This window comes from Salvelinus fontinalis, chromosome 6 (assembly GCF_029448725.1).
Source record: "Salvelinus fontinalis isolate EN_2023a chromosome 6, ASM2944872v1, whole genome shotgun sequence".
In the NCBI taxonomy this organism is placed as follows: domain Eukaryota; kingdom Metazoa; phylum Chordata; class Actinopteri; order Salmoniformes; family Salmonidae; genus Salvelinus; species Salvelinus fontinalis.
The window spans coordinates 47161838-47233926 of record NC_074670.1 but is presented as its reverse complement, the minus strand read 5'-3'; the positions used below and the strand labels follow the sequence as shown (position 1 = coordinate 47233926).

The 72089-nt window shown below is 43.1% G+C and overlaps 2 protein-coding genes and 1 long non-coding RNA gene across 4 annotated transcripts; 2 read left to right on the top strand and 1 right to left on the bottom strand.

Annotated features, from left to right (window-relative positions):
• Positions 1–15944: 15944 nt before the first annotated feature.
• On the top strand, positions 15945–20822 carry LOC129857945 (T-cell leukemia homeobox protein 3-like). The gene is made up of 3 exons (XM_055926661.1): positions 15945–16603; positions 17892–18126; positions 19361–20822. Exons 1-3 carry the CDS (start codon positions 16186–16188, stop codon positions 19542–19544), a joined length of 837 nt encoding a protein of 278 aa, XP_055782636.1. The 5' UTR covers positions 15945–16185; the 3' UTR covers positions 19545–20822.
• On the bottom strand, positions 20212–62278 carry LOC129857947 (Kv channel-interacting protein 1-like). 2 transcript variants are annotated; one of them, XM_055926662.1, is made up of 7 exons: positions 61946–62278; positions 28595–28719; positions 28381–28450; positions 28189–28259; positions 27908–28015; positions 26201–26368; positions 20212–22815 (listed from the first exon to the last, which is right to left on the bottom strand). In XM_055926662.1, exons 1-7 carry the CDS (start codon positions 62031–62033, stop codon positions 22768–22770), a joined length of 678 nt encoding a protein of 225 aa, XP_055782637.1. In that variant the 5' UTR covers positions 62034–62278; the 3' UTR covers positions 20212–22767. The 2 variants fall into 2 exon arrangements, with proteins under 2 accessions (XP_055782637.1, XP_055782638.1); XM_055926663.1 differs by lacking the exon at positions 61946–62278 and adding an exon at positions 52244–52956.
• On the top strand, positions 30717–35866 carry LOC129857948 (uncharacterized). Its single transcript, XR_008759970.1, has 4 exons — positions 30717–30800; positions 33410–33512; positions 33630–33685; positions 33953–35866. It is a non-coding gene; the product is annotated as an uncharacterized LOC129857948 (long non-coding RNA).
• Positions 62279–72089: the final 9811 nt, after the last annotated feature.

The window sequence follows — 72089 nt, the reverse complement described above, 5'->3', positions numbered from 1 at the left end:
AGCAGTGACTGGGGAAAGACACGAGTCACTTTGTTCTCGAACACTGATACCTGGGAAGAAATATCACGGGATGGACAGAGAGACAGAAAGACTAAAACTCTCTCCCCAGACTGGTAGTAGACTCTAACCACTGGTGTTATTCATATGAACCTGAGTGTAACCTTCCAATGTAACAGATACTTTGCCCCCAAGCAATGGAATATGATACCACAATCTGACAAGGAGACTAGACGCTTAGCAGTTATTTAATTTATATCAAAATAATCAGTCTTCTGAGAGAAAAATAAAAATGGTCTTTGACAGTGTTTGATCTTTATGAGGATTTGCTTGATTGTGCAGCTACTGTATATGGGTCCTCTGTGATGTTGTTATAGATGTATTGTATGTGTACACGTACTGGACTGAAACATGCCTCAGAAGGTCTTGGAATCCAATATTTGTCATTTCTAACCACTCTGTTCTTGTAAGGTTGTGAAGGTATGCCCCCTACATCCAGGGATGGTACTGAATGCCGGTGGTGGAGCGGTGCAATAAATGGTATTTACCAGTAGACAAGGATTCTAATAATAGTATAGCATGTATTTGCTTCAGGAGCTCTGTCATGGTAGCCTAATCAGAACTTTGTACAAAAATGATGAAAAATAAAAGTAAAGTTCTTGAAGAAAAAAGGACATAACTTGTTATTTAGGACAAATTAACAGAGGTTTTTAGTTTGTAAAGAAATGTAGCATATTGCTGGTCTGCACACATCAACAGCCAGTCGCTTAGGCCCACCTGCGTGTGTGTGTGGTGGTACTAATGGTTTCTCACAACTGATGGCTTATACGGTTGTGGTTAGATGAAAGTGACTTTACGCAGCAGGTTATGAGAACTAATGCAGCAGGTTAGGAAATGTAAAATAGCAGGTTAGGAGAATTGGAATAAGGTTAGGAAAAGCTCAAATGCTACAGTTGTCCCCGACGTGGCTACAGTTGTCCCCGACGTGACAACTCGATGGAGTTGTACTCCATCTACAGACAACCATAAAAGCCATCAGTTCCAAGAAACCATCCGTAGCCTACCGCCACACCGGTCTGCACACATTAACCTCCCGTCGCTTACAGAAGCAGCATTGAGCTGGCACTGAAATACCTTTAAGAAATACGCTGTTTAAGAATTAGCGGGTATGCTAGTAGGCTAGTGGTAACCTCATAGCTAGGTCTACAGAGGCAGCTATACAGTAAGGATCATTTTACATAGCAAATATAATTTACCAAAAAATAAAATAGACCATTCTTGATTAGAATAAACTAAGTTATATTGAAAATTCTAACTAAATTACCCCCCCCCCCCTCACCCAGTCTGTAGAAATATACGATAACTCAAACTAAAATCAATGTTAGGCCTACAAAACTCAAGGAAAGAGACCGAGCACTCAATCAACCTTAATGACCGTCCCAAGGAGGAGACTTGTGAGTGAGATGTGTTTACAAGCGTTCTGATGAGGCAGAAACTGTCTTGGAATCTGATATGTGTCATCTCCTTTCTAACCACAGCAGGCTACAGTCAGTGTTCTCCATTTCCACAATCCATCCATCGAGTGAACAAAGCACATGAATCCTATCTAAAGAATGCTTACTGATATAGAGGCAAGTGAGGAGAATGGGCAGATACGAGTGTCTGTTCTCACCTACAATATGGAGGTCAGTTTGGGTCTTAGAGCTTTATTCAATCAGATCCGCTTTAGCCAACACCCGCAAAGCAGTTGTTTTGGTGTGTCAAAGGTGGAACTGCTTTAGAGCTGTCAAATCCACAAGTGGCTCCCGGCATTACACCTAAAGTGAACATTGCCAACGCCTGCAGGGAGTTGCATTAACAGAAATCCCATGCAGCCTTGTTTACAAGTTTCAACACCGGAACTTGAGTTGTAATGTACACCTCATTAGGATTTGAGGAAGAGATGGATTGAAATGTACATAATGGGTACCCGGAGGAAAATGGGGGAGGGTCATGATTTTTCAATTTCAGTCAATTTAGATGTTTTTTTTTATGGAACCTTTATTTATCTAGGCAAGTCAGTTAAGAACAAATTCTTATTTACAATTTATTTATTTATTTTACCGTTATTTTACCAGGTAAGTTGACTGAGAACACGTTCTCATTTGCAGCAACGACCTGGGGAATAGTTACAGGGGAGAGGAGGGGGATGAATGAGCCAATTGTAAACTACAATGACGGCCTCACAGGCCAATTGTGTGCCGCCCTATGGGACTCCCAATCACGGCCAGATGTGATGCATCCTGGATTCAAACCAGGGACCGCTGCGCTACTCAGGAGTGTTAAAGAGGAGGGTTTAGTATTTTATCTAGTCCAGGGGAGGGTCATGTCATTTGTAATTGATGAGATGTTAATATGTCTCAGTGTTTTAGAAGGAGTTGCTTATAAGGCTATATATCGATGTGTGATTCTTTCCCATGATGTGGGATTGTTTATCAGAGTTAATGACCTCCCAAAAAGTCAGATTTGAGTCATTTACATTGTGGTGCTGAAACTTGAAGAAGCAGCTGCGGCACAATCAATCGGAAATGGACAGCTCATGGTGCTGAAACTTCAATCAGAAATGGACAGCTCATGGTGCTGAGAAGGCATTTCAACCGTCTTTATTTGAGACTTTACGAACAACAGGAGGGCTTTGTGTTGGAGCCTATTTCTTCCTATTTAAGAACATAAGGAAGAACATAACCTGATTGACAGACGTAATTAGGCTATAGGCTGCTATATCCATAGATTTGCCGGTCAATTCCTCTACCCACCATGCACTCTTTAAATAGCCTACCTCTGTGAAGGGCTGTTATTAAGTGAAAACCAAGACTGGAATTGTTGGAGTATGAGAGGGTATGCCATAGACCTGTACAGATCTACCTACCCCTTGTCAGCTTAAGCTTTTTAAGAAAATAAAACGGATCCGAAAATATAAAGTGATTTATAACAGCGCTTCGGTCCGCGATGCTTTATGCTAAAAACAACTATTGTGACTCCAGTGCATATGGGAATATCACTGTTTAATTTCTTTGGCATTCAGAGGCTGAGCTACAACGTTCAATAGCCGAGGAGACAAAAACATGACTTTGCTTGGGAAGTAATCTAATTCTCTCACTGTCAATTGATTAAGCTATTCACTTACTGTACCGTAGAAGATGTCTAAACCCAGACAGCTTTTAGGGAAACACGTGTGACCTTCTCTCGTTGGGTTAAACCACTGAAGAAGAGTAGCCAGTAGATAATTAAAGCTTACGTTTTTCTGCGTTGGTAGGCTTACTCTGTCTGAGGTGGAAAGGTAGGCCTACCTTTTGAAATGACCACGCTCAGATTCCTAATGATGTCTCAGATTTTGTTATTTGCAAACAGGGACCGTTTCGTTGCAAACAAGACACACAGATTTGGCATCGGAGAAACATGAATAGATGAACACATAGGCCTATCTCTCTATGATTTCAGTCATTTGTGTGGTATTTTTAAAAATCCCGCTAATACGTAAAATGACATAGAATGTTACTGAAAAGCCATGCAAATACAATGATAGATTCATGCAATGCTTTTACTATAAAGGAGATATTTCCACCCCTACTCTTGTCCACGGTGGTCTGCAAACCCACAACTTTCTGGCCCGCAGCCACGAGTGCTATAAAAACTCCTGCTTTGTCATGAAATGCTTACAGGACGAAGAACAGTTTCTAAAATGGCATATCCTAGGCCCTGGTCTGTCCAAGAAGTGAGGGTAAACAGTAGACATGGTCTCTGCTATCCACTTTATGTTTTAATTATTATTTGGGGTATACGGGAGGGTCATCCATTTTCATTTCAGAGAGGTCCGATATTCTCCATGTAACCCTTATAATACTGTAAATAACATTCCCTCCCTAATCATTTCTATATAGCCTACACGTTGTTGTTCTGAACCTACATTTACATTTTACATTTTAGTCATTTAGCAGACGCTCTTATCCAGAGCGACTTACAGTAGAGTGCATACATTTTATTACATTTTACATACTGAGGCAAGGATATCCCTACCGGCCAAACCCCCCCTAACCCGGACGACGACGCTATGCCAATTGTGCGTCGCCCCACGGACCTCCCGGTTGCGGCCGGCTGCGACAGAGCCTGGGTGCGAACCCAGAGACTCTGGTGGCGCAGCTAGCACTGCGATGCAGTGCCCTAGACCACTGCGCCACCCGGGAGGCCAAACATTTCAACCATGTTTAAAGTCAACTTCTAACGGGAGTGGGGCGGGTGTGGCTTCTGTTAAAATGATCTCCAGAGGGATGTCACTAGTTACCACAGCCACAAAGTCAAAATGGACTATAATCGTAAAAATGCATGGTTTATTTTTTTTAAAGATTAGGGTTCGGCATAAGGTTAGCAGTGTGGTTAACGTTAGGGTTAAGGTTAGGGATCGGTTTAAAATCTGATTTCTAAAGAGCGACTGACCCTAAAATCCAACTAATCCCTTTAAAAACAGCCTATCGATATGAGTCAGAAACATTTTTTCTAATGCCAAAATTGACTACAAAGTGTAAATAGGATCATTTTTGGTCATTAGGTCAGTCTCGTCTGAAGTTTGGAGTAATGAGTAAATTAAGGTTGGGTTTGGATTACAATTATGTCAACAATTCATACCCCCTTTTGCCAACCTCCATGTGCAAATCGCACCTCAGGCCCCTTTGCTTCGCCTCATGATTGGGGCTCCTTTGTTTCATCTGCCCCCAAAGGATCACGGCCGCTTGAGACTGAAAAGCCTTATAGGGCTTGACCACAGCCAACTCTGGTTTGCATGCCCTGCGGAAGGACCCTAGTACCCTACCATGCGGACGGAATAGGTGGTTGGAATCCGTTGGTCCCTAATGGTGGTGAGTATACTGGTAGCTAGACCATAGACTGCTGATTAAGTGTCTGCTTTTGTATATTTTCATCATCATTATCACCATCATTGCTAGCATAGCTGACATTACCTAACTAGCTAGCTAACTACCTAACTAGCTAGCTGGGAATGTCAATGAAATGGGAAAGGTGCACATTAGCTCTATTAGCATAACACTGCTACCATGGTATTATGTAAAGGGTTGTTTATCCTACATGGACCTGTTACTACATTTGAAAACTATCGAATCACGTAGTTTAGAATGCCTACATAAATTCAGCCATTGCATTCTTCTCACATTACTCTGTAGGATACTGACCCGTTGAAAGATTCCGCCAGCACATCGCCATACATCCGCCTGTAGTTATTGAACTTCTTTGTTGTGATTGTTTGTTGTGATTGAGTGGGGGGAAACAGCTGAGGGCAACGTTCTAACAGATGGGTGCCTCTTGGCTGTACCAACTCTCGTTTGGCTTCTGTCATGGCCGTCAGCATTTCATGAGGAGAAACACAACAACAAAAAAGGCCAAATCAGTGGGTGCAGTTCCCCTATAAAAAAAGAGAAATTGTGGAAATAGGCGGGGTTTATGACTTTGTGGCTGTGGTAACTGGTGACGGCCCAAGAGCAACTGCTCACCGATTTGACGACTCCAACGCAATTCCACCTCTGACACCGCCAAAAACATCCGCTGTACGAGTGTCTGCTATCGGCGGTTAATGCTTGATCTGATTGAATCTAGGCCTTAGAGGAAGAAGCAGATGAGACCAGGAGAAGAGTGGGAAGAGGGGAGGAGAGCAGGAGAAGAGTGGGACGAGAGGAGGAGAGCAGTAGAAGAGAAAGACAGCGAAAGAGGAAGGATACGGCGCCCCAGAGAGGCTGGAGTCATAACTCATCTTTTATTAAAAATAATGAAAAAAGTTAATGAGTTAATAAGATCTGGAGAGAGGAGGGGTGGAGAGCATGGGAGGACGGAGGGAGAGAGAGAAAGAAAGGAGACCAGACAAAAAGATAGATTGGGACATAGGCAGAGATCAGATAGTGGAGTTATGTAGCACAGTTCACACTTGCCTCCATTTGTTGAACATTTACAAACACCAAGATATCTTACGAAACATTTCGGATGGATTCCCTTGAAAGATTTAGAAGGATGGTTTGTTTAGTTTAACTCCAATCAACTTCAAGAAGCTATTTTCTGATGAGCCAACTCCCACAGTCATAGCCTTGTAATTAAATGTAGTTAGTAAGCAATTAACAGTGAAGCAGCTTCACATTGTCTCCTTCCACTAGGGTTCTGCATTAACACTGGATTATGGGAGAGATGCTGTTTGGAGAAGAACTCTCTATGGTCCATATTTGCATACGGACAAATGATGGATTAATTACTATTAAAACATCAGCATCTTAATGAGTTAGAAAGCAATTAAGAGGTTGTTAGCAATAACACAGAACAGCTCGGAACACACATAGGTGTTTGGAGAGAACACAAACACACGTACCGGTATGTACAAGATGTAGAAAGAAAGAAAGTTACAGACAGAATATTTTCTCCCCTCACCCTCCCACCCTGTGCTTCTCTATCTCAGTCTCTCTTCCTTTCTTTTTTCCTCTCTCTTTTTCCCTCTCCCCGTCTTTTTCCACTATTATCTGTCTCTCTTTCCCTTTTTCCCTGAAACATGCTTACAGGGTGCAGTCCTGTGAAGGAATTTAATATGCAACTTTATATGAGAAACCTATTGTATGTGTCTCTGCCCATTCGGACTGCAATCTATCGGTTAGCCGGGCTAATGCAATAGAGAGAGCCTGGGCTATTTATCACAGCAAAGCCAAGCCTATATCTTCCTCTCTTACTATCTCTCTCCCATTCTCTCTCTCTCTCACACTCTATCTCTCTACTTATCCATCTTTCTCTTGTTCTCTCTTCTTCCCTCCCGTTCTCTCTCTCACAACTATCTCTCTGCACATTCCTCTCTCTCTCTCTCTCTCTCTCAACTATCTCTCTGCACATTCCTCTCTCTCGTTCTCTCTCCCTCTCTCCCTCTCTCTCTTTTTCTCTCTTTGTCTTTATTCTACTCATGCATTCCAGCATGTGATTAAATCACTGGAACGATGAGCTATCACTGTCCAGAGGGCTTCTCTGTGTTGGAGATTGGGATTCTGCATTATCCAGCAACACTGGTCATTTCAACCATGTTTAAAGTCAAGACTTTAAAAAACAAAGAAAACAAGTTTAGTGTCTTTATACTTGTTCTTTAATGTCCCCTTCCTCTCACACACGTAGGCTACACACACTCACACATACAAACAAACACAAACACACACACACACACAGAGACTAGGCTTGGGTGGTACCCAGATTGTCATACTGACCTTGTGCCATCCCGGGATTTTCAGTAATACAGACCCTGAACACAAGGGGCACTATTTTCAAACCCCACTGAGCCTCTGTAATCCAAAGGTTAGCAATGTTAAAAAGTACATATAAAATCCCATAGAGAATGCTAACTAAATGCTATCAAGTGCATTGTGAACATTCTATACTGGCTCTGACCTAAACTATTTGCAGGACAGACATCCCAGCTCATAAAGTTATACAATTTACTCAAAAATGCTACTAACAGTTTGCTGCACGCACAAAACATTATTAGACAGAAAGGCTCTTGATTCAGGAGGGGATTCTCTGCTGATACCAAGCGAAGCATGATTTTGAAAGAAGCTAACCACTAGCTAGGTAGCTAACTAGCTACTAAATTAGCAGACCAAATGCACAACTGCAGAGCATTTAGCACATTTTAGACAGTTAACTAAATAGTTATAAAATATCTAGCTGGCAAACATTTAGTTCTGAATTCCATACTGTAACTAGATCACCTGGCGACCGCTGCACAACAGTGAGTGACTCACAAGGCTCCGGTCTCCTGTCGTTGTGTGCTTGTAAACAAACACCACATGACTGGGGACAACTAGTAAGCTTCATTATTCAAAATTATGTGACAGGTGAAATGAGGAATACAGCATTGCACAAGTGGACTGCAGGTGTTTACTTAAAAAGTGGCTACAAATATTCACATTTATATAAAATAAAAAAATAGTTTCAACAGTATTGACGGTATTGAAAAACTATTTCCAAATACCCTGGTATACGGTATATACAGTATACCGCCCAAGCCTAACAGACAGACACACAGACACAAAACTTTTGCATTAGCATACAGACTGATGAGCCACCTGCAGCGATTAAAAAATGCACATTGCTAAATTCATTACACAAATCAGCCGGATATATGGCCATTGTGTAATAGCTGATGGCAATTAATAAGAGATTAGTGGTAATCAGACTTATAATAACATCTCACCCAGAGGGCACTGCTGGAAATTAATAACCACACATGCATCTTCACAAACACACACACAGGCACACACACAGGTGAGAGCACACACATCTCTGGTAAGTTATTCATGAAGAACCTGAATGGTGCAATACAATCTCTCTCTCTCTCTCTCTCTCTCTCTCTCTCTCTCTCTCTCTCTCTCTCTCCTCTCTCTCTCTCTCTCTCTCTCTCTCTCTCTCTCTCTCTCTCTCTCTCTCTCTCTCTCTCTCTCTCTCTCTCTCTCTCTCTCTCTCTTCCTCTCTCTCTCTCTCTCTCTCTCTCTCTCTCTCTCTCTCTCTCTCTCTCTCTCTCTCTCTCTCTCTCTCTCTCTCTCTCTCTCTCAGCACAATCTGCTGAACTGTGTCAGCCAACCTCCTTTTCACTGCAGTGGGAGATCCCCATTGAAGACTGTGTTTCAATGTGTGTACAGTATCAATGATTGAGGGTGTGTGGTGTGTGTGTGTGTGAGCGTGGGGGGGGGGGGGGGTCACAGAGATGGGGAGGGGGCAGCTGGATACTCTCCCCACCCCTAGGGGTCCTCACACCAATCAGCAGAGTGCACTGAGAATCAATTAACACCAGTGGGAGGGGGCAGAGGGTACGGACACACACGCACACACAGACTCCCCGTCCACACACACACCCTGTCCACACACATGGTCCTGTCCGAGAAAATATCCATCAGAACGCACACACGTGTTGTATGCCAAAAACCACACACACACACACAGAATTACACATGCTCATGTGTGTGTGTGTGTGTGTGTGTGTGTGTGTGTGTGTGTGTGTGTGTGTGTGTGTGTGTGTGTGTGTGTGTGTGTGTGTGTGTGTGTGTGTGTGTGTGTGTGTGTGTGTGTGTATCTCACTCACCTGGTGTGCCCCGGTCTCTGGTGGTGAGAGGTTGGGGAACAGATTGGGGGTCAGCAGGGGAGGCAGGCCTGGGTCAACCCCATCCGTGTGTGTGTGTGTGTGGAGAGAGAGGGGGTACTATAATCACATGGGTGTAAAATGAATATGATAAATGATGTTCACTCCAAATTAACTTATACCGCCATCCTTTTGAATCCACAGGGAGAGAGAAGGGAAATCCCACAGGTCCAGGTGAGACTAGGAAACCTACTTACCTCTCCCTTTCTTTTTCCCTCTTTCTCTTTCTCTCTCTTTCTCTCTCTCTCTCTCTCTCTCTCTCTCTCTCTCTCTCTCTCTCTCTTTATCTCTCTATCTTTCTCTCTCTCTCTCCCTCTGTCTCTCTCTCTCCCTCTTTCTCTCCCTCTCTTTCTCTCTCTCTCCCTCTTTCTCTCTCTCTCTCTTTCTCTCTCTCTCTCTCTCCCTCTTTCTCTCTCTCTCTCTTTCTCTCTCTCTCTCTCCCTCTTTCTCTCTCTCTTTCTCTCTCTCTCTCTTTCTCTCTCCCTCTCTCTCTCTCTCTCTCTCTCTCTCCCTCTCTGTCTCTCTCTCTCTCCCTCTCTCTCTCTTTACATGGTTAAAAAGGCAGACGGCAAAGAACTTGAATGGAATGAGAAGTCAAAAGAGGAGAAAAGTGTGTGGTTCAACAGAAAACTGATTCTCTCCACCGCTCCACTACCGACAGTATCCAGACCCATCTGTTAACCCATTCTACACAGATACACACACACACACACACACACTCTCCTCCTCCCTGCCCTGAGGGAGGGTAAGCTGATAGCCCTGTGCTGGTGTGAGTGACTGGTATTAGTTTCTCCTTCTCTCTCTGATACACACTAATGACGCACCAGGGACTACCTCTGATAAATAATGGGAAATCAATAGAGAAACAGAGCTCCGTGATCGCTAACATACTACCTCGCTCTCATTCACTAACATACTATCTCTCTCACTAACATACTATCTCTCTCACTCACTAACATACTATCTCTCTCACTAACATACTACCTCGCTCTCACTCACTAACATACTATCTCTCTCACTAACATACTACCTCGCTCTCACTCACTAACATACTATCTCTCTCACTAACATACTACCTCGCTCTCACTCACTAACATACTATCTCTCTCACTAACATACTACCTCGCTCTCACTCACTAACATACTATCTCTCTCACTAACATACTACCTCGCTCTCACTCACTAACATACTATCTCTCTCACTAACATACTACCTCTCACTCACTCACTAACATACTATCTCTCTCACTAACATACTACCTCTCACTCACTCACTAACATACTATCTCTCTCACTAACATACTACCTCTCACTCACTCACTCACTCACTCACTAACATACTATCACTCTCACTAACATACTACCTCGCTCTCACTCACTAACATACTATCTCTCTCACTAACATACTACCTCGCTCTCACTCACTAACATACGATCTCTCTCGCTCACATACTACCTCTCTTTCACTCACTCACTTATATACTACCTCTCGCTCACAAACATACTACCTCACGTTCACTAACATACTACCTCGCTCTCACTCACTAACATACGATCTCACTCGCTCACATACTACCTCTCTATCACTCACTCACTTATATACTACCTCTCACTCACAAACATACTACCTCACGCTCACTAACATACTACCTCTCTCTCACTCACTAACATACGATCTCTCTCGCTCACATACTACCTCTCTCTCACTCACTCACTTATATACTACCTCTCGCTCACAAACATACTACCTCACGCTCACTAACATACGATCTCACTCACTAACACACTACCTTTCACTCACTCAGTCACACCTCAGACCAGCACATGTGTGCAGGGAAATATATGAAAGTGTGTGTGTGTGTGTGTGTGTGTGTGTGTGTGTGTGTGTGTGTGTGTGTGTGTGTGTGTGTGTGTGTGTGTGTGTGTGTGTGTGTGTGTGTGTGTGTGTGTGTGTGTGTGTGTGTGTGTGTGTGTGTGTGTGCGTGCGTGCATGTGTGTCAGACTGCAGCCTGGGGCAGGACAGGTGGGACTGGTGGCAGTGCAGGCCAGGCGAAGCAGGGGACTGGAGTATCTCCTCTATCAGGGAGGGGAGTACTACGGCTGGTGGCAGCTGGTCCCTCCCCCCCTCCCTTCTCCTCTCCACCAGCACCCCGCGGGTAGGCAACAGGAGGGGTGAGTAGGTCAAAAGGCAGAAGAATGGGCAGAACGGCGACACGCAGGATAATCGGCTTTTATGAAGCGCAGAGAACAGAGAGGGCTGGTAAGCGCTGCTCTGACACAATGATACTGAGATGAACACTAATGAATTAACACATTAACACAGGACCAAGGGGCCTGCAGGTCGCCTCAGCTGCTCACACACACACACACACAAATCAAGTCTGACACATCTACACACTCGCTAACGTGCTCACTAATTAATTTCATTAGTCATTTGTCAAGGACAGCCAAACGCGTTTTGAAATGTGATGTTTTTTTAAACATTGGGGTGTCTGGGTCTAAAAACTATGACAGAGAGACAGACAGACAGACAGACAGAACAGACAGACAGACAGACAGACAGACAGACAGACAGACTCTAACCAGAGCCATGTGATACTCATTAATGTGTTAATGCCGATTCTCTTACATCTCAATCTGGTCCATCCTTTTCCTCTCCATCCATCCCTTTAATTCAAGATTGTGTGGTTACCTTCCTGCCCCCTCCTCCTCTCCCTCCCCCTTTCTCTTTCTCTCTCGCTGTCTCTGTCTAACCAGCATGAAGAGGCAGAGTGCATTCAACCATCAGAACAAATGTTCCACACACAAACACACACACACAGACACACAGACACAGACACAGACACACACACACACACACACACACACACACACACACACACACTCACACTCACACACTTGATCCCAGCCAAACCTCAATCCTTCCCTTTGTTTTTACAAACCAAGAACACAATACTCAACAAATATCTCAAAATAAACGCTCAAAATATATACAATAAAACAAACATTTTCTGTGATTGGGCTTTGTAATTCCAAAACTAGTTTAGCCAATAGTAGCCGACTAAGGACTTTGTGCATGCCCTGTACCCACAAGGGCAAAGCCCTTCCACCCCACAGTCCTGTGTTTCATGCTCTAACACAGTGTAAGTCACCGGCAGGGTTATCCTCGTCCCCAAAGAGACTGGAAATCCCGTTCCACCCATCTGCGACCTATTGAATCATCCCACAGCATTTCCGCATGCAACACAGTTCACACACTGGGAACGCCATACACTGAGCACGGAAAAGAGAAAACATGATCTTTCTCTTTCATTGTAAACAGAGATTTATTCTGTCAAGCATTGTAGGCTAATGTGAAATAGCCCCAATAAATGTTGTATGACTCAAGCTTCATTGATTGCTATAGCTGCCTGTTGCCCAATAGCCCGCACCAATGTCTTGGAGCTGAATATGTATATTAAACACTTTAAATATTTCATGAGGACGGCAGGAAAAGAATCGTTAGGAGCGGTAAAGTTTCATTAGCAACTCCATTTGGCTGCGAGGCAATCTCGTCCTCTACCACTGTCGCTTCTATTGCAATAAAACACATATCTCTCGTCCCTCTCTCCTTCCTAACCCACACTCATCTCTCCGTTTTCCCTCTCTTTCTACATATCATAATAAAACATTTGTAGATCCTCTTTAAATCCACTATTACTTACGGCTGCCTTTTCATATTCTAACATCACGGGCACTTTAGTGACGACAGAAAAACGCGTCATTCATTATTCAAAAGAGGACGATCACGTCCCTAAGAGAGACAGAAGCCCGCTCGTGAAATTGATAACAGTGGAGACTCGTGCAATAAAAATGGAGCCCGCGGGTGCCACGAGCCCGAACCTCGATTATGCAGATCAAGTGGTAATTTCTCAAACAAATCGCACGCTTTCAGTCTTTTGTTCCATTTTCTTTGGACTGGAGCAAATCTCTCCAGAGAAAGAATGCCAGCTGAATATATTGGCTTTGCAATTTCGCACGAGAATTGACGTTCTAGCAGAGGGTCATTTAGATGAAGAGAGCTCGCCAAAGTCAAGTGTTACGCCAATTACTCGACTAATAATTATAAGCGTTACAATTATTTTAGACTACTATAGTTTTGGCATAGTTGTTTTTTTTGTAACCACTATTATATAATTGGTGTTAAAGGCTTTAACATTTTTGTTCGAAAGTAGGCATATCTACAGGAAGTCTTGTTTCCTGATCTGTTTGTGCTCTTGCCAAGTCCATTGGCGTCATTGTCAATCAAGCACACTCTTTTTCATAAAGTTAATATGTTTTGTATCCATTTGCGTATTTATTTATTTTTAGTATTTTTATGATTTACTACAGCTATTGTGATTTTATAAACCTAATTGTGATTTTATAATCCATACAGTGGGCCTATGATGCTTATATGTAGCTGCTTGAATGTAGTTCTGTCTTTTGAGCTGTTCTTGTCTATTGATGTTCTGTATTATGTCATTCTGTATTATGTTTCATGTTGTTTTGGACCCCAGGAAGAGTAGCTGCTGCTTTTGCAACAGCTAATGGGGATCCTAATAAAATACCAAATACCAAAAGCTTTCTCCGCAATTAGTGACATCATGTGTGGTTTTCCGAGGTACATCGGGGCTAATGGTGACATAATCTCGGAAAATCTGAGGATTACACAAACTCATTTACACCCACGACCACTGGACCAACGCTTCCCGGTCCCAGTCCGCTCATTCCATGTCCAGTGGCGCCTAGCCTATGGCACGGTCTCCGCCGCGTTCCAAAATCCACAGTGTAGCAAAAAATACGAAAAACATATAGAAAAAAAAAACTGTATATGCGTACAGATTGTCATATAAATCTAAATCGAATGTATGCAATCTAAAAAATAAATATATATCAAACATATCATTTTATAAACCTATGAACAACATACACAATGAAAAGTGTGTATGATTTGAATATGACATAGCCTGATAACTATGTAGGCAGTAGCCTAAATGTGTGCGGTGAAATGAGAGCAGTCCAACAGTCCAATTCTTCCCCGTGGAAATATGACCACCAGCGGGGTCACATATGGCGGGGAAAACTAGCCAATTCTGCCAGTCCGTATTGCTAAATAACCACCGCAAGTTTGAGTTTTTTGATACCTCGTTTATTCGTTTACAGATAACACATGTATTGTAAACTACTTCAAAAGAATTACGACGAAATCATTATTATTCAGAGAGAAATTTCCACAGGGTGAATCTGAAAACCTTAACGCACTTTTGATGAGGAAAAAAAAACGTTTCATGTTGCGATGGAACAGAATAGCCTAATGTGCATTGGTCAAGAGACAAAAAAAAACAAGATAAACTCAATTTACTCGTGGAACAAATTTGATCGAGTTGATAATTGTGGGCGGTAGGCTGCCTATCTCATATTGACTCATCAAATGAATCATGAAAACAGTCGTATTCATTATAGTTACAGTTATCTATGCGTGTCAAATTTAAAACGTATTGCAACCCAAAATATAGGGTTCAATTATAGGCTAATAGTAAAAAATAAAATAAAAAGGGAAACCTGTGTTGAAAATCTTGTCTATTGTAAATAAATGAAATGAAAATGTTTAATAGGTGAAAGACTAGGCCTATATCAGCACTAGAGATGAGGACAGGAACCCATTCCAGCAAGGCTCTAGCCAGGGGTCGAGAAACAGTTAATTGTGTCCGTCTTTTCATTGCGTCTGATGGGCAGCAGGTTCCAGCGACCATGCCGACCCTCCACTTCATCTGTACTAGCCCGTGGCCTCGTCACGCAATTCCCTTTTTATTAACATTTGATGTGGCACCGCGGCGGTATAGTTTAGGCCTCATAAGGACATAAAGCATTATTCCTATTATAATTATTCATCCTGGCGTGTGTATGACATAACCCACTGGTTTACTTACAGAGGAGGAGTGAACTGTAGCTGTGAACAGATGCTCGCAATCACAACTGAGAGGTGATGCCTCGCGTATTCTATACCTCAAACCAATGGCCCTAACTAAGGACCACTTCAATCCACGACGAATAGAGAGAAACTCTTGTGTTAATAAAGGCCCTCTCGTGTTTCTCATAGAAATAAAATCTATAATACGACTGAAGTGCCTGCATTAATCTCCACTACTCCATACTGGTCCGGAGAGAGACGCACAGTCCACAACACGCGAAGCGTTATGGACTGTTTTGCCTATCACAGATATACCACAGAGAAAAAAACAGAGGCTTAAACAATAAAGAGACAAGGGCTATTGAGATAATCAACGATCAAAACGGAATATTATACAAATAGGAAAGGCAATAGGAAATATAAATGTAGGTAGGCCTAAGTGTTGCTACTCTTGTCTGTTATTTCAGTTCAATGGGAATATTAGATTACAGCATGCTGCATTTCCATGGAGACCGGGACAATGGTTACAAAATAGAGATTCGAAAACATGGACTCGGATCACCTTTTGAAAACCTGTAATCCCACAACGTCAAGTGAAGGATTGTCCAAACAGGTCAAATTAAAAGGTTTGGAAATCGATGCTCTGATATGGCACTAAATTGACCAACTCTGAGAGCTAGGAAGGAGCATGATGCCAAGTGATACCCACCATGCTTCAATCAGTCATTAAAATGACAACCAATGAACAGTCAAGGCGTTGACAGCATCAACCAATAGAAGCACGGGAATGGGGCTTTTCGGGGGGAAACAGCAAGACCAAGATGTTTTGACGCAGGGAGTAGAGCGTCATAGACGTCTCCAAACGCACATCAAACTTTCACTGGCGCTCCCGAGGATGATCTGAAGGAGGCCTTTCCGAAGTTGCAGACGGTCGGATTTTGAAAGGAAGATGACATTGGAGCCAACGGCATCTTCTCTTTGGCACAAACCGGCCGTTTAACCTCGTAATTTAATTTCCATCCAGTCCAGCCATCCCACGGTCTATTGAAAGGTGAGGATGGAGCGCGCACCCAGCGCCCCAAGTCCTCCTCCCAAAGCGGCCCAGCACGAACCCATCAGCTTCGGTATCGACCAGATACTCAGTAGCGGTGCTGACTCAGAGACCGGCCGGACCAGCAGCAGATACGGTTCGGATACAAGCAGTGGAGACGGTTACCGTTTGGGAAGCCCAACTGGAGGGAACGCTGCCTCCTACACTGCGCTGTCCATCTCCCTCTCCGGCATGGTACCACAGTTAGAGGATCCTGGTTTGTACGGAGTGAACTGTAGCCTGGGCAGCAGAGGAGTGATCCGGGTGCCTGCTCACAGACCGTTGACTACATCGGGGCCGCCGCACTTGATGAGCGCTGTACCCGGGTATGGAGGCCTGTGTTACCCGTGGGTCGGAAATAGGTTCGCCAAGGAAAGGTTATCAGGTAACTTTCCGATAGAACCCTTAGCATCAAATAATGTTATTGGAAAAAATACACAATTTCATGCGCAGTGATTTAGGTTATCTATGTTTCCGTAATGGCAATTTTACTTTCAATGTGTTCAAAACAGCGTAGTTTACAATAAGCGTGCAATAAGCTTAGAAAAAAGTGAAAAGGCTAATAACAACGATAACGATACAGCAATAAACATTTCAATAATAAGGATGATGTGATCAATAAAATAACAAGGCACATTAATTCAATCTTCAACCTTTTATGCATACAAAATTTAAGAAAATGTAGGCGTACATTTTTTTTTAAATGCAGTCATTTAGCAGACTCGACCCATGCAATTTTACTGAAATTGTAGCCTGTTTCAATATTTCTCTTAATCATTTAGCCAATGTGAATATTACAATACTTAGCCTATACTATAGCAACGAAAATCACAAAAAATATTGAATTGGTCTGTAAAAAGATGGCCTTTCAAAACGAAATGAGTGAGAAAAATCTCAAACAAATAATTTGGTGCTAGAAGACACTAAGCCTAAATCAATGAAAATGGAGGCATTTACAGAGAGATAAAATAAAATATAAATATACAATTTTGGTGGATTCTTACAGTGCAATTTCAATAAATTATAGGCTACCAATTAAAAAGTTATTAATTAACATACCACGTGAAATAGGAAAACATAATAAACAATAGCATTGTAGCAATTATGTTGGGAGGCATTATTTTCCACAACGATTTTTTTTCGCCATAATTCACACCCAACAGTTTAGCCAAAGATATATGAAGAACTCGAAAACAATCTCGCCAAAAGTGGTCTCCCATAGTTTGAATGTTAGGCCATAATACTATTGATTTATTTACATTTTTTATATTCAAATTCGGCACCCAGAACTGAAGCCAAAATTATTCACTCCCTGTATTTACTAGGCTATTTCGTGTGATTGTTTGTTCACGCTAGAGGAGGCAAGCCTAACTTCAATAGCCAGACAGGAATGATATCTTTATCCACAGAAAATAACCGGATAAAACAGAACTGCTCGGTTTTATTCAGACGCCAAATTAACCAATAGAATAAATATTCTTCTGTTCTTCAACTTTCTTTCTCAAAAAACATTTATAGCCTAACCTTTGTTTTCGGGTGAGTATTATGTAGGCCCTACAAGTAGGCCTACTACCAAACCTTGTCAACTGTACAACAAAGTTGGAGGCTCACCTCACTTTTCCACTGAGTAAACTCAACCTCCAGTCTGTCTGTCTTTCTGCTCTCTCCGTCAGCTCTCGTGCCATTCACGGTGACCCGGCGAATAGGTCATCCATACCAGAACCGCACGCCGCCCAAACGGAAAAAGCCTCGGACATCGTTCTCCCGTGTGCAGATTTGTGAATTGGAGAAGCGCTTCCACCGGCAGAAGTACCTCGCGAGCGCCGAGCGGGCCACCCTTGCCAAGAGCCTGAAGATGACGGACGCGCAAGTCAAGACCTGGTTCCAGAACCGACGGACCAAATGGAGGTCAGTTGATCCATGAGCTTAACTGTTTACTCAAACCTTGAGTTGACATCATATAGAGGGACAGAGGCGCAACTTTGGTTTCAGAAGTGGGGGGGACATAATTATTATTATTATATATTTTTTAATTCAGTTGGATAAACACTCCAAACAGCCTGCCCGACCGCTCGGAGGCATCCGCATGGTCCTAAAACACACCGTTGCCCTGTTTTGTATCACACATAAAACTAGGGGGACCAAAAATGCAATGTCGCCCGACACCAGTGAAAGTTGTGCCCATGGAGATGGATACAGGGCTCTAGTGCCCAAAAAACTGTTTTAGCATGGGCAGGCCATTGATGACTTTCACCGTTTTGAAGTAGTCAACTGGGTGGGACTTCCTATGGGTTAGGGAATGATCGCATGATTGATTCCATGCGGTTTATCAGGAGGGATCAGCCAATTAATTATACTAGCGAGCAAACATTCCATAACTGCAGATGGCACTAAATCGCCAAACTTGACTTTATACCTTTTCAAACAGCACACTACAGCTGACAGTATGCACCCTTTCAGTTCCTTTGCCAAATCATAGAAGTAGTAGAAGATGAAAACTGCCTACTTCAAAATAGACATGGCCTCAATGGCGCTGCCCATGCTCTCACAGACACCATGAATAGGACAGGTGCAACAATGTGATGTCTATCTAAGTCTATGGTGTACCTCTTCATTTGACATGTTTTCAAATCTCATTCACCAGTCACTTCCGCTCATGTGCAATTAGTCTGGGGAGGAGGTTCGTTTTAGCTTGGCCTTAATGGGGGACTAATCATTTTTGGGTTGTGTGAATGTATAATTGCAGAGGATTTTAAACTAAAGGCAAACAGACGCAGGCTGTTCTTACCATCATGTTTTTTCCTGGCACTCATTTCTTTTCCTGGTTCTGCTGGTGGTAGGCCTACAGGATATTCCCATCGTTTTTTAGCGAAGAAACATTTGGGATCTACCAGCTGCCTAGTGTGCTTATTATGGGCTTGTTCAGGAGAGTCGCCATGATCTATGTACTGTGAAGCCAATTTTTTTACACTTGTGTTATAAGACAAAATAAGCTGTAGATGCATATGGAAAGTTGAGGGGGTTTATAAATGTCCACTATAGGCTACCTAAGTTCGACCGTCGCTGAATGTCAACGTATAAATATTCTTTGTTCATAACTCAATTTTATGCAATTAATCTCTCTCTCTTTTTGCTCTCTCAGGAGACAGACAGCGGAGGAAAGGGAGGCTGAGCGTCAACAGGCCAATCGGCTGATCCTGCAACTGCAGGCCGACGCCCTCCACAAGTCCCTCGGCGAATCAGCAGGCTCCGACCCACTGTGCTCACATAACTCCTCCCTGTACGCCCTGCAGAACATGCAGCCCTGGGCCGAGGAGAGGGAGTAGGAGGAAGTCTCCCCCAACCGCTGTTCCAGGGTCACACATTTGCTCATCCGTCCAATTGGGGTGATCTGATCTGATCCTAGATGATTTGTTGGTGCCAAAATGGAGGGTATGGACAGTGCGATGCCCCTTTGAGACTGTGTAGAGACTAGGCGTCTGATAAGACCACACCCTCAACCTGAATGAATGACTGCACTGTCGACATTACACAAGCGCAGGTACCAGTTTCCACAAGTGTTTTTACCCCTATCTGGCCTTATGTTGCATTCCACACTGTGACTCTATGGCTAAAGACTGAGGTTGTAGACTAAAATTGACAGGGAAGGATAGGAGGAGTGTGTGTAAGGTAGAGGGATGGATAGAGGAGTGTAGGAGAGAGGGAGGAAGAGGGGGAGAGAGAGGGAGGAATTGGACAGGGGTTGCAGAAGGATGCATGTCATGTTGTTAATGAAACTAAAACATCCTCAAATGTTTCATTTGTGACAAATTTCCTATGAGGATGTAAATGTTTCATAATTTCTACTTGGGATGTATACATATGTAAATAACGATATAAACTCTTCACTTGAGATCACTTTGCTTATGTTTTTTTTGTGACAGAGACATGAATGGAAAGCTTTAATTACTCACAGCCTCTCTCCCTTGCTAAAGAAGACACTTCAAAGGTCACTACTTTCTCTGAAAAGTTTATTGTTAAATATCATTTTGTACAACATTTCAATATACACCGATGTGATTCAATTTTTTTCTGTCTGTCATTCTCTGTCTGTTAGTCTCACCTTTCTGCGCTTTGCTGATCATGAATCTTGATATTGTATAAAAGTATAGGTGAAGGTAAGGTAATAGGGGACTGTGAAATAAGGGATTCTGTGTTCTGTTGTCAGTAAGTCTTCACATTGATTAGGTTATTGTCATCATCACCCATGTCATGGCTTTCATTCCTGTATTCTCAGTGACAAGGTATAATTCTCTCTCTCTCTCTCTCTCTCTCTCTCTGATGTTGGGTATTGTCTTGAGAGTTGTTACTGTACAGTTGTAATGTCCCACAGGATACCATGCACACACCCATATTGGCACAAAACAAGCATAAGAACACACTTCAAAATAGTGCTGGGCGATTAGCGCTTTTTGAGGTCGGTTCAGTTTTGGTTTGGTTTTTGAAAAATACATTTAAAAAAAATAATAATCACGGTTTTCATATATTTTTTTTCTATTTTACAATAAATGCATTATGTGTTCAATGCTGTAACAACAATGAATAAAACAATTGATGGTAGTGAGTGACAGCCTATTACTATCAGTTATTAGACTCTAAAACATAATTCTTTCACATTACTTTACTTACAGTAAATTCAATATGTTGGTTGTGTATATTACATATTTGTTTTTAGTATGGTGATACTAAGATATGCAATTACTGCATATCACTTATTAACAAACTTATCACTTATTCACATTACTTTAATAAAATATTTCAGTTGTTGTGTATATTTTTTAAATTTCATTTGATGACTTAATAGTTTATTCCAGGTCATCATTTCATCTCTGATCAGGCTGTAGCAGCCAGCCAGCCATCTATCTCTGTTCTCCCAGAGTCATCCTTCAGGATAGCAGACTTACATAGCTGGCTAGCTGGCTAGCTGCCTGCTGTCCAATGAAATCCCATTTTAAGTAGTTCTTTAAAGTAGATCAAGCATACTTTTAACACTGCTAAATTTATTTTATTTTTGTATTTTTGTATTTTACCTTTATTTAACTAGGCAAGTCAGTTAAGAAGAACAAATTCTAATTTTCAATGACGGCCTAGGAACAGTGGGTTAACTGCCTTGTTCAGGGGCAGAACGACAGATTTGTACCTTGTCAGCTCGGGGATTTGAGCTTGCAACCTTTCGGTTACTAGTCCAACGCTCTAACCACTAGGCTACTAACAACTATCAATTAGATACATCAATCAATTAGATACATTCTCTCCTATCTCTCTATCACTCTTCCCCTGTGTCTGCCTGTCGGCCACACAGGCTTGCCCGGCAAAGAACCAATGAGAACAGGAGGCAGCTAGCTGTAGGCAATGGATTCTGGTCAATGTAGTTCACTACCACGTTTTTGGCGCTTAACTCTGATGAGTTGGACAACATGTCCCAGAGAGAAATCTCTCTAGAGAAATGGCACAAATGGTGCACAACTAAATGGAATTCAAATAATGGAACCAATGTCAATCAATTAGTTATTTACAAACTGAAAATAAACCAACATTTCGGTTATTCGCTCAGCACTACTTCAAAATTGCCATAGGCCACAGAACATTCAATCCAGGCTCTCTGGGTTGGAATATCATCTGGCCAGGTTGACAGACAAAGAGACAGATCAACGGAGCTCAGTGCAGACAGAAAGATAGAAGCCAAAAACCCAATGACACAAGGCACCACAACACGAAAAACATTGACTAACACTAACACACATACAGTAGGAGTGCTGTATATAGCGGGGTTAGGACTGACTTGTTTTAAATGTATATTTCTTAATATGTTGCGGTCAAATACAGATCACATGACTTCTACAAATGAAAATGTACAGGAAATGTCCTCAATTTGTATTTGTAAACTGTATTTGTGGTGAAATTGAGGCCAGTATTCAATCCAAGGAGTGTTATAGAGCAGCGCACTGACTGCCGACAATGCGACTTTTAAGGGCAACTTCCCCGACGTTCAAAGAGATCGCTCTACAGCGCGCCTCGGATTGAATCCCGGCCTGACACAGTGTAGGTATGTGTGTATGTCTTAATGTGTGTGTGTATGTCTCTATAATGTCAGTATGTCAATTAACAGGTGTTATATACACTCTCTGAGAGAACAGTAACCATAACAACGACGACAACATCAACAGAACAAGACTGAGAGAGTTCGGACCAAGGGTGAAAGATTACAGGGTCACAGGAAGATCAAAAACAGGTACAAGGGGTCAGAGGTCAGTGGGAGGGGTCATAACCCAGCCTGTTGATTGGTCACTGCCAATGTAACGTGATGGTGAGACACTGTGCCACACGGCAGATGCATATAGCTGTTGCTGGGCGGCCAGTGTTGAGTACCTCTCATAACCATGCCGACAGCAAAGTTTATGCGTGTTCCCTCTTTGCCATTAAATGGTGGGCTGCTCTTTCTTCTCACAGTTCAAAGGTCTTTCCTATCCCTCTTTCATTTTCCCACTGTGTCTCTTTTGTCTGTTTCATCTATATGACGTTTTCGAAAAGCTGCAGGGACCTCATGATGTTTTCATCCTGGGGAAGAAAGTATGAAAAAAAGGACAAAGCTGATGAGAAAAAAAACAGTAACATCTCTGAACTTGCACATACACAGTGGTGGAACAAGTACCCAACTGTCCTACTAGAGAAAAATGTAAAATATCTTAATAGAAAATGACTCAAGTAAAAGTTACCCAGTAAAATTCTACTTGAGTAAAAGTCTAAAAGTATTTGTTTTAAAATATACTTAAGTATCAAAAGTAAAAGTATAAATCACTTCAAATTCCTTATATTAAACAAACCTGATGGCACCATTTTCTTGTTTTTAAATTTATGGAAAGCCACGGGCATACTCAACATTCAGACATAATTTACAAGCGAAGCATGTGTGTTTAGTGAGTCCACCAGATCAGAGGCAGTAGGGATAACCAGGGATGTTCGGTTGATAACTGCTTGAATTTGACTATTTTCCTGTCCTGCTAAGCATTCAAAATGTAATGAGTACTTTTGGGTGTCAAGGAAAATGTATCAAGTAAAAAGTACAATATTTTCTTAAGGAATGTAGTGAAGTAAAAGTAGTCAAAAATATAAATAGTTAGTGGTTTTTTGTGCTATCTGTACTTTACTTAAGTAGTACTTTAAAGTATCTTTACATTACTGCACATGCTGTACAGTGCTCAGTGTAGTACTCTGACTGTATCACATAAGTACCACTAGGTGGCAACGAAGACTGAGAAGAGGTTATAAATTAAAATGTCTTACTCAGGCAGTTTAAAATAGAGTACCACATCATGAGTCATAATACCCCAAAAGCCTAGCGGACAAACAAGGAAAGGGTTCCAATAATATTTCCGACACTAATTTTTTCCCCCCATAGAGGACTTTAGAAACACTTAAAATAAGGGCTGTGTTTCGTGTAGGCTCACCCTGGCGTGACGTTTTGATAACCGTGTACATTTCTCTAGGACAAGGTAACTTCTATCGACGTATTTACCCCCCCAAAATGAAACGCTAATTAGCTGCTAATGTGGCAATCATTTTTTTTCAAAGACAAATGCCACGATGAGCTGTAGGGGGCCCATGCGCCTGACATCAATGTTTATACTGTATTTTCATTGAATAAATCATTTTGACAGAAACCCTCCAAAAATGTATTCATAAACCTTTTTAACTGACATATGTTCTAGGAAGCTAAATGTTTATTTCTTGGGCTTCGGGCAAGTGACTGAAAAAGTGCCCCAGGTCTTGAAAAATAGTGCAATGAGTGGGGCTTACTCAGGTGTTCCAAAGAGCATATCAGACCGAGAGCCTAATGCTTCTTAGGTAGCTCTTTATGAGTTTTAGTTGAGAAAATATTCTCTCCTCAGAAGCAACAGTTACACGGATGGTAAAAAATTGCTTGAATACCATAACAACATCAGGAAAACTGGGTTGAAGGGAGTTGTGCTTCAAATACAACAGTTTCGGAACAGTCCCTTATCACTGGTATATCTTGGCATGCATTATTCAAGAATACGTTTAGATTGTGTGCAGCGCCATGAGCATACAATGCACAATGTCTCAGGAAAGGCTGTCTGGGTTGGCAATACAGGCCGTGGTGAATACATTTGCTCACAAAAATGCAAGGCAACGCAGTCCCATGCTGTAGCTACTATAGGCCTCTACATAAAAAAGAGAGACAAGCACAGACACAAATAGACTTTATTCTATGAGAAAGAAAGAGGAAAAGAAAGACACAGAGAAAGAAAGCAAGGAGGACTTCAGCAGACCAGGGGAGTCTCTCAAATTGGCTATAATTGAATTTAATTTGATTCAATTTAATTTACCTTGAATACCGCAGCCCATTTGTGCAGGCTATTAGCCAGACAGAACCCGCTGAGCTCAACAACAAACAGTGGCTGAATTTATCCTCAAGCCAAGTACTTTTTTCTTAATTGTAAGGCTGTTTGATGTGTAATTTTGATAAAAAGTGTATAAATAGCAACTAAATGCGGTATATAGCTATAGATAGTACACTGCATAATGAAAGCATCCCTAGTAAGCTAGTGTTTTGAGGGTGGATTGACTGTATTATTTGGAATTAAAAGACTGGCTTCAAGCATAACAACTTGCTTTCAAAGATGTGTGAGAGCCCGAGGATGGCTCGTGTCATGCAGGTTCCGGCAGGCTATACAGAACAATTGATTTAAAAAATCAATTGGTAGCTACCGCATCAAACATTTATTTTACAATCTGCAATGTTAAAATGTCCAACTTTAATTACTGAACAAGCAATTACATTATTGCCACCAGCCAGCAGTCTACTGTAAATGGCAGCATTTCGACACCATGTACAGCTTTTATGAAATGTTAGGCTTAACATGAGAAAATTACAACCAAATAGGCCTACCAATAAACATGTATCCACTAGCTAAAGCACCGCTATAGGCTACATGCCCTGGCACTAGAGAAAGCATGTCATCGATTCAATAGGCAGCTGCACAGACATGGAGCGATTTCAGCACCATGGACAGTGATCGGTAGTCTATACTTGTGAGTTGCTGTCCGGCTGATGCTTTAAACATTTTTTTTTTTTGGGGGGGGGGGGGGGGGGGGAGTCCAACCTTGCAGGGATCCAGAGAAACTGCATTATGGCAGTGGTGTGAGACCAATGGCTCTTGTCTACTAATTGTCCCCTCCCCGCTCTCTCCGCCCCGCCCGCCCCGAAAAAACGAGGGAATGGGGTGTCTCGCTTTCTCTGCTGTCTCTGGCAAAGAGTAAAGACCAACAGAAGGGGAAAATTATAGTGTAGGATTATTTTACAAGTTATATTATTTTCTAAGTCACTGTTGTGTAGTTCTAAAATAACTAACTGCACAAAAGTGTTTGGAATTGTAATGATAATTGATTATCGACTAACTTGCTCTATTCTGATTGGTCAGATGTTTGTTGGTGGTTAGAAGAGTACAGGAAAAAGCTGAGTTGAAGAGTGCTGGCCTAATGGCCGTGAAAATGGTCAGTTGATCATCACATTTGCATAAGAGTAGTCAGTCTCCATCCAATGTTCGTCTACATAGAGAATGATCAACCCACCATCTAAAACCCTCAAACTACAATAGTATTATACAAGAGTAAGTGGGAGGGATGTTTAATGATCAAATAAAATTGTATTTGGTAAAAGTGACTAGGCAATCAGGATAGATAATAAACAGAGTAGTAGCAGCATATGTGAAGTGTGTGTGTATATACACAGACAGACAGAGACAGACAGAGACAGACAGAGAGACAGACAGAGAGACAGACAGAGACAGACAGAGACAGACAGAGACAGAGACAGAGACAGAGACAGAGACAGAGAGAGAGAGAGAGAGAGAGAGAGAGAGAGAGAGAGAGAGAGAGAGAGAGAGAGATAATCATAGAAGTCCAGAGAACTCCAGTTTACCTCCTGGCAAGACAGAATGAACTCATCCAGAGTGACTACTCCATCTCTGTTCTTGTCCATCTTCTGGAAGAAAGCATCCACATGTTGTTTGGGAGTGTCCGTCTTCAGGGCAGGGTATGTGTACTTCCCCATCATGTCATATATCGCTCTGACTATGTCTGTCATCTCCTGTAACACACACAAAAGCACAGTTTGTCTGTCAGTGGATGTCGAATGTGAAACAAAACACACAATTATTTAGAAATGTACTACACAAGTATTTTATTTATTTTATTTAACCTTTATTTAACTAGGCAAGTCAGTTAAGAACAAATTGTTATTTACAATGACGGCCTACAAAAAGGCAAAAGGCCTTCTGCGGGGACGGGGATTGGGATTTAAAATAAAAATATATAAATATAGGACAGAACACACATCACGACAAGAGAGACAACACAACACTACATAATGAGAGACCTAAGACAACAACATAGCAAGGCAGCAACACATGACAACACAGTATGGTAGCAACATAACATGACAACAACATGGTAACAACACAAAACATAGTTCAAACATTATTAGGCACAGACAACAGCACCAAGGGCAAGAAGGTAGAGACAACAATACATCACGCAAAGCAGCCACAACTGTCAGTAAGAGTGTCCATGATTGAGTCTTTGAATGAAGAGATTGAGATAAAACTGTCCAGTTTGAGTGTTTGTTGCAGCTCGTTCCAGTCGCTAGCTGCAGCGAACTGAAAATACGGGATGCGTGATGTTTGGGGCCCTTTAGCAGAATGTGACTGGCAGAACGGGTGTTATATGTGGAGGATGAGCACTGCAGTAGATATCTCAGATTTGAGACCTAAGAGGGTTTTATAAATAAGCATCAACCAGTGGGTCTTGCGGCGGGTATACAGAGATGACCAGTTTACAGAGGAGTATAGAATGCAGTGATGTGTCCTATAAGGAGCATTGGTGACAAATCTGATGGCCGAATGGTAAAAAAACATCTAGCCATTCGAGAGCACCCTTACCTGCCGATCTATAAATTATGTCTCCGTGAACTAGCATGGGTAGGATGGTCATCTGAATCAGGGTTAGTTTGGCAGCTGGGGTGAAAGAGGAGCGATTACGATAGAGGAAACAAAGTCTAGATTTAACTTTAGCCTGAAGCTTTGATATGTGCTGAGAGAAGGACAGTGTACCGTCTAGCCATACTCCCAAGTACTTGTATGATGTGACTACCTCCAGCTGAGTATAAGACTGTATCATCTGCATATTAAGGGATGAGAGAGCTTCCTACTGCCTGAGCTATGTACTCCCTTGGTGACAGGCAGTGGCTGAGACAGCAGATTTTCTGACTTTGAACACTGCACTCTTTGAGAAAGGTAGTTAGCAAACCAGGCCAAAGACCCCTCAGAGACACCAATACTCCTTAGCCGGCCCACAAGAAGGGAATGGTCGACCGTATCAAAAGCTTAGGCCAAGTCAATAAAAATAGCAGCACAACATTGCTTAGAATCAAGGGCAATGGTGACATCACTGAGGACCTTTAAGGTTGCAGTGACACATCTATAACCTGAGCGGAAACCAGATTGCATACCGGAGAGAAAACTATAGACATCAAGAAAGCCAGTCGTAAACTGTATGCTGTACCCACTTACATGTGCACCTCACACACGAGCACACACGTACGCGCACACACACACACACACACACACACCTCCTTGCTGATGTAGCCATCTCTGTTTATGTCATACAGGTTGAAAGTCCACGTCAACTTCTCCCTCACTGATCCCCTCAGTAAGATGGACAGAGCCATGACAAAGTCCTGGAGGAGGGAGAGAATGAGACACTGTCACGGGGAGAACAAGAGGGAGAGTGATCCAGCACGGAATGCACGAAGGGTAAGTGATCAGAGGATCGTGAGAGAGAGGGAGGGGGGGGGGGAGAGGGAGAGAGAAAGAGAGGGGGGAATTTGAGACGCGGTAGAGGAATGTTGACCTCAAACTTGATGGATCCGCTGTGTGCTGAGTCAAAGGCGTCGAACAGGTAGTGTGCGTAGGAACTGGCATCTGCAGAGCATTGGAGAGAAGATAGATACATGTCACTCTTTGTGTGCTTACGCAACATACCCACTACACAACTCAACACCTTTACATGTTATGGAGACACATACACAAACTAATTTCTTACCTCCATGGGGAAAGAACTGGGCGTATATCTGTTTGAAGGTGTCCTCGTTCACCACCCCACTAGGGCACTCCTACGGTGGAAATAGAAAGAGAGAAAGAAAGACGGAGAGACAAAAAGAGAGAGAGAGAGATCAGCCCCAGAGAGACATCGGTGACGGGCACTAAGTGATGAAGTGATGGAGAAATGGAATGACAAGTATAGACTGACTACATACGTTTTTGAAGCCACGGTAAAGGACTTGTAGCTCTCTCTTGCTGAAGTTGCTCTGAGCCTCCAGTTTATCCAGCCCTTCTGGCCGATGACACACAACGCTCAGCTCAAAATCATCATCAATTTTATCTAGAGAGAGAGACATATATACTGTAGATAGGAGATTTTCACAAAAGGTTGCATTTTAATCAGCTATGGAAAATAGAAATAGGTAGGGAGAGAGAGAGAGAGATAGAAAGGGGAAGTAAAGAGCGGTTCAGGTAAGAGAGGGCACAATAAGACAGTGGGAGAGATGGAGCAGAGAGAAAAAGAGACACAGGAGGGTAGAGAGAGTGACCTCAGTGACCTGATCATTAACAATTCATTACTGCCTCTGCCAGAGGGGAGGGGACCAGAGGACGGGCAGACGGACACACGGGCACACACGCACCTACACTCCTCCAGGCCATTTGGTTTCATTCTGGTGGCAGAGCTGTCTCTGTCAGTGTCTCATTAGTGAGAGGTGGAGAGTGCTGACTCTAGCCCGAGGTGAGGTAATTCAGACACAACTCACCTGGGAAGCCAAGTGACACTTACGTTACAGCTGCTCTGACAGGTGCACTGTTCAATGATACTGTACAGTCACACATGCACTGACACACAAAACCAGCCTCACACAGAGCTAGGGTTGCAAAGCTACTGGTATTTTACCAAAGCTACTGGAATCTGCGGTAATTTTGGTAATTAACAGCAAATCTATGGCAATCTATGGTAACTTTTATCATTTATACTAACTACACTACTTTATGTTAACTTAAGACATTTATTAATGTACAGTATTCCTTTTTTGGGCCCGCTTTAAATTATGTGCGGCTTATAACGGCTTCATAAACACTACTTAAATGTGTGGAAATCATCTATAACCGTATGTCATGCTTTATAACTGTGGGACATAACTCCCAATGTCAAATGTGGCATAACCCACTATGTCAAATATTACATAAACATGTGCTTTATAAAGGGTGACATAAGCACCACTTAATAAAGGCCTTATAAATCATATTAAATTGAGGCTTCACGAAGCATTTCTAACCCTGTCATGCATCTTGGTAGAGCATTGCAACGCCAAGGTATTGGGTTCGATTCTCGGGACCACCCATACGTAAAAATGTATTCACGCATGACTGTAGGTCGCTTTGGATAAAAGTGCCTGCAAAATGTTATATTATATTTCACTAAAACATTTTTAGGATGGCCCAACCTCTTTCCCTCTTCGGTGCATGGTCAATATTGGACCTGACCTCAATTTCCCCCAAAATGCTAAGCTGCAGGATGACACACACTCTAAAGTGCAGTCACGCGCATCAAAAATCATTGGTAGGGCATACATTACATTTTTTTGCCTACTTGTTTTTTTGCCCAAATTCTGTTTTCTTGGTTTTGTTTTCACAGGTTTCGGATTTCCCCCAGTTTTTCTGGTTTAACCGATTTTTTTCACGTTTTTTTAATGGGAAAAAAAAATACAACTTTTGATTTTCTGTCTTCACAACAATGCTTAAACCACATCAGGGTTTGAAACATAGATTTGTTTTTAGTGTAATTTCCCTTTAATTCAGTGAGCATGCCCTGCACTGTTAGCGTGTTTTCTACAGTGCGTTACGCGCACATGTGATATGATTCGGATGCCAATGAATACTCTACTTGCTGGAGCCTCACGTGGAGGAAAGACTAGCGGGAGGAAGGAGTTCGCTTCTGCTGCAGTGTTCATAGTCAAATATTACGCATTGTGGCTGTGCTTCGCGTAAAAGGCCAGAAACACTCCGTATTATTCAGAGCCCCAAGAAAGGACACCATATACAGTATACATTCTACAGACCCTACTGAGTAATCCCTAACATACATTTACTGCGGCACCCAGAATAGTTATTGCTGAAAGCCAATATGTATTCCATATACAGTGATTCGCATTGGCGGCATTTATTTATTTAAAACCAAAATGTAATGCAAATGTCACTTAAACATGAACAAATATGAATCATTTTAATGTTTCAGCAATAATTGTTCATATATCATGAATGGGTATCAAATATTTTATACTATTACGTGGGAGACTTTTATTGAGAACATTTCGTAAAATCCGTGATCCGGAAGTACTTTTTTAGTGTTGCTGACGAGACGCTGAACATGTGATGAGTTTGAACATCAACTGCCACCGAACAGTAAAAAAACAAGTAAATTAAGCTTTATGTATTATAATCTAAATGATTTTGTAGTAGTTACGTGTTGAGTTAGATTACATACAGTAGCTACCTCATTGTTATTTTAAATAATTTCGGTGACCTCACCGAAATGTAGCTTGCTAGCAGGCTCAGCTAAATACAATTCACCCTAGATACAGCCATGTCTCATGGTCACATTATGACATTTGTAAATGAAAGAGAAATATAATAATAATACGAATTGAATGGAGTTTCCCATCTTCCCATTCAGAGTTTCTGGCTCAGCACAGAAATTCCCTTATCCAGATGGTGGGACAAAGGCATTTCCTAACAAACCTGCTAACTTTCTTTGTTGTTACTTTTAAGGTTGGAACCAACATGCAGTACCTTTAGCAGGAAGAAAGACAATAACCATTTGCCAGCTCAAAGACAAGCTACACTATTCACAGCCCTGTGTAATGTTCAACGTAATTGCATTGCTGGACTTTATGAAACTGTTTTAGCTGTTAGTGATCATTTCCTATATGTTAATACATTTGTGTTTACATCATTAAGCGTTTATGTATGTGGAATTAACGACCAAAGGTGTCTGACCTTATAGGAAGTACAGCGTCATATGATATAAGACATTTATGTGTATGTTAATAATGACCAAATGGGTCTGACTTTATAGTAATTACAGCACCATATGATATAAGGCATTTGTTTACAGTACCAGTCAAAAGAGTGGACACAGCTACTATAACACATATGGAATCATGTAGTAACCCAAAAATTGTTAAACAAATCAAAATATATATTTATATGAGATTCTTCAAAGTAGCCACCCTTTGCCTTGATGACAGCTTTGCACACTCTTGACATTCTCTCAACCAGCTTCATTAGGTAGTCACCTGGAATGCATTTCAATTAACAGGTCTGCCTTGTTAAAAGTTTATTTGTAGAATATCTTTACTTAATGTGTTTGAGCCAATCAGTTGTTTTGTTACAAGGTAGGGTGGTGTACAGCCCTATTTGGTAAAAGACCAAGTCCATATTATGGCAAGATCAGCTCAAATAAGCAAAGAGAAACGACAGTCCATCACTACTTTAAGACATGAAGGTCAGTCAATACGGAACATTTCAAGAACTTTGAAAGTGTCATTAAGTGCAGTCGCAAAAAAAGTCCTATGGTGAAACTGGCTCTCATGAGGATAGCCGCAGGAAAGGAAGACCGAGCGTTGCCTATGCTGCACAGGATCATTTAATTAGTTAACTGCACCTCAGATTGCAGCCCAAATAAATGCTTCACAGAGTTCAGGTAACAGACACATCTCAACATCAACTGTTCAGAGGAGACAGCGTGAATCAGGCCTTCATGGTTGAATGTCTGCAAAGAAACCACCACTAAAGGACACCAATAAGAAGAAGAGACTTGCTTGGGCCAAGAAACACACGCAATGGACATTAGACCGGTGGAAATCTGTCCTTTGGTCTGATGAGTCCAAATTTGAGATTTTTGGTTCCAACCGGCGCGTCTTTGTGAGACGCAGAGTAGGTAAACAGATGATCTCCGCATGTGTAGTTCCCACCGTAAAGCATGGAAGAGGAGGTGTGATGGTGCTTTGCTGGTGACACTGTCAATTATTTATTTAGAATTCAAGGCACACTTAACCAGCATGGCTACCACAGCATTCTGCAGCGATACGCCATCCCATCTGGTTTGCACTTAGTGGGACTATAATTTGTTTTTCAACAGGACAATGACACAAAACACACCTCCAGGTTGTGTAAAGGCTATTTGACCAAGAAGGAGAGTGATGGTGCTGCATCAGATGAGATGGTTTGGGATGAGTTGGACCACAGAGTGAAGGAAAAGAGGCCAACAAGTGCTCAGCATATGTGGGAACTCCTTCAAGACTGTTGGAAAAGCATTCCTCATGAAGCTGGTTGAGAGAATGCCAAGAGTGTGCAAAGCTGTCATCAAGGCAAAGGGTGGCTACTTTGAAGAATCTAAAATATATGTTGATGTTTAACACTGTTTTTTGGTTACTACCTGATTCTATATGTGTTATTTCATAGTTACTTATTTTCACAACTTCCACCAGTTTGATGCCAAAACATTGACAACAAATAAATATTTGCATAGTAAAATAAATAGAAGTGTGTAAAAAAAATACATTTCATGATGAAACTTTCATATTAAACACCAACGTGTTCACTAAGTTGATGGTTTATATTTAGGATAATGTTTTACAGCTTTGTCATTACATTTTCATCTTATTTAATCATTTCATATATTTGACATGTGATAAGGCCAGAGATAATTACAGACACCCATGATAACCTGAAGTCCCCAAAAGGGCCACTAGATGTCTTCTTATAGATTACAAAAACTATTCGGTAGTTTACATAGAACATTTCTAGCAATATACCCTCCCTTTGCAACCCTAAACACAGGTAACAGTAGTTCGCTCCCCCCCCCCCAACTATTAGCCTTGTCCCCCCTGTACCTTCACACCCCATAATACTACAGCAATAGTCATAGACATCAATACTCCTAGCTATCTTCCATTCATATGGAAGTAATATCAGAGTTTTGCACAGTACACATTTACAGCCTTTTAACTCTATTTGCTCAGCAGGCTAACACGGTCAAGAGACACAGACTATCCGGGTTGATATTCAGCATAGTACTGGTGCCAGTGGTAACTACTCACCCTCGACATGGATGACCCCCACAAGGTGCAGTAGTTTAACCGCCCCGCAGATCAGAAGCATAATAGCTATGATATGGAGACTGCTCGCCTCGTGTTCTCCCTCATTATCCATCTCTCTTTTATCTATCTCTATATGTATCAGGTCTACCGCTGGTTTTTCCCTTTCTTCCTGGTCTCCTATCTTCCCCTGCTCTGGCGGTACGTATCTAAACTTTCTACAGGACGTATCCCACCCCTCTCTCCCCTTCCCCTCTATCTCTACTTCTGTCTCCTCTCACTGACTGCAACCACTGTCATTATACCTGCCTCGCTCTCTCTCTCTCTCCACCTCTCCCCTCCTTATCCACCTCGCCCTCCCTCGGGCATCTCTCCCTCTTACCTTCGCACCATGCCTGTGATCCTCACTCCCCTTATCCCCAGTTTCCCGCTCTCTCTCTCATTCCCTCCCCCTTTCTCTCTGTTTAGTAATAGAATGTCCTTCACTCTCAGGATGGACCCCACCTCCAGGGCGAGAGATGACCCACTGAACCTACCAGGACAATGATAGACTCACCTTCAACCTGCCAGCTGTGTGTGTGTGTGTGTGTGTACTGTACGTCACAGAGCTGTGCTTAACTTGCTTGAAAGTAACTGCTAAATGGACGTTATATCCTTTAAATGACACACAATTACAATAGACACAAGTTATTGTCCCCCATGTAAACCAACCAGTGACGCCAAGAGCTTTTATTTTTACCTAGAAATTACATTCCACTGTATGTGTAGGCCGTCATTGTTCTTAACCGACTTGCATAGTTAAATAAAGGTTAAATAAAAATCAAAAATACAAATTAATAAAGTAAAATCAACTTGCAGTAATTAAAATTTGCCAGTAGAGGGAGGCAGACACTCTTGCAAGATTAGATCCTTGACTGTCATTGTCCACTTCCTCCTTTCATATTGGTCTAATGGTATTATTTCCAGAACCTGTTCAGCACTTTGAACATGTCTGGTCAGGGTTTCCTTACAATGGAGTGGGCGGCAGGTAGCCTAGCAGTTAAGCGAGATGGGCCAGTAACCAAAAGGTCTCTGGTTTGAATCTCCAAACTGACTAGGTGATTTTTTTGTTGTTGTCGATGTGTAAGCACTTAATCCTAATTGCTTCTGTAAGTCTCGCTGGATAAGCGGGTGATGTAAATAAGTGTATGCGTCCCTATTCTTCTCTTCTGCCGTTCTATTCAAACTGATCCCGGTAATCGTTCTGTATGAGATGCTCGTTTGCATAATCTGAATCAGGCAAGAGCTACAGCTGCTTCTCATTGGCCATTTAACAGCGACGAGCAGTCTCTCAGAAGCATAACCACTACTCTGACATCACCACACTGAGCAGGTACAGTGCCGTCAGAAAGAATTCGCACCCCTTATCTACATTTTGTTGTTACAGCCTGAATTTGAAATGGATTACATTGAGATGTTGTGTCACTGATCCACACACAATAACCCATTATGTCAAAGTGCAATTATGTTTTTAGAAATGATCAACAACCAATTTGACAGCTTGGAAGACTTTTTGAAAGAATAAATGGGCAAATATTGTACAATCCAGGTGTGCAACGCTCTTAGGCCCCAATTCTGACCCGAGGTAAGAGCGTGTGAAGGGAACGTAGGATTAGAAGAGCATGCTATTCACCCACTATTCGTTTTGGGTGGAGATGGAATAAATGAAGGTGTGGCAGAGGTGTGTCTACAGATACACAGTATTCTGACCTTGACTTCATTCCCTCATAATTCCACCACCTTTACACGTGAGGAAACCATGAGTAAAGTCCAGCGAATCTGCCGGTTCCAAGAGGAAAAAGCAGCATCTTTTTTTCCCCCTGATGGAAATAACAGAATTCTCCGTGCACAGTGATTTATAAATTAGTAAGTGATATTGATAAGAGCTAGGTAAATTAGTAATCTGTTTGTAGAAGGGGATTGTAAATACAAATAGTATTTGTTTTAGATGATTTTTCCTTATGATCCCTGGGGATTAATGTGAAACTAGCCATACAAACTGAAAGTCATATCAACATGACATGTATTGCGGCCCCTTTTCCACAGTCAAATTGTAAATAAACAGTTTTGCCGTTATTCTGAATTTGAATTGCACGGATGAAATGTGGAGACTAATGCTATAGACATCAGTAGGGCTGATGAGTTGATCTGTGCACTTTGTCTCGATTATGTGCCCGGGCTTTTCTCCATTTTATTTGACAGTTTGTAACATGTTAAATATTAGCCACTATCGGGAGCCACCGTCAGTAATACCCACATACATGTATTTTTGCATCATTCCATTCCGTTTAGCTCTCTTCCCTCTGTCACATCCATGTAGTTGTTCCTGAGGGTCGCTGGCATTAGTGGATCATATTAGGCTAACGTTGTACAATCGTTTGGGACATGTAGCCTAGTTGCATCATTATGGAACTCAGACCACACGTAGCAGGTTAAACCTGGCACACGGTTCATAATGACTGGATCGTTGTCGTACAGTTCCATGATCAGTGAGGGTTAGGGTCTATTTATAGGACTGTTGTTCAACCCCTATTGTACGCTTTTTTTCCCACCTTCCAATATTTCGTGGATTGAACTTGAATATGGAAACTTTCAGGGTGGATCAAACCACTGTACTTTTTAGTCATCGTTATATTTTGTGTGCAAAGGTTCATTTTTTGTACTTTCCTATCACAAAAATTTGACTGAATAATCTACAAGAATGTATCTACCAGTTGGTTCTGAAACAGAGATGACTCTGCATAGATGGCTTTCTTTCTTGGCGCCCTATATTCTGACCCTGTTCTCTCAATGTATTCTAATGAGTCTGTCGACCAAATTCTAATTAAAGGTGCACCTTATTTAAAGGGATGGCTTAAGATAAATGTACTTTAAACCCCATTCAATGAAAACTCCACGAGAATATCTGTTGGCAACTCGATAAGGCAAGTCTGAATACTAAATACTGAGAAGTGCGTAGGAAAGGCGTGTGTAGGAAGGGCGTAAAATCCTAAGTCGCCATAAATGCCTAAGTCAGGATCGGGCCCTAAGACTTACACAGAATGATAGAGTTTTTCTTCCACTTTGACATGACAAAGTATTTTGTGTAGATCGTTGACAAAAATAACAATAAGTCCATTGTAATCCAAAATTTAAAAAAAGTATGCGCGCAAAAGTCAAGGGGCATGAGTACTTTCTGAACGCACTACATATGGATCACTAACATAGACATATTACACACTTTTACACACACAACTGGAGTACCACAGCCTTACCTCATACACTCACAACCAGTGGAAATAAGACGCTCATTTCTAAATCCCATTTGACTAAAGCAACTGTATCGACTTCAGGGTGGCAAATTGGCATACCTCAACAACAGGGTTCACCCTTCACACGGCAATAAATCACTGTCAAATTTGAGGCAGCCCCACTGCCAATGTACGTGATCACCAGCCTTTTTGAATGGCTCGCTATGTCCAAAACAGACACACAGAGAGTGGCATCTCCACAGATTCTTAGAGAGTGAAAAAGCAACACACCCAGGCAAAACAGGCAGAAACTGACCGACAAAGATTCAGCAAACACACACACACCACTTCAGTAATTATTACCCTAATGCCATGAGACAGTCAGTGTGAAAGGCATTAGAGTTTATCCGTCCGCTCATCCCCATGGACAAGAAGAGAGGATTCTGCATGCATGGTGTCCGCAGATGAAGACACACGCATACTACTAGATAGTCAACTGAGGCTGTCGTCACAGGATGTCTTGGTTAATAAGCACTCTCACACCCTGTAATACAAAGTCTACACCACAGTGTGGGTGAGAGACGGAACGGGAGGGAGGGAGGGAAAGGGGATTAAATGAGAGAGGTGGATGAGGGAGACAAATAGAGGGATGTGGAAGGGTTGGGATGAGAGCGAGGAGAAAGATGCAGATGATACAATCTGAAGTGTGTGGGAGAGAGAGAGACAGAAAGAAAGAGATAAAGAGAAACAGAAGAGTGCAATGAGCAGGAGAGGAGGATACGAGAGCACAACAGAGAGGGAGGAAGGAGACAGATTGGGGACAACAAAAAGATGAGGTTGACAGATAGAGCGAGGGAGGAAGAGATATGGAGAGAGATGACGAGGAAAGGAAAGCAAGACAGAGAGAGATGGCAGAAAAGACACAAAGGGACAGAAAATAGGAGAGCGAGAGTGGCAGTGAGAGAGGAGATGAAGACAACATTGCTTCAGGGGTCCAGGTGAGGGAGGGAACGGTGGAGGCGGAAGAGAAGGAATGAACAAATCACCAGAGGGAAAAAGCCATCAAAAACCCTCTGTTGAGACTCAGTCAGACTGACTGTCACAGAGGAGACACACACAGGCACTGTCACAGAGACAACAAGCAGCAGAGAACATCAGGGAGATAGAAACCGAACAGGATAACACACGTCGAGAGCACAGCTTTATTATGATAAAGCGATGACATGACAATGCATTACTAGAATAGGACTATAATCACCTTATACATATCACATATTATGTGTAACATGTCACAAGGGATATCTGACTGTAATCTGACGTTCTCACAGCCTCATATTGAACGCAGAGTATATGGAGGGAACTGGGAACAAGACATATAATGCACTAAACTATATTTAATCATGTACGTGTTCATATACAGTATTTCATAATATAAAACATATGATAAGTTAGCCAATGGGATTTACACTGAACAACATTTTATTTTTAAACAACAGTTTACAGTTCATATAATGAAATCAGTCAATGTAAATAAATTCTTTAGATTTCTCAGGACTGTGAATACAGATATGAATCTGTTGGTCACAGATACATTTAACAAAAAAGGTAGGGGTGTGGATCAGAAAGCCAGTCAGTATCTGGTGTGATCACCAATTGCCTCATGCAATTTTGGAATTTTGTCCCACTCCTCTTCAATGGCTGTGCGAAGTTGCTGGATATTGGCGGGAACTGAAACACGCTTTCGTACACGTCGATCCAGAGCATCCCAAACATGCTCAATAGGTGAAACATGAGGTGATGGAGGCGGACAAATGGCACGACAATGGGCCTCAGGATCCCGTCACGTTTTCTCTGTACATTCAAATTGGCATCGATAAAAGGCAATTGTGTTCGTTGTTCATAGCTTATGCGGCCCATACTTGAAGCCCACCGCCACCATGGGGCACTCTGTTCTCAAAGTTGACATCAGCAAACTGCTCGCCCACACAACTCCATACACACTGTCTGCCATCTGCCAGGTACAGTTGAAACCGGGATTCATCCGTGAAGAGAACACTTCTCCAGCCTGCCAGTGGCCATCGAAGGTGAGTGTTTGCCCACTGAAGTCGGTAATGATGCCGAACTGCAGTCAGGTCAAGACCCTGGTGAGGACGAAGAGCACGCACATGAGCTTCCCTGAGACGGTTTCTGACAGATTGTGCAGAAATACTTCAGTTTCATCAGCTGTCCGTGTGGCTGGCCTCATACGATCCTGCAGGTGAAGAAGCCGGATGTGAAGGTCCTGGGTTGGCGTGGTTACACGTGGTCTGCGTTTGTGAGGCCGGTTGGACGTACTGCCAAATTCTCCAAAACATTGTTGTCTTGGCAAAGGTGAAATGCTCACTAACAGGGATGTAAACAAATTTGTGCACAAAATTTGAAAGAAATAAGCATTTTCTGCGCATGGAACATTTCTTGGATCTTTTATTTCAGCTCATGAAAATGGGACCAACACTTTACACGGTGCTTATATATTTGTGTTCAGTTGAATGTTATAATGTTACAATATGGCAATAGCCCATATGGAAATATCCTAGAATGACAGAGTAGTATGAAAAAGTATGCAAATGAGCAATAAGTAATATGCAAAAGAATGCAAATGAGCAATAAGCACATTTTCTTCTGGCTAACATGGAGAGCAACCGATCCTCAATACCCCCTTCTCTCCCCTCTCCCTTTCATAACCACCCCCCCTCTCTATTTCTTTCTCTCTCTCGTAACCTGTGAGTACATGCCCTATACGGCCTTGGTTAACTTTGGACCCACATGTCCTATAACACCGCGCTGACCTGTCCCTCCCAAAACGGACATCTTTTGTTGCCATGACGACCGTGCTTCCAAGGTAACAGGCAAGAAAAGAGTGTGTGAGCAGAGTGATAAATACCTTGTGCATGTGTGTGTGTGCGTGCGTGCGTGCGTGCGTGTGCGCACAGCAGTGGAGGGGCGACACACACACATGCAAGGTATTTATCACTCTGCTCACATACTCTTCTCTCTTCTTCAGACACACACACACACGTCACTTCCTTCCACCTCCAACACATGGACATGCAAACACACAGACACCACCCTGGCATGCACATAGACATGAACACTAGCTATACATTCTCTCTTTCCTGATGAAACTCTCTCTCGCTCTTTAGTTTTTACACACCTGTTACCTCAGTCTCTCTCTCACACAAACATTCAACAGATGCTTCCATGGTGTAGTAACACAGTTACCTGATTATTAGTGTGTGTGTGTGTGTGTGTGTGTGTGTTTGACTTTATATTGGTTGCGTGTGTTATTGCTAGGTGTAGGTTGTGTTGTTTTCATAAATGTGTGTATGTGAGTGCTAACACTCTTTTTTTAAGTTGTGTGTGTGCGTGTGTGCACGTACATGCGCATGTGTCTCTCCTCTGGACGGCCTCCCCTCCTCTCCCCCTTGGTTCTCTCCCCCATGGTTAACGTGCCCACCACAGCGCCCATGTTGTAGTCATGGTAACAGCCTTGTCTACGCTCGGTCTGTCCGAAGAGGTTTCGTCACATGTCTGACAGTTTGCACTCCCACTCCTTCCCTCTCTCCACTCATGCCGCTCATGGACCGACCCACTCTTCCGGTCTTCTACTCTCTCAATCTCTGTGGTGGCGCTTAGCTCCTCTCCCTCCCTCTCCTTCTCTCTCTCACCTGTTACACATTAGTAGTTGCTGCTGTGCTCCTACCCCCAAAATACTCTAGAGCAGGCCTGGGCAATTCCAGTCCTCGAGGGCCTGATTGGTGTCACACTTTTCCCCCATCCCCTAGCAAACAATCCGTAAATCAGTAAATCTGTGAATCCGTGAGAGGTTGATTCATTGAATCATAGATCATGATTTCACTACTGTTAAACCATTCCACCCCCCTTAAGTATAAACATGACACTCAAACACACAGAATTACACACACACACACACACACACACACACACCCTCCACAAACCAATTATTTACGTTAACGAAATTGATTTCATACATAATCATACTGTCACACAAGCACCTTCATAAGACACACAAATAATTCTCAAGGGGACAGAGACCTGTGTGTCACATCTTCTCCTGCCCCCCCCCCCCCCCCCCCCCCACCCCTGACACACACAGCCCTCATAGCTTGTACATGAAGCACACACAGCCCTCCAATCGATCAACCATCTCACTTATCACCCAGTCCATGCATCATTACATCCCCCAGTACATACATGAATCTATAAAACGCACACTAGGAGAGCGCAGAGTGAGACAGAAAGGAGGAGAGAGAGAGAGAGAGGAAGGGAGGTGGAGGGGGAGTGTGAGGAAAGGGTGGGAGAGGAAAAGGAGGAGGATGAGGAGGTGATGGACTTAAAAAAAGGGAAGAGAAACAGGAAGAGAAGGGGAGAGAGAGGGTGTAGAGAGAGAAAGATGTAATAGACAGGTGTTAGGGAGCGAGGTGGAGAGAAGGGGGGGGATCATGATATGTTAGTTTTTTTAATCACCGCTAGGACCCATTTCTCAATGCTTACTGTATGTCACTTTTTCCACACTCTTCACACAGTTCTCCTAACCAACTTTCAGCTTGGCACAGCAGTTCATTTCACATCCAAAATGCACTAAAACGACCAAAACACTTCATACACGTCTCAAATCAACTCATTCTTCCATAACACTAGCAAAGGTTGTCACCCAACAAGCACCCTTTGTCACTCATAAAACAATGACCTAAAAAAACACTAACAACAGGTAGCATTACACAATGTTTTCTTTTGTAAAATGTCTTTACAAAACCAGAATGACCCCTCTCTACTGTTTAGAATTCACGGCAGTATATGTTACAGGAATGTATCAGACATGATGCAATATGCTTCAATATGTTTGTCATTTTTTGGCATTGAGTGATTCCAAAAGACAAGAATTTGTATATACACCATCTACCGATACAGATACAGTAGCAATGCTAGTCAACCCTATCTTCTGCATTTGGCCACAGGTTCTCATCCACATCACATCTTATGTCATCTTGGGCAATACACCTAGGAACTAGTCTATTGGCATGCCTGGTCCATCCCTGGCAATCTTCTGCAGATATGTCCAGGCATCCAGCATTCATTGCGTCCAGGAGGGACATTTGATCATGTGGATGGTGGTCATAAATCTTCCACCTCCTTGAGGAAAAGAATTCCTCTGTGGGGTTGAAGAATGGAGAGTAAGGTGGGAGGAAAAGTGACACCATTCTGGGATGGCTGCAAACCACTCTGTGACTGCACAGGGAGTGGTGAAATGCCACATTGTCCCATACAATTACAAACGTTGGCCGATTTGGCCTCACTGCAACCCTTTCCTCACCTGGCACAACCCTTCCATAGAGGTCATCCAGGAATGAAATGAGACGCTCGGTGTTGTATGGCCCAATTAGCGGTTTGTGTAACAGCAATCCATCAGAGGATATTGCTGCACACATTGTGATGTTAGCAACCCTTCTGGCGCGGGACATACACTGTGGCTCTTTTCCCAATCACATTCCTTCCTCGCCGCAGTGTTTTGGCCAAGTTGAAACCAGCCTCATCCACAAAGATGAATATGTGGGGTGTTTGCCTGGCTTCAATCTCCATGACTCTCTCAAATAAATCCACATGGCAACAAAAGAGTTAGGCTATTACGGTAGTTTACATTATACCTTTAAACATGCCATTGTGTGCCTCTGCCCTGTTTGGTTTTGTTCAAAACCAATTCTGTATTTTATAGTCATCTTACCTAGACATATTGGTTCCTGAGTTTCTTGACTCATTCAGAGTTCCTCTCAAAGGGGACAGTGTACAACTCCTTCATCCTGACTTGATGTTGTTTCAGGACTCTAGAAATAGTTGTAATGCTTACATTGTGAATATTTCCATATGTAATGTTGTCTGCCAACACTCTGTCCCGAATCTCTGTGAGTTCTATGCCATTGTTTCTGATGACCATATCAACGATTGCAGTTTCCTGCACAGCAGTGAAAATCCTACCTCTCCCGCCTGTGGGAGGAAACCGTTGGGTCCTAAGCAGAAATACAATAACATTTACACACAAGTGGGTTTGGAGGCTTTGCTCAATTGACTTCTGTAATGTGCAGTTCAGTCAGATGGCCTTGCAGAATGCACATCTTACCTGTTTTTTGCCAGAAATTTCTCACAATAGATGCCACTGTTGAGCGTTGCAGATTTGGCTGCACTCTCGGATTAGCCTCTCTCATTGATAGACCATGATTTATTACGTGATCAATTATAGTAGCCCTAATCTCATCTGAGACTACAGCTCATAATCTCTATCTCTGGCTGAGTCCATGTTTACATTACAGCACAGCATTATTCCTAACATGTCCCATTTTGTATAGACGGTAATGAAAGTGAAAGACTAACACCTGGGCAGGTGTTCAGCTACAATGGGAATCAGCTGTGGTTGGTCTAATTGTTTTGATAGCATTTCATTTTTTAGATTTGGAATATATTTCAGTACGGTATTACTGTAGAAATGTAGCAAATTGCTGTCTTATTCAATGTTGTGTTATGTTAGATTTTGAACTTAAGTTTAACAGTTTTGAAAAGAGTACGTAAACATGTGCAAATTGGCCTGTAGGTACATAGAGTTTTGGTGGTCGTTGTGTCTGCGTGAGAAAATATTTCATGAAAATTGAAAGATGTAGCCATTGAATGCATTTGGTGCCAAAGCAGTGAAAAAGGATCCACAGTTTAGGCCACATAGAATGCTGTTGTGCTCACTGTGAGAAGAGTTTTGAAAAAGTGACCGAAGTATTGAGAAATGGGTCCTATGGGTTGCAAAAAACTGTAACATGTGATTTATTGTGTGATATCCTGTGCAGTGTCACACACACGTGTGTGTTCTACACGTTCTGTACTGTATGTTCTGTCGCCAGGTGTGAACAGAGACGAATGTATGATCACAGTGCAGCCAGGTCTCTGCGGAGTACGGCAGCATGTGTCCTCTGCGACTACATCTACTGTATGTATCATGACCCATGTCCACTGTAGCTAGCTACCACTCATCATGCTCAGAAAATAGACAGGAGGTACAGCGCCAGGTTTGTGATGCCGATTAAAACACAAATACTTTAGTGGGCTCTGCTCTTCTCTTTCAACAGTCTCTCTTTCTCTCTACCGTTCTCTCTCTCTCTCACTTCATCCCTCCAAGGAAACCGTCTCCACCTCTATCTTTCATTATATTCCTTTATCTAGAAGTCTCTCGCTCTACAGTAGGTCCCACTCCACACTACTTCCTCAAGGTGTAGCCTAACTTAACACTCCTGGGCAAGTTGTTATCTCCTGCTCCATCTCTCTAACTCAACAATGACAGGGAAAGTCATTTCCCTGAGGTACCCATAATAGTTTTTCTTGCTAGTAACCATTTTACTGAAAGGTGGAGGAAGAACCAGAAAGGGTGTGTGTGTGTGTGTGTGTTGTAATGTGTGTGTGTTGTATTGTAATGTGTGTGTGTTGTATTGTGTGTGTGTGTGTGTGTGTCTTATTGTGTGTGCCTCTGAAAAGCACGTTGAATCCCTGCGGGCAGATTGAGAAACAGCTACACTGTTTATTAAGGTCCCTGTCGAGATGAAAGAAAAAGACTGAGGAAGCAGAAAGAGCAAGAGAGAGAGCGAACGGGAGTTAGAGCGAGGAAGAAGAATCGGGTAGAACAGGAGATGAGAAAGAAAGAAGACAGAGCGGCAGAGGAGGTATGGAAACACGTGAATTTAGGAGAGAGGATAGAGAAACTGGGAATGGCAGAAAAAAAGAGGGTCAGTAGGGGACATACATACCGACTTCAATGAAGATGAAGTCAGTCAAACCAGAGGCTTTGAAAAGCAACTCAAACTCATCCCTCAAACTCCAGAAACACTAATTTCCCCTAAAGACCAATGATTTCACATCTACATGCATCTCTCCCCTTTATCAAGATAGATTTTGTGAGCCTTGAGACAAACATACTGTATCTCTTCACAAACAAAAAAAAAACATTTCAAATGAATATCCGTTCCTTTCGGGGAGATATCAGTCCTCGGATATATACATCCGTCTGGGTAGATATCAGTCCTCAGATATGTATCTCCATCTGGGTAGATATCAGTCCTCAGATATGTATCTCTATCTGGGTAGATATCAGTCCTCAGATATGTATCTCCATCTGGGTAGATATCAGTCCTCAGATATGTATCTCCATCTGGGTAGATATCAGTCCTCAGTTATGTATCTCCATCTGGGTAGATATCAGTCCTCAGATATGTATCTCCATCTGGGTAGATATCAGTCCTCAGATATGTATCTCCATCTGGGTAGATATCAGTCCTCAGATATGTATCTCCATCTGGGTAGATATCAGTCCTCAGTTATGTATCTCTATCTGGGTAGATATCAGTCCTCAGATATGTATCTCCATCTGGGTAGATATCAGTCCTCAGATATGTATCTCCATCTGGGTAGATATCAGCCCTCAGTTATGTATCTCCATCTGGGTAGATATCAGCCCTCAGTTATGTATCTCCATCTGGGTAGATATCAGTCCTCAGATATGTATCTCCATCTGGGTAGATATCAGTCCTCAGATATGTATCTCCATCTGGGTAGATATCAGTCCTCAGATATGTATCTCTATCTGGGTAGATATCAGTCCTCAGTTATGTATCTCCATCTGGGTAGATATCAGTCCTCAGATATGTCTCTCCATCTGGGTAGATATCAGTCCTCAGTTATGTATCTCCATCTGGGTTGATATCGTATATTATATCCTCAGAAAATCTATTCTGCATCAATATCAATTCATTTCCTTCACAGTCTTCAAAAATGTATTTAGGACATACAGTATATATTTAGCAGGATATACTTCACAAGCTTCCAGTCATGAACATATCTCTTCAGAATATCAATTTCATGTTATATATTCCTTTCCAACCCTCTTTTTTTTATATATATCTCCCAGCACAGACGTCACGAGCCCTTCAGACATGAACATTATCTTCAGAATACCAATTTCACATCGATATCTGTTCCTTTGACTCACAAGTCCAAAAGATGAGTCTTGCTGCTCAGACAGAGATAGCTGTGTCTCGCAGAGTCTCAGACCTAGCTTTACCTCTACCAGCATAGAGAGGGTCAACCTTCCTTCCCGACTCAAATCTCATTCAGTCAATCAATCAAATGTCAATCAATCAATCAAATGTATTTTACAAATCCCTTATAGTTATCAGTATAGTTGCTTTACAGATACGCAGCCTGAAACCCCGACGAGCAAGCAACGCAGAGGTAGCTGAACACAGGTTGATTAAGAATCCCAGTCCCATGTCTCTGTCACCAACGCCCTGAGAAAGACAGAGAGGGAGACAGAGAGAAATGGAGCCCCCATACTCTTGACACACTTTGTTTTTTATTCTCGGCTAACTGGGGCTGATGTGATTTCTCTGCTCCCGGTGCTGTGACAGACTGGGGACTCGATTTCAGAACAGCATCTCCTCCCATTCTGATTTGCTCGCTCATTTGTTTGTGGGGTTGGGAGTGGGAGCAGGGAGGAAAGCAATTCTGACAGTCAATCTATGGGGTCTGTTGGTGATAAGGGCACATATGAAGAGATACCACACACACACACAACTTAGAGATGACAGCACACAAGCTTGCACATACACATATTGGATAAGGCGGCACACACACACACACACACAGACAGTTCAGTTGACGGGCAAAACTCAGTTTGAGCTACACCATGACTCATTGACCTCCTGCTGTTTAGGGCAGTCACATAAGCAGGGCAGTCACATAATCGTCATGGCCACACCCATTTCCAGTGACACGTCAGATAACGTCATATATCCCCCCCCCAGCTACTAAAACACACAGCTATAATCACTCAAGCATACAGAAACGAATACAAGATAAACGTATAGCTGCACAATGGGGGAAAAAAACACCACAGGCCTTTTTTAAATCATGAAGTGTTAATATGAGTCTTATGGTATGTGTCAGAATCATACAGTGCAGCTACGTCATGTATCACTTCTGTCATTTCAACGAAGCCATCTATCAATCATCACACCTATATTATAGCACACATAACACTGGGCTGGGACGTCGCTCTTAGAAGTTCTGTCTTGAAATTTAGGGTGTTTGAATAATTCAGATGTCCCTAATCTCTTATTATAAAGCAAGTCAGCGTAATTTTTCAAATCTAAAATGTCTGCCGGTCGTCTTCACCGGGCATGTCAGAGATACTGTGTTTAGCCACTCTCCCCGGGGACAACCGAATCAAATCAAGCTTTATTTACGGAGCACATTTCAGCCATGAATGCGACGCAATGCGCTTCACAGGGAAAAAACTGAAGTAAAAAACGATGAAAATAAAAACACAAAAACAAACATAAGAAGATGAAAAACAGAAGAATAATAATAAAAATTGAAAGACCTAAAAAGTACCCTAAGGAAAAGCAAAGCTAAAAAGATGTTTAAAATAATTCTTAAAACACATGTTCCCCCCCCCCCCCCCCAGGTTCTCTGGCAGGCTAATCCAGAGGCAAGGGGCATAAAAACTAAAGGCTGCCTCTCCATGCCTCTTGGTCCGAGGCTTTGGGATAGTTAAAAGGCAAGTGTCAGAGGGACCTACTGGGTGCATAACTCAAAAGCATGTCTGATATTTATTGGGGTGCACAATCACGCATTGATTTAAAAACCAATCAAAGATTCTTAAAATGAATTCTATAACTCACAGGCAGCCAGTGCAGAGACCTTAAAACCAGTGTACTGTGTGCTCTCCGTTTGGTCTTGGTCAGCACCCATGCTGCAGCATTGTGTATGTTTTGCAGTTGACCAATGGCTTTCTAGACCAGACAGGAGAGCATTACAGTAGTCAAGCCTGCTTGTAATAAAAGCATGGATGAGTCTCTCTGTACCAGCCTGAGAGCGAAACGGCCTGAGAGAGAAACTCAGGTGGTAAAAAGCTATTTTGGTCACATTCCTGATGTGTGATTCGAAATTGAGCTCAGAATCTAAAATGATACCACCTAGGTTTTTTACCTGGTGTTTTATCTTTATTTACCGTGAATTAAAATGTGCGGCCAGATTCTCTCTCTGTGCTTTGGCTCCAATAATAATTACATCCGTCTTGTCTTGATTTAGCTGGAGGAAGTTGTGAGCCATCCAAGTATATAAATTACTAACACAGTCTAATAATTTATCCATGGAGCTAAAATCCTCTGGTGACCCAGAAATGCGAAGTTGTGTATCGTCGACGTAGCAGTGAAAATCAATGCCGTGCTTTCCGATAACGGCCCAAGGGGTAACATATATAAACTGAACCATACCGGAACCAAAATCAAACCTTGTGGAACACCACAAGTGATATCTATAATGACATTTTAATAGAAAGTGTTTCTTTATCATTAAACCCCAACACGTTTCAGCACACCAGCTTTAAATCAGGGTGCTTCTTACATCATTGAACAAGCCTGGCTCTATCTCAGACTCTGGGCACTCAGGCTCCTCTGGGATTGGATATAAAAGGAAACTGAAAACGTAAACCGTGGCAAATACCGTGGAAGAGAGTGAATTTAAACTTGGCAACCACTCAAACAATCGCACATCAAGCTAAGTAAATACGAAAAACTTAATTAAGCACAGACACCGGCAAATACACACACACACAAAGACACACACACAGGCACAGTGCTGTGGGCAATGGATTACCACCCCTGGATAGAGCCATGTGTCTAGTAAAGCTATTTGGCAGTTCTAATTGCTCCTTTTGGTGGGTGTCTTTTGATGTGGGGGGGATGAGGGCGTAACTGATTAAGCTCTAGAAGCAGAGAGATGTGCTGCTCCTCTAATATTGCTGCTGTAGCCTCTTTTAGTCTGTCTGAGGGAGATATTAACCCAAAGACACACCCACTACAAGCACACGCACAAACTCTACCCTAGATAGACACACATTCACTCTACCTGAATAGCCCAACACTTCAAACGCTTCAAAGCCTGAGATCAGCTTTAGGGGAGCACGCAGCACGGACATCCCTATCAGACCTCATAAAGACAGAGCGAGGCAGAGAGAAGGGCGGAGAGAGAGAGAGATTGAATACAGAGTAAGATTGGGTGAGAGAGAGAAAGAGAGAAGGGGGATGAAGACATTTTTGATAGAGTAAGAGGGTTGGACGGGTGGAATATTTTCTTTATAGCTAGGTTTCCATCCAATTGGGGGAAAATGTTCATGGGAATATTCTAAAAGCCTTATACTTACAATATACACATTTTCCCACCAGAGATGTATTTCCATCAAGTTGACTTGCAGATGAAAGGCTGTCCGTGATGACGGAGCGCACGTAAAAATACCTTTTGTGATTGAATTCCCATGTGTCGAGTAAAAAATACAAGTTAATTTAAATGGGTTTCCATCGTATTTTCAACTCTACTGATGGTTTTCTCACAAGAAATATAGTGTGCCCACTCGGGTATTTTTGAATATTCGCATGGAAATCTGTCACCAACTGGATGGAAACCTAGCTGATGTTATGGATTTTTGTTATTATCTTCTCTGGGGAAATCATTCTTATTGGAAGTAGTGTGTTGTGAGGTGACAGAAGATAAAGGATCATCGTTCCCCGAGGCTCCACAGAAGCAGCGGCAGAGCTATGATCTCCTGCTGTACTGAATAACGTCTCTTCATCTCTCAGCAGACCTTTGCTAATCTCCTCTTTCTCCACCTCTCTCTCTCTCTCTCTACCTACCTATGTTAAAGGTTCAATGCAGCTGTTTTTATCTCATGATCATTTTCAACAACAACAAAAAATCCCCCCACACAAAAGAAATTGCTTCTTGGCAAAGAGCAATTTCTCAAGATAGAATTTTGTTACGACCGTCTGGGAGTCGTCTGAGTGGCAGGGGAAAACTGAAATCTAGCCGTTATTGGCAGAGAGGTTTGGAACTCTCTTTCTTATTGGTCTATCGCAGGCCAAAACTCCATCCCACCAAAACAGGCTGATGCCTCAGGCAGTCTTTTCAAACAGCTCTTACATTTTCACAATTTCACAGTATTGACCCATGTTGACTCCAATGCTTCCCACAGTTGTGTCAAGTTGGCTGGTAGTGGAGCTTTACTCCGAATAGCTCGTTCCGTCTCATCCCACAGATGCTCAATTGGATTGACATCTCTCTTTCTCCACCACTCTCTCTATCTACCCACGTTAACCTCTTCTCTTTCTCCACCTCTCTCTCTATCTACCCACGTTAACCTCCTCTCTTTCTCCACCTCTCTCTCTATCTACCCACGTTAACCTCCTCTCTTTCTCCACCGCTCTCTCTATCTACCCACGTTAACCTCCTCTCTTTCTCCACCTCTCTATCTACCCACGTTAACCTCCTCTCTTTCTCCACCTCTCTATCTACCCACGTTAACCTCCTCTCTTTCTCCACCTCTCTCTCTATCTACCCATGCTAACCACCTCTTTCTATCTACCCACGCTAACCACATCTCTTTCTCCACCTCTCTCTATCTACCCATGCTAAACACCTCTCTTTCTCCACCTCTCTCTATCTACCCATGCTAACCAGCTCTCTTTCTCCACCTCTCTATCTACCCATGCTAACCACCTCTCTCTATCTACCCATGCTAACCATCTCTCTCTATCTACCCATGCTAACCATCTCTCTCTATCTACCCATGCTAACCATCTCTCTCTATCTACCCATGCTAACCACCTCTCTCTATCTACCCATGCTAACCACCTCTCTCTATCTACCCATGCTAACCATCTCTCTCTATCTACCCATGCTAACCACCTCTCTTTCTCCACCTCTATCTACCCATGTTCATCTCCTCTCTTTCCCTGCCTCTCTCTCTCTCTATCTACCCATGCTAACCACCTATCTTTCTCCACCTCTATCTACCCATGCTAACCACCTCTCTTTCTCCACCCATGCTAAACACCTCTCTTTCTCCACCTCTATCTACCCATGTTCATCTCCTCTCTTTCTCTGCCTCTCTATCTACCCATGCTAACCACCTCTCTTTCTACACCTCAAATCAAATTTTATTTGTCACATACACATGGTTAGCAGATGTTAATGCGAGTGTAGCGAAATGCTTGTGCTTCTAGTTCTGACAATGCAGTAATAACCAACAAGTAATCTAACCTAACAATTCCACAACTACTACCTTATACACACAAGTGTAAAGGGATACAGAATATGTACATAAAGATAAATGAATGAGTGGTACAGAACGGCATAGGCAAGATGCAGTAGATGGTATAGAGTACAGTATATACATATGAGATGAGTAATGTAGGGTACATTACTACCTCTGTTAACCTCTTTCCTTTCTTTAACTCTCTCCATCTTAATCACTCTTCTTCCCTCTTTTACCTATTCTCTGTCACCTCCTCTTACTCTACTCTCTCTTTCTATCCCCCTCTCATTACAAACCTCTGTTCACCTCTATCTCTCCTGCCTTTTGGGACACACACTCTGAAGCTACGTCCTGGAGGTTCTGTAAGCCTGTTATCACATGTTCTGTTTCTCAGGAGCTTGTAGCTCTGGACCGCAGGTCCAACTCTGTAGCAACTGTACCGTTTCAGCTGTGTTGATTAAATAGAGGAATAGATCATGGACAGTGTCTTTATTGTAATGGATAATGCTCTTGTAGACCTTGTTCCTGTTGATCTAGTATTTTATAGCTCTACGTCTGGGAGTTCTATGCTCTTTAGTTCTGGGTCCACTGGTGTGTGACAGAGTCCGTCTGGAGATCAGTAGACACACCACAGGCAATGGCTGACAGATTACAGTGATTTCCTCAACACAACGTCTCAAATGATTCTTCTTGTCTGGCCCCCTCTGAGGACTAGAAAGACACCCTGATAACCTAAAGACAAACAGACAGACAAATACGCACTAAAGCACACAGACAGACAGACAGACACGCGTGTGTGCGCTCACAAACACGGTTTCCTGTCCTTGTCAGACAGTACACAGGTGCTGTTTCAATGAACAGAAGGAGAGCCGTGGAGGCTAGTGAATACCATCACCTTTTATAGACATCAGGACCCTCTGTTTACCTTAGCAGAGTGCTGTGTACACACACACACACACAAGCACAGGCACACACACATGTACATACGCACACAAGCAAGTGCTAGCACTTGAGAACTAAGTTGGTTTTCCTGACTGTAACTTTGCTCTCCTCCGGTGTCCAATATGTATTTGCATATTCACTCACACAATGTACATGTAAGGACATATGCATAAACAACCTATCATGAATGGATGCAGACACTAATGGATACCAGGACATATGCATCCATATGCAGGCAAACTCACGTGCACAAGGTAGCCCACACACACACTCACGTAAGTGGAGTACATACACCTACAACCAAGTCTCTCACACCCACAGTGAACTGGATCAGCTTACAACTCTGAGAATAAACAGCGGAGGTCTTACCTTTCCGATAGGTCCGATCCTGCTTGTTGGATTGCATGGAAAAGGTCCCCATGACGAGCCCCATGTTTACGGCCGCACACAGGGTCTGTGTGTGCGATTGATTGAGTGTGTGTGTGTGTGTGTGGTACAACTGATTCCGTTAAGATATGAACATGAGGCTACTCTGTGTGCAAGCCAGTGTCATTCCTCTTCCGTCTGACACCTACGCAGTTGTAATGCCTGTGTGTGTAAGTGTGTGTGTGTGTGAATGAGAGAGAGAGAGCAAATGCACTACGGAGCTACCTTTGTCTGTATGGCAACACTGACACCCCTGGGTTTACAGCCATCTGTCTCTCTCTCTTTCTCGCTCTCTCTTTCTTTCTCTCACACACTATCCCCCTCGATCTCTCTCTTACTCTCTCTCTCTCTGTCACTGGCTTCCTGTCATTCTATCAATTCCTTTCACACTCTCCCCATTTTCTCTTTACATACGCCTGTTACTCCCCCTCTTTTCCCTCTCCGTCTCTTCCTCTCTTTGTCTGTCTCGTGGGGAGATGGTGAACACACTGTTGCTTGCAGAGGAACCAGAAGCCAGACACAGTCTCCCTCCACCACACAGGGGAAAGCTGAAAGCCCGGGAAGAGGGGTGCAGAAGGAATGGAGGAAAGAAAGATAAATATTCAGTTTGATGAAAAGATCATCTGAGAATTTGACTCTAGGCAATGCAGAAAGCAGCTCTGAGAGAGAGAGAGAGAGAGAGAGAGAGAGAGAGAGAGAGAGAGAGAGAGAGAGAGATATATATGAAGTGAGAAAGAGGGGGGGGGGGGGCCTTCTCAGTCCCTTTTGCTATTCCACAGACACGGCGTCTGCCTGTTGTGAGTGGTTTTGGGATTATCTCACACATGACTGGCTTGTGTGTGTTGCTTGTGTCTGTGCGTATGCAGTGTGCGCATACATGTGCAGAGTGTCTGTGTATTCGTATTTCAAGTGGGTGTGTGCTATCGTGTGTGTGCAGAGTGCTGATACATGTACCGATACACGGAGCCATACATGTCTGGAGTGGTGCTCATCGTTCTGTCACCACTGACCTGATACACAAGGGACTGCCTGGGACCACAATAAACCTCCTGTGTTATCACACACACACCAAACCACATGGGACCACCAGTGAGTGCATTCTGATTTACAGGAGACCCCATGGGATCACTAGTACAGACACACCGATGCCACTACTTTGGCATTGTAATAATATCATCCAAATATATTTCATTTAGCATCCGCCTTTTATGTAAAGCCACTCAGTGATACCTGTATACATTTATGTACAGGTGTTCCCAGGAATCAAACACACTATCCTGGCGTTGCAAGCGCCATGCCCTACCAAATGAGCGACAGAAATGAGGAAGTGAAACCACACAAAATGCCCTGAAATCACAAAGGACCATTAGCATCATAGCATACACACCTCTGTGATCCCTATTAGACTTCCTGTACTGCTACGGTATGGAGCCCTGTGTATCGACTAGAGCTTATTAAAATTCCCGGCATGACTTTACTAAAGAAAACTATTTCCAGCAGCGAGGACTTCTCTAAGGCCAAGCATAAATGCCAATAACAGTCATTAGGGCAGCACTCTCATTAAACACACTGCTCCCTCAGCAACGGTAATCAATCAGAACGAGAGAGAGAGAGAAAGAGAGAGAGGGAGGGAGCGAGAGAGCGAGAGAGCGAGAGGAGGGGAGGAAAGAGGTGGAGATAGGAAGGTAATGATAAGTGACATTTTCAGGAGATGCAAGAGTCATCCACCACACCCTGTCGTTCCTTCCCATTCCCTCTGCCCCCTGTCTCTCCCGCTCAGTGAAAGTGATATGACAGCACTTTAGATCCAACCTCACATAGACGAGAAGCACACACACTCTCTTTCTCTCTCTCTCTCTTCATCTCCCTGGAATGCACAGGAGGGTTGCAAGGAATACAAAACAGTGTGTCTGATCAAACGTGTCAGGCAGAGCAGCAACATTCAGGCAGCCATGCAGCACCAGCCACAACACTGAGCTTGTAACATACTGAAGTGGAAAGATAAAGCAGTGCTAGCCAGCTGGTGTTGGTTTTGTTGATCTCTTTGTTACTTCCTGAAATAGACAGAATAAACAACCCAACACATAAAAATTCTCTTCTTTGGTATTCCTCTATGGAATACTGTGTCTCTGGTACTGATGAACAGAGTTAAAGACACAGAGTTCTCCACGCTTCTGTTGAGTTTGGAGGTACTGTCACATAGTTCCACTGAATGTCACAGCCTAGTCCTGGAATCAAAATAGAAAATAGAAAATAGAGAGCCACCTTGCAGACAGACTGGGATTAAATATTTTCTTTTCCATATGCCATATGAATATTTTACACACACCATTACCCTACCTCAGGGGTCCACCTGCCAAGCACCTTGTGTGAGTGTGTGTGTGTGTGTGTGGGGGGGGGGGGGGGGGGGTATTCTATCACCTTATTCCTTTACATATGAGACATGTTAGCAAAGCATTCAACTGCACAGCTCCCAACCATTACTTTGCTCCGCTCATTTTTCCCTCGATCCTGATTGGTCTCCCAGTCCCTGCTGCTCAAAAACATCCCCACAGCATGATGCTGCCACCACCATGCTTCACCGTAGGAACGGTGCCAGGTTTCCTCCAAATGTGACGCTTGGCAGGCCAAAGTTCAATCTTGGTTTCATCAGACCAGAGAATCTTGTTTGAGAGTCCTTTAGGTGCCTTTTGGCAAACTCCAAGCGGGATGTTATGTGCCTTTTACTGAGGAGTGGCTTCCGTCTGGCCTGATTGGTGGAGTGCTGCAGAGATGGTTATCCTTCTGGAAGGTTCTCCCATCTCCACAGAGGACCTCTGGAGGACCTCATTCTCACTCTGTGCTCTCATCTTCAGCCGACTCGCCATCAGTTTCAAACAGAACATTAGTTTCTGCCATCTTCCCACCCTCTGACTGGCACCTTGTGCCATTAAATGCTGCTCTAAATGGTGAAACCCTAAATGTCCAGCAGGTATCATCATCACCAAAACAAAATGAGGTTTCTATAAACATCAACATATGTATTTTCAAAATTATATTACATACACAATTCAACACATTTTCTTTTCCAACAAAATGTCTCCTACAAAATGAAAAAGAGGAAATGGCCAATATACTATTAATAAAGACATATGTCAATTTGCAGATGTTTTTATACATTTTTTTTAATTTCACCTTTTTTTAAACAGATAGGCCAGTTGAGAACAAGTTCTCATTTACAACTGCGACCTGGCCAAGATAAAGCAAAGCAGTGCGACACAAACAACAACACAGAGAAAATAACACAATAGAAAAAAAAGTATATATACAGTGTGTGCAAATGAGGTAAGATAAGGGAGGTAATGCAATAAATAGGCCATAGTGGCAAAATACTTACAATTTAGCAATTAAACACTGGAGTGATAGATGTGCAGAAGATGAATGTGCAAGTATAGATGCTGGGGTGCAAAGGAGCAAAAAATAAATAACAGTATGGGGATGAGGTAGTTGGATGGGCTATCTACAGGTGCAGTGATCTGTGACCTGCTCTGACAGCTGGTTCTTAAAGTTAGTGAGGGAGATATGAGTCTCCAGCTTCAGTGATTTTTCCAATTCGTTCCAGTCATTGGCAGCAGAGAACTGGAAGGAAAGGCGGCCAAAGGGGGTGTTGGCTTTGGGGATGACCAGTGAAATATACCTGCTGGAGCGCTTGCTACGGGTTGGTGTTGCTATGGTGACCAGTGAGCTGAGATAAGGCAGGGCTTTACCTAGCAAAGACTTATAGATGACCTGGAGCCAGTGGGTTTGGCGACGAATATGAAGCGAGGGCCAGCCAACGAGAGCATACAGGTCGCAATGGTGGGTAGTATATGGGGCTTTGGTGACAAAACGGATGGCACTGTGATAGCAAATTGGATGCAGTCTGAGTAGAATGTTGGAGGCTATTTTGTAAATGACATCGCTGAAGTCGAGGATCGGTAGGATAGTCAGTTTTACGAGGGTATGTTTGGCAGCATGAGTGAAGGATGCTTTGTTGCAAAATAGGAAGCCGATTCTAGATTTCATTTTGGATTGGAGATGCTTAATGTGAGTCTGGAGGGAGAGTTTACAGTCTAACCAGACACCTAGGTATCTGTAGATGTCCACGTATTCTAAGTCAGAATCGTCCAGAGTAGTGATGTTAGACGGGTGGGCAGGTGCTGGTAGCGATCGGTTGAAGAGCATGCATTTAGTTTTAATTGTAATTAAGAGCAGTTGGAGGCCACGGAAGGAGAGTTTGTATGGCATTGAAGCTCGTCTGGAGGTTAGTTAACACAGTGTCCAAAGAAGAGCCAGAGGTATACAGAATGGTATCGTCTGCATAGAGGTGGATCAGAGAATCACCAGCAGCAAGAGCGACATCATTGATGTATACAGAGAAAAGAGTCGGCCCGAGAATTGAACCCTGTGGCACCCCCATAGAGACTGCCAGAGGTCCGGACAACAGGCCCTCCAATTTGACTCACTGAACTCTGTCTGAGAACTAGTTGCTGAACCAGGCGAGGCAGTCATTTGAGAAACCAAGGCTGTTGAGTCTGCCGATAAGAATGTGATGATTGACAGAGTAGAAAGCCTTGGCCAAGTCTATGAATATAGCTGCACAGTATTGTCTCTTATTGTTGGAGGTTAAGATATCGCAGGGCTGTTGACCAGGGTAGGGGTGGCAATGTGGAAAGCATGGCCAGCCGTAGAAAAATGCTTATTGAAATTCTCAATTATTGTGGACTTATCGGCGGTGACAGTGTTTCCTAGCCTCAGTGCAGTGGGCAGCTGGGAGGAGGTGCTTTTATTCTCCATGGACTTTTTGGAGTTTGTGCTGCAGGATGCAAATTTCTGTTTGAAAAAGCTAGCCTTTGCTTTCCTAACTGCCTGTGTATATTGATTCCTAACTTCCCTGAAAAGTTGCATATCGTGGGGAGCTACTCGATGCTAATGCAGAACGCCACAGGAGTTTTTGTGCTGGTCAAGGGCAGTCAGGTCTGGAGTGAACCACGGGCTATATCTGTTCCTGGTTCTATTTTTTTGTTGTTGAATGGGGCATGCTTATTTAAGATTGTGAGGAAAGCACTTTTAAAGAATAACCAGGCATCTTCTACTGACAGGATGAGGTCAATATCCATCCAGGATACCCGTGCCAAGTCGATTAGAAAGGCCTGCTCGCTGAAGTGTTTTAGGGAGTGTTTAAAAATGATGAGGGGTGGTCGTTTGACCGCAGACCCATTACGGACGCAAGCAATGAGGCAGTGATTTCTGAGATCCTGGTTGAAGACAGAAGAGGTGTATTTGGAGGGCAGGTTTGGGTAGGATGATATCTATGAGGGTGCCTGTGTTTATGGATTTGGGGATGTACCTGGTAGGTTCATTGATTATTTGTGTGAGATTGAGGGCATCAAGCTAAGATTGTAGGATGGCCGGGGTGTTAAGCATGTCCCAGTTTAGGTCACCTAACAGCACGAGCTCTGAAGATAGATGGGGGGCAATCAATTCCCATATGGTGTCCAGGGCACAGCTGGGGGCAGAAGATGGTCTATAGCAAGCGCAACGGTGAGAGACTTGTTTCTGGACAGGTGGATTTTTAAAAGTAGAAGCTCAAATTGTTTGGGCACAGACCTGGATAGTAAGACAGAACTTTGCAGGCTATCTCTGCAGTAGATTGCAACTCCGTCCCCTTTGGCAGTTCTATCTTGTCGGAAAATATTATAGTTAGGGATGGAAATTTCTGGGTTTTTGGTGGCCTTCTGAAGCCAGGATTCAGACACGGCTAGTACATCCGGATTGGCAGAGTGTGCTAAAGCAGGGAATAAAACAAACTTAGGGATGAGGCTTCTAATGTTAACATACATGAAACCAAGGCTTTACGGTTACAGAAGTCAACAAATGAGAGTGCCTGGGAATGGGAGCGGAGCTAGGCACTGCAGGGCCTGGATTAACTTCTACATCACCAGAAGAACAGAGGAGTAGGATAAGGGTACGGCTAAAGGCTATGAGAACTGGTTGTCTAGTACGTTCGGAACAGAGAGTAAAAGGAGCAGGTTTCTGGGCATGGTGGAATATATGCAATGCACAATGTACAGACAAAGGTATGGTAGGATGTGAATACAGTGGAGGTAAACCTAGGCATTGAGTGACGATGAGAGAGGTATTGTCTCTAGAGACATCAATTAAGCCAGGTGAGGTCACCGCATGTGTGGAAGGTGGGACAAGAGGGTTAGCTGAGGCATATTGAGCAGGGCTGGAGGCTCTACAGTGAAATAAGACAATAACCACTAACCAAAACAGCAATGGACAAAGCATATTGACATTAGGGAGAGGCATGCGTAGCCGAGTGAATATAGGGTCCAGTGAGTAGCCGGGCGGGCTGGAGATACGGCGATTCAGACAGCTAGCGGGCCGGGGATAGCAGGCTAGCAGAAAGACCTTAGAGGGACGTCACAACGGAAGAAATCTGTTGTAGCCCCCTCGTGCGGTTACGTCGGCAGACCAGTCGTGATGGATCAGCAGGGTAGTAACAAGGTCCAGGCCAATTGGCAAAATAGCTACAGTAGCCCAAGAAATTGGCTGAAGTACCTCTTCAGCTAACAGTCCGGTATGCTCTAGACAGCTAGCGGGCCGCGGCTAGCAGACTAGCAGATGGGCATTCAGGGGACGTCGCGTCGGAGTCCAGTCGTGATGGATCGGTGGGGCTCCGTATCGGCAATAAAAGGGGTCCAGGCCAATTGGCAAAATAGGTATTGTAGCCCAAGGAGTGGCTGATGGACCTCTTCAGCTAGCCGGGAGATGGGCCTAGCATAGGCTAGCGCCAGGCTAATTGGTGCTTGCTTCGGGACAGAGACGTTAGCCAGGAGAAGCCAATCGGATAGCAGCTAGCTAGCTGCGATGATCCAGGTGAAGAGGTTCAGAGCTTGCGGTAGGAATCCGGAGATATGGAGAAAAAGGAGTTCGATAAGCTCTGGGTTGAATCCTGCTGTGCAGACTGGCAGGAGTTGTCCGGACTAAAGGTTAGCTGATGACCGCTAGCAGTGGCTAGCTGACTACTAGCTAGTAGCTAGTTAGCTGGCTAGTTTCTGTTGGGGGTTCCGGTTCTAAAGTAAAGAAAATAGCAGATCCATACCACATTGGGTGAGGCGGAATGCAGGAGACTATGTTGAAGTTGGGGTTAAGGAAAATATAAAAATATATGCGAAAAAAAAATATAGATATATACACAGGACACGACGAAGACAAAGATGCCTCACTGCTACGCCATCTTGGATTTTAAATTGACTTACAGTAGGCTATTAGTGTGTGACTGAGTGCATTTATGTGATCTACATATCTTTTAATTGTTAACTTGTCTTTTGAGACAATGATTGTAAGCAATGATGAGCGTGCAGTCTGCACCTCATCACAATAGTAAACCAATGAGAGAAGCAGGACCTCTAGTTGTCATGAAAGGAACTGACATATCATAGCAGAGCTACACAGCTACCAGCAGAGGTCAGTGTTACTCTGTCAGTGACTGCTCAGTGAGCCAAAGCCCAGACAGACCTGGGGCCTTATTCATTAAGCCGAATCTTTTTCAAAGCGTTTCTTAAACAGACGCAAACTGAACGAACAGGGAAGGACCTACATGAATTTGTCCAATATAAACTCTAGTTTTATTTGCAAATTGCAACGGTTTGCAACTGCTTTTTGTCCTCCGTTTGAACTGAAATTAGAAGCAATTGATAAGCAATGTGCACAAAAGAAAAATCTATATACCTACCAAAGACAAAATGTGTGTGGTGTTTTGTCTCACCCATTGCCTTTATGACCATTGTGTAATCCAATGTTCATAGATACAGCTATAGCTCTTGTTCCCTGTGGAGCACTGAGATTGTGCAGAGACAGCCCAGTGAGATAGTGTGTGTATTTGACGTTATGCAGACCCTGGTCTCTTTCTTTTCCTAATCACTGTGTGTGAGTGTGCGTGCTTGTGCATGCCGTGCTTGTGTGTGTATGTGTCTTTGTGTGCATGCGTTTGTATGTGTGTGCGTGTGTGCTTTCAGCTTTTAAGGAGCCATTTGTTACACAACATAACCTCTGCAGACCCCTCTAATGACATCATCTCAGTGTGACCTGGAGGCCAGTTTTACCCGCTCTCTCAGAGTACAGAGCCAGCTTTACCACCAGTGTGTGCTGTCAAGTTTGTTGCACCCTCCAAGCACAAAGTAAATTGCAGCATGCCTGTGCATGTGTACGCACAGCATGGCCTCATAGACTAGACGTAACATAGTAAATGTAAATCCGGGACACTCGAATTAGTATGATATGTCACATTTGGAATGTAGGGTGTTTGGGTAGGCGTATAAGGCGAACGTCTAGCAACCCTGAGGGTTTTTTGCTTGAAACTCATCACGGACAACATTAGCCTTTCAGCTCATTAGCAACTTTGATACTACTTACAACTAATTTGCATGTTAGCTAACCCATCCCCTAACACTAACCTTAACCCCTAACCTAGCTAACGTTAGCCACCTAGCTAACGTTAGCCACAACAAATTGGCATTTGTAAAATATCATACCTCTGAGTCCAGGTTGGTGTGCATGTGTGTGTGTGTGTGTGTGTGTGGGTATGCTTGTGCTGTATATCCTCCAGGCTCATAATGTACTGTACAGTACTGTATTTGAGATTGAGCTCTTTGTTCTTCCTCTTGCGCAGCTTTCCTTCAACAATAGAGGCAGTGGAATGAGATAATGAATCACAATAACATGAACACCCACACAATAATACAGTGAATCACAACAATAAACCCCTTCCTTTGCATCCTATAGTGAGAGCATCACTGTGTTCCCCCTGCCCCGCTCTTGCGTTGCCACGCTGACATGTTATTACACACATTCATCACACACACACACACACACACACACACACACACACACACACACACGTTGCTCTCTATCACGTTTATCACTCCTCCGTTAGCACTCACTCCCTCCACCGCTTGTTTATACAAGAATGAACATCATTCTGGCAGAGATAGGGGGAGGAGAGAGGGAGCGAGGGAGAGAAGGAAAGGGTGAAAGAGAGAGTGAGAGTAAGATAGTGACACGAATAAAGAGAAATGGATAAATTGAGTCGGGGAAAGGGAGATATATCGATGGCTCTATGGGCAACTTCAGTCCACGGGGGCCAGAGTGGTGTCAGGCTTTTTCCCCCCATCTCAGCTGATTAAACTAATTGCATTCTAAACTGAAGATCCTGATTATTGGAGTCAGGTGTGTTAGCTGGCCCTCGGGCAAAAGTGTGACACCAGTCAGGCCCCCTAGGACTGGAGTTGCCCATCCCTGCTCTATAGGATAGATGGAGCTATCCAAGAGAAGCCATACAAACTCTATACAAACTGACACACAAACTGTACTCAGCTGTATACAAACTTCCGCACAATCTCATGCACTTACATACAGTACATACAACCCCACAACAGACACTCAAAACCAGGTACAGCAGCTTAAACCCTATAAACTCCCATACACACACATACTGTACAAACAGTATATTCATGTGACCATGCTCAAACTTGTCCTTGGATGCATGCTTGCACACACACACACACACACACACACACACACACACACACACACACACACACACACACAGTGACATACCTTTTTTGAGAGTCCCTGTGATGAGTTTGTGCAGGGACAGGACAAACTTCACCAGTCCCTGTTTACAGCGCTTAGCACAGCCTGCCATTCTGACTCCAAGTTGGGCCAAAGCAGGCCAAGAATGGCCAAAGGGTGCCAATGTGGTCTGCAGCAGGAGGTACAGTCTATGTTTGATGTCGAAGGAGTTTATAGATATTTATTCAAGAAGATACGCAGTTCAGAGGAGGACCTCTTCTGAATCTCTCTTCCTGGGCTGAAAAAAACAGTGATCTCACCCTCTGTTTCCTGATCTCGCCCTCCGTCCCTCCCTCCGTCACATACCCCTCCTCTTTCCCCCTGAATCTTTCCAATTCTCTGTCTCTGAGAGAAAGAGAGTGAATGAGAGAGAGGGAGAGAGTATGAGAGTCAGAAAGAAACAGACATGATTGGTAAGAGAAGTCTGATGTCAGAATCCAACTTTTGAAAATCATATATCTGGTTATATGTTACCTTACAAATGACTGCAAACTTCAAAAAGAAAACCTGTATAGACAATCCAGTGTGCTCTGAGTGCCAGAAATGATCCTGCTTCAGTTTAGTCCTCTTTCTTGTCTCTTTCTTCCATACTCCACTTTCAGCACCACTACTGGTGGACAGCTTCTAACAATGCAGGGCAACGCACACATACTGAGATCTAACACTTGCTTTCGCTTTCTCTCTCTCTCTCTCCCCTCCCTCTTCCCCTACCCCTCGCACATACACACACAAACCCCCTGCACTGCGCTCACATACGCTTTATGCGTCTCTGTATAATTCCAGTACATGACCTCACTAACAGCCTCTCCATATAGTCTCATATAATGTATAGTACCGGTCAAAAGTTTGGACACACCTACTCGTTCAAGGGTTTTACGTGATTTTTTGGGTATTTTCTACATTGTAGAATAATAGTGAAGACATGTAAAGTACTACAGTGCCTCGCAAAAGTATTCACTCCCTTGGCTTTTTTCTTACTTTGTTGCATTACAACCTGTAATTTCATGTAATGGACATACACAAAATAGTCCAAATTGGTGAAGTGAAATTTAAAAAATGACTTCAAGAAAATGTAAAACTGAGAAGAGGTGGTTGCGTATGTATTCACCCCTTTTGCTATGAAGCCCCTAAATAAGATCTGGTGCAACCAATTACCTCCAGAAGTTGCATAATTAGTTAAATAAAGTCCACCTGTGTGCAATCTCAGTGTCACATGATCTGTCACATGATCTCAGTATATATATACCTATTCTGAAAGGCCCCAGAGTCTGCAACACCCCTAAGCAAGGGGAAACGTCAAGCAAGAGGCACTATGAAGTCCAAGGAGCTCTCCAAACAGGTCAGAGAATAAGTTGTGGAGAAGTACAGATCAGGGTTGGGTTATAAAGAAATATCAGAAACTTTGAAAATCCCACAGAGCACCATTAAATCCATTATTAAAAAATGGAAAGTATATGGCACCACAAACCTGCCAAGAGAGGGCCGCCCACCAAAACTCACAGACCAGGAGAGGAAGGCATTAATCAGAGAGGCAACAAAGAGACCAAAGATAACCCTGAAGGAGTTGCAAAGCTCCACAGCGGAGATGGGAGTATCTGTCCATAGGACCACTTTAAGCCGTACACTCCACAGAGTGGGCTTTATGGAAGAGTGGCCAGAATTTTCTTTGAAGAAAAGAATAAGCAAACACGTTTGGTGTTCACCAAAAGGCATGTGGGAGACTCCCCAAACATATAGAAGGTACTCTGGTCAGATGAGACTAAAATTTAGCTTTTTGGCCATCAAGGAATACGCTATGTCTGGTGCAAACCCAAAATGTCTCATCACCCCAAGAACACCATGTGTTTCCATCAGCAGGGAGTGGGAAACTGGTCAGAATTGAAGGAATGATAGACAGCACTAAATAAAAGGAAATTCTTGAGGGAAACCTGTTTCAGTCTTCAGAGATTTGAGTCTGGGATGGAGGTTCACCTTCCAGCAGGACAATGACCCTAAGCATACTGCTAAAGCGACTACCGAGTGATTTAAGGGGAAACATTTAAATGTCTTGGAATGGCCTAGTCAAAGCCCAGACCTCAATCCAATTTATAATCTATGGTGTTACTTAAAGATTGCTGTACACTAGCGGAACCCATCCAACTTGAAGGAGCAGGAGCAGTTCTGCCTTGAGACACACCTCATGAGACTGGCAACTGTAATTGCTGCAAAAGGTGGCTCTACAAAATATTGACTTTGGGGGTTGAATAGTTATGCACACTCAAGTTTAATGTTTTTTTTGTCTTATACTTGCTTCACAATTATTTTTTTTCGCATCTTCAAAGTGGTAGGCATGTTGTGTAAATCAAATGATACTAACCTCCCCAAAAATATTTTTTAATTCCAGGTTGTAAGGCAACAAAATAGGAAAAATGCCAAGTGCGGTGAATACTTTCGCAAGCCACTGTAAATAACACATATGGAATAATGTAGTGACAGCTTTGCACACTCTTGGCATTCTCTCAACCAGCTTCATGAGGTAGTCACCTGGAATGCTTTTCAATTAAAAGGTGTGTCTTGTTAAAAGTTCATATGTGGGTTTCATCCAATCAGTTGTGTTGTGAAAAGGTAGGGTTGTTATACAGAAGATAGCCCTATTTGGTAAAAGACCAAATCCATATTATGACAAGTAGCGCTCAAATTAGCAAAGAGAAATGACAGTCCATCGTTACTTTAAGATATCGAGAAGTCAATCGAGAAAATTTCAACAACTTTCAAAGTTTCTTCAAGTGCAGTCGCAAACAAAATTGAGATTCTTCAAAGTAACCACCCTTTTCCATGATGACAGCTTTGCCACCTCTTGGTATTCTCTCAACCAGCTTCACCTAGAATGCTTTTCCAACAGTCTTGAAGGAGTTCCCACATATGCTGAGCACTTGTTGGCTGCTTTTCCTTCACTCTGTGGTCCAACTCATCTCAAACCATCTCAATTGGGTTGAGGTCAGGTGACTGTGGAGGCCAGGTCATCTGATGCAGCACTCCACTCTCCTTCTTGGTCAAATAGCAGTTACACAGCCTGGAGTGTTTTTGTGTCATTGTCCTGTTGAAAAACAAATTATAGTTCCACTAAGCTCAAACCAGATGGGATGGCGTATCGCTGCAGAATGCTGCGGTAGCCATGCTGGTTAAGTGTGCCCTGAATTCTAAATAAATCACTGACAGTGTCACCAGCAAAGCACCCCCACACCATCCCACCTCCTCCTTCACAGTGGGAACCACACATGCAGAGATCATCCATTCACCTACTCTGCGTCTCACAAAGACACAGGGGTTGGAACCAAACATCTCAAATTTGGACTCATCTTTGCAGCAATTCAACCATGAAGGCCTGATTCACATTCTCCTCTGAACAGTTGATGTTGAGATGTGTCTGTTACTTGAACTCTGTGAAGCATTTATTTGGGCTGCAATTTCTGAGGCTGGAACTTATCCTCTGCAGCTGAGGTAACTCTGGGTTTTCCTTTCCTGTGGCGGTCCTCATGAGAGCTAGTTTCATCATAGTGCTTGATGGTTTTTGCAACTGCACTTGGAGAAACTTTCAAAGTTCCTAACATTTTCCAAATTGACTGACCTTCATGTCTTAAAGTAAAGATGGACGATCGTTTCTCTTTGCATTTTTGAGCTGTTCTTGTCATAATATGGACTTGGTCTTTTTCCAAATAGGGCTATCTTCTGTATACCACCCCTTCCTTGTCATAACAAAACTGATAGGCTCAAATGCATTAAGAAGGAAAGAAATTCCACAAATTAACTTTTAACAGGCACACCTTAAAACTGAAAAGCATTCCAGGTGACTCATGAAGCTGAGAATGCCAAGAGTGTGCAAAGCTGTCAGCAAAGCAAAGGGTGGCTACTTTGAAGAATCTCAAATGTAAAATATATTTTGATTTGTTTAACACTTTTTTGGTTACTACATGATTCCATGTGTTATTTCATAGTTTGATGTCTTCACTATTATTCTGCAATGTAGAAAATTGTAAAAATAAAGAAAAACCCTGGAATGATTAGGTGTGTCCAAACTTTTGACTGGTACTGTATATATATTCCATCCAGGGCATTCTCAAATTCTCAAGTCTGTACATAAGCAACAAATGTCATACACACCAAGCCTAACATCTCATTTCACGTTCAATCTGTCCTGTCTGATCAATCAACCCACCAAATCACATCCATACCAGTTCCGCTGTCAATTTTTCTGCCAGCCAATCATTTATAGTGACGAATTTAGCCTGTTTTCACAGGTCAGATATGAGTGACCATAAAGGGTAGGCTCCGCCTCCCCCTCCTCAATCTCTCCGTTCAGACCCCGAAGCTTTCCTTCCTAAACAAACATACTTCAGCTATAGGTGAGTAAAAATCAAGGGAGAGGGAGAGGGCTGAGAGAGAGAGAAGAAGGGGAGGGGAGAAAGGGAGAGTTAGAGAGCATAGAAGAAAGGATGGAGCAGTAATCTTGTAAGATGGAGAGCTTCCATGCCTGTACTTTGTACAGATACTTCTTTCTTAATCCCCAAAGGGAAATCCTTTCTCAACACAGCCAAGACGATAGTCATACAACATAACGCATTTGAATGCATATATTCATAAAACACAGGCTGGGTAATGGTCTAATAGCATTAGCACGTTAGAAAATACACAGAAGATACACAGCGGCATGAAGCAAGGGAGAAGAGGGGGGAATCGAAAAATAAATATACAGGAATAGCGAGTGACTATTGGTTGAACGAAAGAGCCCAGGAGAGTAGAAGCGTCGATGCCGGCGGTGCTGTATAATGTGTCCAATGCCCCATAAACTCCCATAGTTTATACATACTCAGGCTGTGGGGCTCGCCAAGAATACAAGATCAACATCTGCATATAGACAGAACTAGCCCTGAGACTCACCTACACTGGTTTACTACCTCTGTGACTGTGACTCCTGGAGGAGAGAGGAGAGGAGAGGAGAGGAGAGGAGAGGAGAGGAGAGGAGAGGAGAGGAGAGGAGAGGAGAGGAGAGGAGAGGAGAGGAGAGGAGAGGAAAGGAGAGGAGAGGAGAGGAGAGAACAACAGGGGGGAGGAAGGAAGAGGGAAAGTGTTTGGGGGGGGCTTATGGTCAGACAGATACAACAGAACAAAATTGGAAAGATTGGAACATAAGATGGGGGAGAAGAGAATGAAAGTAGATAAAGTAGCAGTGACCATTTAAGCAGAGATCTCATAATGTATGAATTAGAGGAGAGGAGGGTAGAAAAAGAGATAGGTGGGGGAGCAGACAGTGGATGAGTGGACGAGAACTGACGAGGAGAGAATCGAGGAGAGATTGTTTCCATACAGCTTCTCCGTTTGCGGTTAATAACTGTGGAGATTGGGTGAATTTGCATAAACATGGTTTCTTATTACAGCCCTCATTGTTATACCACCTTCATTGTTATTCATTAATACGATTAAGGTTACGTTTACGTACCGATTGAAGGCTGTAATATGAGATAATTGCTTGTCTCTTCCCAAATTAGAAGTGTTTTTGTTTGATGTTTGTTTATGCAGGGATTAACTAGTGTTTCCATCTCTTGCCTGGCGGGAGAGAGAAAAGAGCATCTTACTGATTGGCACTACGCCTAATTAAGATGGAGGAAGAGAGGGAAGAAAGAAATAAGAGGATGAGAGAGAGGGGAGTGGAAGAGAGATTGGTATTGGTATTTATTAGGATCAACCTTAGCCGCTGCAAAAGCATCAGCTACTCTTCCTGGGATCCACATGAAACATTACATAATATAATGTATAGATAGAGTTTCTTCCCTTTTAATGCCAATAAAGCTTCTTGGATTGAATGGAGAGAGGGCGTGGAAGAGAGGGGGGGAAATTGGCAAAGGAAATGGTTGAAGGGGAGGGAATGGCTAAAATAAAGAGATTGTAGATTAGGAGATTGAGAGGGGGGGCGAGGAGAAATGAATAGAGAGGAGGGTGGTGCAAAGGGATAGAGAGAGGAAGAGGCGAATCGGGATACAGTATTTGGATGGGAAGGGGATAGGAGGAAAGAGGGAGAAGGGCTTGCTTTGAATGCAGTCGATCTGTCAGAGCATTACACACACAGCTGTAAACTCAGATAGCGTTCTCCCTCTAAATATAGCACACCCTAAGATGGACAGATAAGACCAGAACAAAACAGGGGGGGGGGGGGGGGCAGGGGGAGATGGTGGTGTGACAGAGAATAGGAAGTTAATGCTAACACATAAACATGCAAAAGAAGCCCATCACCACAGAACAGCTTATTTACATACTCAGAACACACATAGCACACACACAAAAAAGTTGCACACACAAACACACTGCCCACATAGATATTGACACTAAAAGAAATTACTGCTTGAGCGAAAACATTATAAAACAATTAGCATTTGATTTTGACCGCCTACATACAATAATGGCAGTAACATGAAACATCATGTTCATTTACAGTTTCTGTCAGAAAAAGACTCAAAATCTAATTTCCATCCAGCAGGGTGTCCCAGACATGACTATATTGTAAACCTTTATGAAAACAAAAATATGCTTTTCGGTCTTAATTTAAGGTTAGGGTTAGGCATTAGGGTTAGCAGTGTGGTTAAGGTTTAAAATCAGATCATTCTGCAGAGCTGCCTTCAGAACAACATTAATGGCGAAAAACACTAACCTGCCACCCAGACACCCAGTCTCCATATCCCCCTCGGGACGCATCACTTTGGGTTCGATGGAGTGACAGCATCCCTGTAGGACCTCCAAAATTAAAACACCAAAGCTAACATCGCAGCTCTGCCACAAAAATGGAAGAGGCAATCACTCAAAAGAGAAAGGAATTATTTGGTTTGTCTGCCTCCAATCAAAAACCATGCAGTACATGGCTTAAAATGACTAGTATAAATCGTAAAATGTGTAAGTTTCACTTAAGTTCGAGAGGGTTGACAACCAATGCGGCACACAATTCAAGATAGTTGGGAACAGATTTTTGATGTTCCAAATCAAATCAAACTTTATTTGTCACATGCGCCGAATACAACAAGTGTAGACTTTACTGTGAAATGCTTACTTACAAGCCCGTAACCAACAGTGCAGTTCAAGAAGAAGAAAACATTTACCAAGTAGACTAAAATAAAAAGTAAGAATAAAAGTAAGACAATAAGAATAACAACAACGAGGCTATATGCAGGGGGCACCGGTACCGAGTCAGTGTGCGGAGGTACAGGCTAGTTGCGGTAATCTGTACATGTAGGTGGGGGCAAAGTGACTAAGCATAGGTAACAAACAAACAGTGAGAGTGTACAAAAATTGTCCGTTGGCGATTTTATGAATTGTTCAGCAGTCTTATGGCTTGGGGCTAGAAACTGTTGAGGAGCCTTTTGGTCCTATCACTTGGGTGACTGGAGTCTCTGACAAGTTTATGGGCTTTCCTCTGACACCGCCTATTATACAGGTCCTGGATGGCAGGAAGCTTGGCACCAGTGATGTACTGGGCCATTCGCACTACCCTCTGTAGCGCCTTACGGTCAGATGCCGAGCAGTTGCCATACCAGGCGGTGATGCAACTGGTCAGGATACTCTCGATGGTGCAGCTGTAGAACCTTTTGAGGATCTGGGGACCCATGCCAAATCTTTTCAGTCTCCTGAGGGGGAAAAGGTTTTGTCATGCCTTCTTCACGACTGTCTTGGTGTGTTTGGACCATGATAGTTTGTTGGTGATGTGGACACCAAGGAACTTGAAACTCTCTACCCGCTCCACTACAGCCCCGTCGATGTTAATGGGGGCCTGTTCGGCTGACCTTTTCCTGTAGTCCACGATCAGCTCCTTTGTCTTGCTCACAATGAGGGAGAGGTTGTTGTCCTGACACCACACTGACAGTTCTCTGACCTCCTCCCTATAGGCCGTCTCATCGTTGATCAGGCCTACCACTGTTGTGTCGTCAGCAAACTTAATGGAGTTGGAGTCTTGTTTGACCACGCAGGCGTGGGTGAACAGGGAATACAGGAGGGGACTAAGTACACACCCGAGGGCCCCAGTGTTAAGGATCAGCTTGGCGGACGTGTTGTTGCCTACTCTTACCACCTGGGGGCGGCCCAGAAGTCCAGGATCCAGTTGCAGAGGGAGGTGTTTAGTCCCAGAGTCCTAACTTAGTGATGAGCTTCGTGGGCACCATGGTGTTGAACGCTGAGCTGTAGTCAATGAACAGCATTCTCACATAGGTGTTCCTTTTGTCCAGGCGTGAAAGGGCAGTGTGGAGTGCGATTGAGATTGCGTCATCTGTGGATCTGTTGGGACGGTATGCGAATTGGAGTGGGTCTAGGGTGTCCAGCAGGATGCTGTTGATGTGTGCCATGACCAGCCTTTCAAAGCTGGCACTCATGGCTACCGACGTGAGTGCCACAGGGCAGTAATCATTTAGGCAGGTTACCTTCACTTCCTTGGCACAGGGACTATGGTGGTCTGCTTGAAACATGTAGTTATTACAGACTCGGTCAAGGAGAGGTTGAAAATGTCAGTGAAGACACTTGACAGTTGGTCCGCGCATGCTTTGAGTACACGTCCTGGTAATCCTTTTGGCCCAGCGCTTTGTGAATGTTGACCTGTTTTATAGGTTTTGTTCACATCGGCTACTGAGAGCGTTATCATACAGTCATCCAGAACAGCTGGTGCTCTCGTGCTTGCTTCAGTGTTGCTTGCCTCGAAACGAGCATAAAAGGCATTTGGCTCGTCTGGTAGGCTCGCGTCCCTGGGCAGCTCGTGTCTGGGTTTCCCTTTGTAGTCCATAATAGTTTTCAATCCCTGCCACATCCGACGGGCATCAGAGCTGTAGTAGGATTCAATCTTAATCCTGTATTGACGCTTTGCTTGTTTGATCGTTCGTCTGAGGACATAGCGGGATTTCTTATAAGCATCCGTATTTGTCTCCCGCTCCTTGAAAGCAGCAGGTCTAGCCTTTAGCTCGATGTGGATGTTGCCTGTAATCCATGGTTTCTGGTTGGGATATGTACGTACAGTCACTGTGGGGATGACGTCATCGATGCACTTATTGATGAAGCCGATGAATGAGGTGGTGTATTCTTCAATGCCATTGGATGAATCCCGGAACATATTCCAGTCTGTGCTAGCAAAACAGTCCTGTAGATGAGCATCTGCGTCATCTGACCACTTCCGTATTGAGTGAGTCACTGGTACTTCCTGCTTTAGTTTTTGATTGTAAGCAGGAATCAGGAGGATAGAATTATGGTCAGATTTGCCAAATCGAGGATGGGGGAGAGCTTTGTATGCTTCTCTGTGTGTGGAGAAAAGGTGGTCTAGGATTTTTCCACCTGGTTGCACATGTGACATGATGGTACAAATGTGGTAAAACTGATTTAAGTTTGCCTGCATTAAAGTCCCTGACCACTAGAAGCGCCGCTTCTGGGTGAGCATTTGCTTCTTTGCTTATGGCCTTATTTATAGAGTTGGTTGAGAGCGGTCTTAGTGCCAGCTTCATTTTGTGGTGGTAAATAGACGGCTACGAATAATACAGTTGAGAACTCTCTTGGTAGATAGAGTACCTTATAATAAGCTGTAGACCACACTACCTCAGGCGAGCAATACCTCGAGACTTCTTTAATATTAGACATCACACGCCAATACCATGGAATCGGTTTTATGAACTGATATACCAACACATCAATCCCCTTTTTTCAATTTAAACTATTATATAAAATTCTCACCATAAAAAGAATGTGCAATATATTGGGCATTGAACAGTCAGCCCTGTGCAGCCACGAGGAAGCATAGTAATATTTATAATCTAACTGTCTTTCGGAGGCTTGCTTTTGGAATCAGGTCCAGGAGTGTTTAAGTCATAATGTCAGTGTTCAGATAGACCTACATACAGTACTGTTAGGTGAACTGAAAAACCACAATCAATCATTTAAAAATATGATTGTACTCTTAGGTAAAGTATTTCATTTTAGGGAAGTCTCAGCAGAAATGGTACACATAGAAAGGTTCAAGACCCTCATAAGACATCACAGTAAAATAGAAGGATGTATTGCAAATGGAAATCGTGAAATGGTAGTGTACTGGGAAAGATGGGTTCGCCTGTGGACATCTGAATGTTGGAATTATGAA

Bases quoted from the DNA above. Each gene is read 5' to 3' on its own strand.
- LOC129857945 (XM_055926661.1), top strand. From the start codon at position 16,186: ATGGAGCGCGCACCCAGCGCCCCAAGTCCTCCTCCCAAAGCGGCCCAG. The intron at 16,604-17,891 runs GTAACTTTCCGA...TCTCTCCGTCAG, and splicing joins CGCCAAGGAAAGGTTATCAG to CTCTCGTGCCATTCACGGTG. The intron at 18,127-19,360 runs GTCAGTTGATCC...TTGCTCTCTCAG, and splicing joins AACCGACGGACCAAATGGAG to GAGACAGACAGCGGAGGAAA.
- LOC129857947 (XM_055926662.1), bottom strand. From the start codon at position 62,033: ATGGCAGGCTGTGCTAAGCGCTGTAAACAGGGACTGGTGAAGTTTGTC. The intron at 28,451-28,594 runs GTATGTAGTCAG...TTTCCACCGTAG, and splicing joins TTTACCGTGGCTTCAAAAAC to GAGTGCCCTAGTGGGGTGGT. The intron at 28,260-28,380 runs GTAAGAAATTAG...AATGCTCTGCAG, and splicing joins CCAGTTCTTTCCCCATGGAG to ATGCCAGTTCCTACGCACAC.